General features: G+C 41.6%; 3 protein-coding genes across 5 annotated transcripts; all 3 read right to left on the minus strand.

The window, feature by feature from the left end:
• Positions 1 to 2,041: 2,041 nt before the first annotated feature.
• Positions 2,042 to 16,998, minus strand: FEM1C (fem-1 homolog C). Of its 2 annotated transcripts, none has more exons than XM_054987407.1 (3): positions 16,923 to 16,998; positions 15,033 to 15,752; positions 2,042 to 6,586 (listed from the first exon to the last, which is right to left on the minus strand). In XM_054987407.1, the coding sequence occupies exons 2-3, from the start codon at positions 15,574 to 15,576 to the stop codon at positions 5,277 to 5,279; spliced, it is 1,854 nt and encodes a 617-aa protein (XP_054843382.1). In that variant the 5' UTR covers positions 15,577 to 15,752; positions 16,923 to 16,998; the 3' UTR covers positions 2,042 to 5,276. The 2 variants fall into 2 exon arrangements, with proteins under 2 accessions (XP_054843382.1, XP_054843381.1); XM_054987406.1 differs by lacking the exon at positions 16,923 to 16,998 and adding an exon at positions 16,701 to 16,915.
• Positions 16,999 to 26,551: 9,553 nt separating this feature from the next.
• TICAM2 (TIR domain containing adaptor molecule 2) lies at positions 26,552 to 34,015 on the minus strand. Of its 2 annotated transcripts, none has more exons than XM_054987446.1 (2): positions 33,696 to 34,015; positions 26,552 to 28,286 (listed from the first exon to the last, which is right to left on the minus strand). In XM_054987446.1, the coding sequence occupies exon 2, from the start codon at positions 28,247 to 28,249 to the stop codon at positions 27,593 to 27,595; it is 657 nt and encodes a 218-aa protein (XP_054843421.1). In that variant the 5' UTR covers positions 28,250 to 28,286; positions 33,696 to 34,015; the 3' UTR covers positions 26,552 to 27,592. The 2 variants fall into 2 exon arrangements, with proteins under 2 accessions (XP_054843421.1, XP_054843422.1); XM_054987447.1 differs by lacking the exon at positions 33,696 to 34,015 and adding an exon at positions 33,387 to 33,536.
• A 4,544-nt stretch (positions 34,016 to 38,559) lies between these two features.
• TMED7 (transmembrane p24 trafficking protein 7) lies at positions 38,560 to 53,169 on the minus strand. Its single transcript, XM_054987445.1, has 4 exons — positions 53,075 to 53,169; positions 52,742 to 52,948; positions 44,301 to 44,546; positions 38,560 to 41,791 (listed from the first exon to the last, which is right to left on the minus strand). The coding sequence occupies exons 2-4, from the start codon at positions 52,919 to 52,921 to the stop codon at positions 41,555 to 41,557; spliced, it is 663 nt and encodes a 220-aa protein (XP_054843420.1). The 5' UTR covers positions 52,922 to 52,948; positions 53,075 to 53,169; the 3' UTR covers positions 38,560 to 41,554.
• Between the last annotated feature and the right edge of the window lie 7,779 nt (positions 53,170 to 60,948).

A 60,948-nucleotide genomic window follows, 5' to 3' on the forward strand; every position in this document is an offset into this window, starting at 1 on the left:
GCTGGGTAATGAACTTCAAGTCTGTGGCAGGAACGGGGAGCGTGGTTGGCATAGGTTACACTTTGTACAGGCTCATGGTAGGTCTTCCTAGAATATTTGTCTTGGGCTTTAAGGATCGTCTCCCTAAAAAAATCTACTTATTTAATTATCTCTGCCAGATCATTCCACGCTATGGCTATGGGATCTATAGGGCCTAGAGCCATTCTAGGCTGAGCATTTAAACCAGCATAAACAGGCCTCTTTAAAGTATCATAGCAAGCTGGGTGAGTTCTGTTCCTGTTGCAGTGGGGTACATCTGTGAAATGTCCACCATCCAGGAAATCCCAGTCTCTTGGGAGAGAAGTTCCAGTTGATCTGCAATTGCCCTGGATTCAGTGGTAGACCAATGCAGTTTCCCTAACTTCCTCCCTTTGCTCCTGGCTAAGGAATTCCTACTCTCACTGCATGGTCATTCAACTCTGAACAGCCCTTAATGGGTCCGTGCACCAGAGTTAATTAACCCCTAACTATGGACCTAAAACAGGGACACCAGCTCAGGGATGGGAAGGATCTAGCCCTAATCCTTAATGTGGCTCCACTATCCAGTAGAGTGACAAGAGGGAAAATGAACTCTCTGGAATTTACAGCTGTCACTCTGTTGGGGTTTGCCAAGCAGCAGGGGAAAGAGGGTGAGGAACCGAACTGAGCTACCTGGCTCAAATTTAAATGCCAAGTTTTTTGGAAGGGAGGGATACCTTGCTCCATAGTAAACCCTAACAAGTCTGTCACCGCAGCGGATGCACAGAGCTGTTCTTCCAACAGGCGCTAACCCCAGGAACTAAAGTTGCTTAATCAAGGTAAATGGTTGTGGAGAAGTGAAGCTGGGTGTGGACAAGGTAAGTCCCAAGTTCTTCTTGGTAAAGCATATTGTTCTAAGTTACGCATCTCTCCAGGGCATGGAAGGGCCATCAGTCAATCAGCCACTTATGAGTCACGTTCTGGTAGTTTTCCATGTTCCTGTCCAGCTGGCATCTACCTTGGGCCAGATAGTGCCTTGTTCTCATGGTATATGAGGAAGGGGTTTATGATATTACATCCATAAACTGTCCTCTTAGCATGAGAGGGTTCTGACTTCTAACACAGGCACTGGAGAAAAGTGTCAGGGAAAAGGAGTAAATCTATAAAAACAGGACTACACAAGGAGCTCTATGGTGGGGTTGGCAGTTGTGCTATGGGATAAACATCTAAAAAATTCCCACGGGGTCTACAAATCTCAGGATTTCAACACAATGAAAGCCAAGTTTCCCAGGATTTTTCAAACTGCTGGGTCAAGCATTAGAACGTAATAGCCACCTCGGTGCATTGGACCAGTGGCCCATTTATCTTGTCTCACAGTGGCCAACCAGTTATTTTAGTGGACCAACAGGACATAGAGACCAAAACCATCCCACTGATGTTGCTTCTTAGCAATGGTGTTCATAGGCTTACTGCTTCTGAATGTGGAGGTTCCCTATAGTCACCATAGCTAGTAGCCACTGATGGACTCTCCCTCCTGAATTTGTGTAATCCCCTTTTAAAGCCATCTATGCTTGTGGCCATCATCGTATCCTATAGCAGTGAATTCTACATTTTAATCACTGATTGAGTAGAGAAGTACTTCCTTTTGTCCATCCTGAATTGCTGGATGCCTCCAACAATATGTTTGGAGAAAGAGAGAGAGAGAGAGAGAGAGAGAGGGAGAGAAAAGTGCTCTCTATCCACTGTATGCCCCATGTATAATTTTATAAACCTCTATCATGTCCCACTCCCTCTTTTTTATAAACTGAAAAGTCCCACACCCATTAGCCTTTCTTCATAGAAAAGGTGCTTCAATGTTTTAATCATATTGGTTGTCCTCATCTGTATTTATCCCAGTGTTTGTCCTTTTTGAGATAATAGTGACCAGAACTGCACACAAAATTCCAAATTAGACCATAACATAGATCTATACAGGGATATTACAATATTGGCAGTTTTATTGCCAATCCTTTTCAAAATAATCCCAACATGGAGTTGCCTGCAATATCATACAGTTTGCCAGAGTCACTGACCAGTTGATTCTGCTAAAGGAAGATTAGCCACTTCAACGTCTTTATCAGCAAATAATGCAAGACCCATTTCAGGTGTTTCACTGAAAAAAGATGTAAAATAAATCCACACTGACATTGTAAAATATGTTTAGCTAATGCTAAATAAGATTGCATTTATGGTCCTGTTTCCCTTTTTAATTGCTCGGTGTAACATTCAAAGAGGGTACTATTTAAAGCACTCACTAGCAGGGGAGCTGAGCTAATGAAACAAAGATGCTGTTGTGCTACTGCCAATAGAAGCAAAAATTCATAAACAAATGGGAAAAATAAAGCGATGAATTATGCTAAGGTTCATCCTGAAACCTAAGTCTGATACCCACACATTTCTGCATTTCTCCAAATATATGCATTGTTCTCAAATTAAATATTCCAAGTTTAATAAGATGATTTAGGGAAAATATGATGAAGGAAGAAGTGGAAGGGATCAGTCAAAAATATTCTAAAAAGTCCTCAACATGAGCACAATGCATACAGCTAACCATGTGACTGCAATTCCTTACAAACACATTCTACTAAGTAATAGCATCCAGAAGTAAAGGGACAGCAATAATCTCTCAACTCAGTTCCAAACTGTGGATAAAAGCTATTGGGAAGCCACTTTTTGGCATACAGAGGGAGCTGCTGGGTACACTCCAACTTACCCTTGAAACTAGACTGTATCCTACTTTTGAAATATATCCAATGGTGAAAGTGGCTCCTCCTCAAAGAACTTTGCATGGGTCTGAAAATATGTGAAGTCTGTAAAGCAGCTTCAAGACCTGAAACTGAAGTATGACAGGAAACTGTAGCGGTGTTGGTGGTGGTGATATCAAGGTGAAAAAGGAAATATAAAAGAACTTTTATCCACTATTCACTGTTACTTAAAAACTGTACAAAACACAATTCTGACCATCAAAAGCACATATTTCCAAACTATATGAAATCAAAGAGCCATAAAAGTATCCCCATCACAAATGCTTATTGCTACTGTTACAGGAATAAAATAATACAATTTGAGAGCGCATAATGTTCTACTATGTCACTGTTCCTCTTGTTTCCTATATTTGGCCTCAAACAGGTTGTGTTTTGGCTCTCCAATATAAAAATATAATTTCTGCAATGGACAGGTAATTAATGGAAAAGAATGAGAACTTTTTGTCAAATTGCATGGATTTTAACTCTTAAATAGTAATGTGTTACGAGTGTAGAATTAATCAGCTAAAATAACTGTTTTGTTGCACACTAGTGAAGAACCCACACACTTTGCTTTTCATAAAACTGATCCACAAATGCACAAAGTAAGCTTTTATATCTTACTTGCCAAAGTTGAAAGTAATACAACAAATAACAGTGCACCTGGATTTTTGGTTGACTCTTTCAAAAAGTTTCTTATCCCTTTCGCAGGGTGATGAATCCACTTCCATTTGTGTCAACCACAAAGACAATAAGTAAGACAACAGTGAAACAAGCCAACATGTAACTATTCGGTTGTGTGAACTATGAAGAATTGCATACAAAATTGAAACCATCCATTGAAGGCAATATTGATCTAATTTTTTAAAAAAAATTACAGTTCAAGTGAGCCTTGATGGACTGATCTGACTGTGAAATTCTTCACTATCAGCTATCACAAGTTCATAGTAATCTGTGTGTTGTGTTTCTGCACTGAAAAAGTATTAGGTACGATCATCAATCACAATAGTCACAGCAAACCACACCAAATGCAAGGCTGTAAAATTGTTATGTACACTGTACTCCACTCAAGGAAAAAAAAATCAGCTTTTTTCTTGAGAACCATTTTATTTTAAGACATTTGCAGGTCTAATATGCCATAATAAGTTTCATTATGAATCAACAATAAAGTGCTGAATTATGTTAATTACCTGAATCTTAATCTCATTTGTAGTCTTCACTTATGGTTTCCTTATCAAGTCTAAAAAGCCCTTTCTGTTGCAATAGCTAAGCTGTTGTGCAAGTATTATAAAAATAGATAGCTTTCAGTGGTGTATACAGCCTCAACATGGCCTCTGATGCTTCCGTTAACATGGCTGAAAGGTATTAGAGAATAAAATGCATGCAAATTACTCATAAGAGTTATTTTAAAATGAAGGGGATACTACTTTTGAACTTCCAAAACCCCTGCAGAAGACTACTGATTACAACCATATAGTTATACTAGTAGATGGCTAGGTCTGGACTGACAAGCATCATGCCAACATGCTTTAGTTTCATTTTGTAGCTAAAAATGTAGAGTTGTAATTTCAGACTATGTTTGATCTAGTTCTCACTGAACTGTATGATTAAGTTTCAGGTTAAATTTGAAGAAACTTTCTATGCCTGGTCACACAATCAGCTCAAGCAAGACATTAATGCAGAGTCAAAGATGGCAATTTCTTTACTGCAAAACACAGTAAAAAGACTTTCAGACTTAATTTAAAGTGGGTTTGCCAACAAGAACACATTTTACTCCCAAATTCAGCACATAGCTTTAGAAAAATCAATAGAAAGCAACTATAGAAACAGCTAGGGGTGAAAAGTGAGAGTTCTGACAGCTGACTGATATCTTCAAAAATTGTCATGCTGTAAAGGGGGTATTTTCAAAGCTCTAAGAAATTGCAAGGAACAGGTCAGAGCTGAAAATGGCCAACTGCTGCATAGAAATATGCCAACACACAACAGTCATGTTCAAGCCAGTGCATAGAGAGGATAAAAGCACTTATGGTAATTGCAACTGTTAACAAGTCCATACAACTTTTACAGTTCAGCAATGAACCCATTCGAAAAAGAAGAGTAGAAATGCTCAAGCAAGAACAAAACAGATGACTTTCCAACTATATAAAATCCACACCAATAAGAGTAAGACAACACCACAAAAATTATTCAACTCAGTCCCAAACGACCAATAGGCAAACTAAACCAGAATAGACAAGCCTTTGGCAGACAATTTTAGTGAGTTCAAACAGTATTACATTTCTAAATAATCCACAAATTATATTATAAGGTATGTTTGTTTTAAATACTGAGTAACCAGTTCTGCCGATTTGATTCTAGTAATGCCTTAGCCAATGAGCAGGATGAACCAAGCTTAATGAATGGTGTATCGCTGGCATATCACAACAGTGCTTGAGAAAGCAACAATTGGTGTCATTAACTCATGCTCCCATGGTACCAAGGGCCTATGTCAGACTATCATCTATGGAGCAAAACAAAGTTCTCAAGCTTTTCTGGGATGTGCCCTTGGTAACCTATGCAATGATTTACAATGACACGGGCAGCAAGACACTGCAGTGTAGTATGATTGATAGGTTGGATCAAGTTCTTTGCCATTTCCTTCTCATCCAGCAAATCAATAGCAGTTTGTTTATGCAAGTTTGTGGCATCAAAATGTGAACCTGACTTGATAAGAAGATTCATGATGTCAGGATGGTTATTCAGTGCAGATATGTGTAAAGGACTGTTGTCATCAGAATCTCTAGCATTTACATCAGCACCACATTCCACTAGTATAGCAGTGACTTGCAATGAGGGAAATTTACAAACTGGGTAGCGTCCCACACATGTGGTATTCTTGTCAACAGCAAGGTGGAGTGGGCTAAAGTTATTTTTTCCTCTAGGATGTAGCTTAATAAATTTATATATAGTCTGTTTCTTAAAATGATCCTGTTCAGGACTACAAGGAACTTTTTCGAGCAAGCAAATTAGATGCAAAATAATGGAAAGGGCTTTGTTGAGCTGTATTTGGTCAGGTGGACACTGAGTTTGTTTGATGGCACGCTCTATTTCGAGGACACTTTTGCACAGTATACCCATAAGGTCATCAAATGTAACAGTTGTGCCCAGTAGGCCTTTTGCCCTGTCCTGTAACATGAAGGAGAAAAGTTCAGCAAATGAAAGAAGACTGCTTGCAGTCATGGGACTCAGTGGATCCAAATTGCTCTGCTGCATGTCTAAAGCATACTTCCACAAGTTGATGCATCGTTTGAAGTTGCCAGAATCTGCATAGACAGCTCCTCTGTACCGAATATAGTAGGATGTATCTGGGTGAGAAGGGCCAAGAATACGTTCTCTAATTAACAATGCCTGCATTCTCATCTCATCAGGGTCTGCAATAAGGTTTTCCAACTCTTCAGCACTGTTCACCTCCTTGGCATAATCATAAGCCATTATTAAAGTTTGAGGTACAGGTTTGCTTAGGATATTAGTCCTATCACTGTACCTCATATCCATAGCTCTTTTCCAGTATTTCAAAGCACCAAGCAAATCTCTCTTTTTGTCCACAAATGTGGCTCCTAGAAGTTCCAGTGCATTGATACGTTCCACTTTACTTGTCTCAACATGCTGGGTCAAAAAGTCAACTATGTTTGTGTGGCCTGTAACACTAGCTGAAAGAAGTGGAGTCATTCCATAGCCATCTTTTTCCATCTTCGCACAATACTTGAGAAGCATCTTCATGATTTCCAAGCTACCAGATTCTGCACAGTCATGCAATGCTGTATTTCCTGTGGGAAAAGAGAAAGCAGTGATCAAGTAGGTAGACGCTTGACAAAAGTGTTATTTTTATATATATCACAGGGACACGTGAAGCTGCCTTATACTGAATCAGACCATCGGTCTATCTGTCAGAACTGTCTACTCAGACTGGGAGTGGCTCTCCAGGGTCTCAGGCAGAGGTCTTCTGCATCACCAGTTCCTTTAACTGGAGTTGCCAAGGTTTGAACCTGAAACCTTCTGCATGCCAAACAGATGCTCTGCCACTGAGCTATGGTCCCTCCCCCACACATTAACACATCATAGGGTAATATTCTTTATTAGGCACTTGAATAACTTTCATAGTTGTGTTTGAAGAAAACAATTAAGCATTAATAGTCTTAGCCCTACCCCACCCCTATTTGCTAACCCAAAGAGAGACAAGCCGTTCACTAGGCCCTTCTACTGCATCTGTTTTGCTGGAGGTCTTACTGTAAAACTTGTTGGTGCCCATTATTAACTAGACACTTACCAATGTTCCAAAGCATTTATGGTGCCTGAGCAAACAAGCTTGGGAAGCAGATAAGGGAAAGCCCTTTCTACAGGCGTATTCAGATTACCTGTCTCACAGCCAACATTTGAGCTACAATCACATGAGCCAAAGATAACTGTGTAAGATACTTCTCTCTGCAAGTGTTATTCAAAGGGCATGTCTCTGAGAAAGGCATGTATAATCCCAGCCCCCCCCCTCCCAGGTAAGCAGGCAAGCAAATTTTCTATGGTAGAGGCAGCTAATTTTATTGCGGTAAATACTGGACTACATTTTAAGAAAAATGTTTTCCTTTTCCACTCTGATTAAGCATATTTTCCTCTATCAACCAACAATCAGATTCCTCTAAGATGAACACATTCTCCAAAGTGTTCTGTTCTCAACAGTGCAAACAGCCATCCTCTTCAACACAGGGAATCATACCAGCATGTAGAACAGTTCCCCCTTATCTTATATACTAATAGCAATAGCCAAGTGGTCTTGATCTGTGGATGCTTAAATCCAAAGACTGGAGCCACGAATGGTCAAGGCAGATCTTCCTACACGCCTGAAAAATATCTCAGGTTTGCAGAAAAATCTGAAATACAAAAAAAAATGGGGAGATAAAAAAAATCAAAATGATAAAAGGAGTCCCTGTAGCTTTAAGAATCAGATGCACTCAGTGGCTATTGCTAGGCAACCATAACAGTATGGCTTGGTTTCTGGCAGTAAAAGGCAGGGAGAGAGGTCAGGGCCCTTTCCAAGGCTGTTTTGGTCTTTGTGGGAGGAGTTATTAAGGCCAGGCCCAGAAGCAATCCCCAGACAACTTGATACCACATGACTTGCATGATTCACCCAGGCCACACACACACACACAAGCCAGTTTTGTGTAGTGTTTATTTACAGAATAGGATGTAGAAGACTCAGGTTGTAATCAGCACTCTGCTGTCAAAGTTCACTGGATGACTTTGATACAGTCACATACTCCCAGCCTAACCTAACCTCTCAGGGTTGTTGGGAGGATAATAAGGAGGCAAGGAAAATGATGTAAGCTGCTTTGGGTCCTCATTGTGGAGAAAGGTAGTATGTTAATGAAGCAAATTAATAAATATATATTAAGATGGGAGCAGGTAAAAGAGAAGTTATTTAGTGTCTTTGAAAGAAAGAAGGATGTAGGGCAATGTGAGCACGTGGAGGCTGACCAGAGAAGGGAAAGGGGAAATAATGTGGGGAAGGGATAGACGGGAAAGTAAAGTACCGTCAGCAATTCCTTGCAGGTTCCCCATCATGCAACTGAGCCTGACTCAGCCAGCACCATGCAATTGGGTCATAGAGGAGAGGCTGCGGGAGTGGAAGTGAAGATGGGGACAGACAAAAGTGGGTGGGAAGGAGAGAAGGAAACAGAAAAGGGGAGAGGCAAATGAGATACCGCCTGCAAGTCATTGCAGGTCCCCACTTGTCTTATATACAAATAGCCAGTGGCGCTGATCTGAGGATACTTAAATCAGGAGATTGGAGCCATGAACAGAAAAGCCAGATCTTCCTACATGTTCCAGGTTTGCAGAAAAATCTGAAATCTCACCCAAGCATGGTTGACTGCTACTGTTCAACATCAACCCCTCCACTTCAAGCCAATATAGTGTAGTGGTTAGAGATTCGGAGTAGGATATGGGAGACCCAGGTTCAAATCACCACTCTGCTGTGGAAGCTCCCTGAGCGACTTTGATTCAGTTACACACACTCAGACTAATCTACCTCTCAGAGTTGTGAGAATAATATGGAGGCAAGAAGAATGACGTAAACAGCTTTGGATCCCCATTGTAAAAAAAGGCAGAATATAATGAAGTAAATTAAATATATATATAGATGAAGATGGAGAGACAGATAAAAGTAAGTTGTTCAGTGGGTATGATTTAGAGAAGGATGTAGGGAAAGGTGAACATATGGAGGCTGCCAGGAGGAGAGAAAGAGGAGCTACAAGGGAAAGTGAAGTATATCCTTGCAGGTCCCTCACCTTGCTCCGCTCAACTTGTTCCATGCAACTGTGTCAAAGGGGAGAAGATATCGGGGGGGGGGGAGGAAAAGGTGAAGACAGAGGGGCGGACAAAGGTGGGTGAGAAAGACAGAAGGAAGCAGGAAAAAGGGAGAGGCTACGGGGGGCAAGGAAAGGAAACAGGACATGGCAGGGGAGGGGAAAATAAGATGCCCCCACAAATCTTAGCAGGTCCCCACTTTCTCTAGTATGTTTCACATAAAGAAACATGGTGGGGCTGAATTTTATGGTATACACAATGTAAATTTCTAGCCAGCATATACAAAGACCAAAAGAAATAATAACCATAACACCTGTAAGTAAGTGCCTCTCTCTGCTGTGTCAAAGAGGGAGGCCAAGACAATTCCTTGCAAGTAAACCTTCTAGTGGAGAAGTACTTTAACCTACCGCTTAACCTCAGAGACTAGGGCACCCACCTTGGTAGATACCCTGTTTATGGAATATCCTCACAAATATATTTAACAATAATAAGACAACTGAAATGGCAGGCAGAGGTGTTTACCTAATAAAAGTGCATGCTGCTTTTGATACACTTCAAATAGCCTAATTGCAAGTACATTCCCCTTTATGGGTAGGTGTATCAGCATTCACTTTTAAGTGTATCTAGTTACAGATAGATATGCCAAGCTTGTCCACTGAAACTGCAAATTAGGTGCTGCAATGTTCCGCAGGCAGGTAAGACATGTGGAAACAGCCCAGGTAACAGTGAAGGTAACAATTCAAGCAATACATTTTACTTAGCAGATGAGTTGCATGTGCATGGCTGTTTCAAAACCATTTTGCTATGAAACCGTACTGATGTATATTGGAAAAAACCAAGACCTTCCCTATCTGTGTCATCTTGCTACCACTGGCAAAGGCGCTGTAATGTTGCAGAATGTTCATGAAAGCTTAAACTACTAAGGAAGCTTTCAATAAAAAAAGTATTTCCAAGCATTTTGGTTTCTGCAAGGATAATAAGAAGTCAGCATGTCTAGAAAAATGCTCACATTGGACCCAGATATAGGAGGACCATTGCAGGCAAGCTGGAATGAAACCACAGAGGCAGGAAAGTTTAAGGAAAAGGAGCAGAAATCTGAAATTGATGGCAAAAAAAATCTGAAAATTTGAAAATACCAGAGCATTTATTGGCATCCATTTACTAGCATGGGGGATTTTATCCCTCATGTTATTTAATATTTTCATGAAACCACTGGGAGAAATCACCAGGAGGTTTGGGTTGCAGAGTCATGAATATGTGAATGAAAACAGAACTCTACCTTTCTTTTCCATCTAATTCCAAGGATGCTGTTGATGTTCTGAACCAGTGCATGGAGTCAGCAATGGGCTGGATGACAGTGAAGAAGCTAAAACTTTATCCTGACAAGGCAGGTTCTCTGGGGTAGTAGCAATGTGAACTCTTCCCTGTTACACTCCCCTTGAAAAGTTAGGTTCACAGCTTAGGAGTGCTGCTTGACACAGTGATCACCTTAGAAAGTCTGGTGGCTGTGGTGGCTCAGAGTGCTTTTGCCCAGCTTTAGCTGGTGCATCAGCTGCATTCATTCCTGGTTCAGTCATGTCTAGCCACACTGATCCATGCCTTAATTACATCATGACTGGACTATTGCAATGCACTCTAATTGGGGTTACCACTGAAGAGAGTCTGGAAGCTGCAGCTAGACTGCTGGTCAGGACCAGCTATTGGGAACATGTGACCCTAATATTACAGCAACTGCACAGGCTACCAATCTACTTCCAAGTTAAATTCAAGGTGCTAGCTCTACCCTTTAAAGCCCAGGATATCTGAATTCTCTCATATTTTAATGTATTGTATCTGTGTTTTTAATTCTGTATTTAACAGCTGGTTTTTGATATGGTTTATGTGGTTTACATTTTACATTGTACATCACCTTGACCTCCTTTAGTGGAAAGGCAGCTAATAAATGTTTTAAATAAAATAAATAAATTTACACTGACTTCACATATATGTGACTATCATACAACTCAAGTTTAAGTACATAAAAAGAGCTCTGCCGTTTCAGACTGATCCATTTAGCCCAGCATCTGATTTTATGCAGTGGCCAACTGAAGGCCTCAGAAAGGCTGCAAGCAGGATTACAAATGCCAAAGCCTCCACCTGCTGATGCTCCCAGCAACAGGTATTCAGAAGCATACAATCTTTGAACACAGAGGCTCCATTAAGTCATCACAGTTATACATTTATTATAATTTTTAAAAAAGTCATCACAGTTAATATTCAGTAATAGGCCTGTCCTCCATGAATATTTCTTAATCCTCTTTAAAACCACCTACACTAGTCAGCTTCACTATATCTTGTGGCAGCGGAACAAGTTAATTATATATTGTGTGAAGAAGTACTTTTCCTATTTATTTACTTTATTTACATTCCACCTTTCCCACACACGACTCAAGGTAGATTGCAAAAATTAAAAGCCAGTAATAAATATAATAAAAGCAAATCTGTCCTAATGAAGCTGCCTTATACTGATTCAGTCCTCTGGGCCATCAAAGTCACCACTGTCTATTTGGATTGGCAGCAGCACTCTAGGATCTCAAGCAGAGGTGTTTCACATCACCTACTGCCACATTTTTAACTGGAGATGCTGGGGATTGAACCTGGGACCTTCTGCATGCCAAGCAGATGCTCTGCCACTGAGCCACAGCTCCTCCCCCGGAAAGAGTTCTCCCTCAAAGGGCTCTGTCCCCTCCCCGCCTTTTACTGACAGAAACTAAGGTTTGAAGGCTGTCTTCCCTTTTGTTTGCTATTGGCAAGGTAATCTTGTTTTTATATTTTATGCTACTACCCGATCCTTTTAAATGGAGATGCCAAGAACTGAACAAGAACTGAACCTACAGGCAAAGTAATTTAAGTCCCCCTTACAAAACAAATAACCCAAGATTTAAAAACACAGGATCAAGCCCACCACCAGTAACACCATACCAAGCAAACTTAGTCATCCCTCCCCCCTCCCTTTACCTGAAAACACAAACTAAGTATTTGGGAAGAAGAATCAGAGGCTTATGTCAGACAGAAAATGCTGCTGTTTTTAATACTGTCATAGCATGGACAACTTAATCAGGAAGGAAGTGATTTGTGCATAAGTTTGTGCAAAAAGGGTTTTCCGAAAGTGAATGGTGAATTTCCCTAACGTCTACAAGTTACAGTTTTAACAAAGAAAGGCACACTGTTGTGTAACCTGAAGCTGCTTTAGCCATACCTTCAGAAGTCAGAGAGCTTCCTCATAGAAACATAAATACCACTCTCTCCTCCACTCTAATGTTATCAGCAGAATATAAGCATTACTGCAAAATGTGCTCACAGACAGACATATCATATTTTATATATAAATGTATTTTGAAAGAAAAATGTAAAGGCACCCACAATGACTTCAATATGAAAAAGATGGTATTTTCAAGGCAGTAAAACAAAGCTTTTAAAGATGAAACTGCAATTTCTGAGATTCCCATCTCCCCCACTCTGCACAAACATTGTACTGAAGCATTTACCAAGCTCTGACACATTTACTTTCAGCGTAGTTTTGAAAGTTTAAGACCAAATAATTACTTAAAAGACCAAAACTGGCACTGCCATTCAACAAACAGTCTACCTCAAGAAACATTCACTATTAGCCACTGAATATATGGGGAGAAGGCATGAATCATTTCTACTAATAATTTCAGTATAATTATCAGGGAAGATATAGTAGACAATGAAGGAGAAAAAAGTATCAACTGACAAATACTGAAGAAGTACAAATAAGATATGCCTATTCCAACTGGGGAGTGGGGGGGGGGAGACATGCCTAAGATGAATTGCTCTGAACTCCTCCCCAAACCCACTAATATCACAGTTTATGACTGAGGAAGGACACATCCCAATTTCCATGGGTCTCTACTTGTGGGTCTACAACTATAAACACCTGGCTACCGAGGAGACTCCCTGACCATGACACAGTCCTTTTTAATGAATGTATCAAAACAATGCTGAGAATTTAACACAGCGTAATAGGAGGAGGTTAGGTTCTGCTGCCAAATGTCAGTGACAGCAGTAGACTTCTTCTCATTATAAAAATAGCATTCCTTTTGCATTGCTGTAAGGGTAGAACTGTGTTTAAGTTATGAGTCATTCAGAAACAGAGTGGAGACAGGAAAGGTTGGATCCAAAGAACCACGAGCAAAATGAAGCTCATGGAACAGGACTTTCCTGCCTCCCTTGTTCTGATGCATGCCACTGAGGCCCCTGCAGTTCTAGGGGGTTAAAGGACCCACACAGTGATATGGTGGTCTGCAGTGGGAGAGGGAAAGCGGCAAAAGTCAATCCTCCCTCTGCCAATGGAAATGCCATTATGTCAGTGGAAAGCAGTTCTGGATTCAACCCACTCACAAAGCAAGAGCCAGAACAAGCTGGCCAACACCACCAAATACATTATCTCAAAGCACATAGCTTGCTGCTATCCTTACAAAAGCAACGCAAGGTAGGTCACTATTATCCTACTGCATACGGGCAGCTGAGAATCCACCTAGTGAGTTCATGGTGGAGTTCCTGATTTGTAGCTCAGTATTAATCACTACACTGTATCATCATGCACTCTCTGACACAGAGAATCTTCTGACAAACATCATACTTTATTTCATAATGGACACGATGCAGCTACAACTAGATCTTTAATCTTACTGATATAAGTAACAGAATTTTTATGCCCAATCTTTTTAGACTTAGGGTATCAACTGCATACAGATCAGAGGCAGGCCGTGGGGAAGGGGGAGTATCACACAGCTGTTTGAAGCAACTGACATACCTACCAAAAAGCAAGTGAGAGAAACATGGGCATGCTCTTACCTTAAACAAAAGAACAAGGCAATTACAGCCACAGCACACCATACCTTTTGTTCAGACCAACCAAAACAACAAGTAGTGTGAATACTTTTGAGTTTTCCAGGACTCTTCAAGAGGCTGGATATTAAGAGGTGGGCAGATATTTCATGTCCTGATCATAGGTCTCCTTACAGAATGTAGGAATTTTGAATAAAGTACTACTAAATGGAGCAGGCATCTTTGGCCTTCTGAGAAGGTGACAGAATGGCAGCCTCTAATTGAAAATGTAAACTAATCATTGACTTAATGTCTCTCTAGGACCAAACAGAACACACAGGTCTGTTGAAAGCATGAAAGCAGAGGGAAAACAGTATTAAATTTAGGTGATGAACTTGGTAAGATTCAGTGTAAGGCAAATGGGGTAATACTGTTGAGAAGGCGGGGGGAGGGATAATCCATAAATACTGTCTTGTCCTGGATCTCTATAGTATAGCCATAGGAACACCTTGCTAAACAGCAGTAGTAGCAATATAGCATACACAATAACAGAATGGACAAAGAAGAATCTATTGTGAGCACACTGCCATGGTATCTTGCTCACATAATTAATACTACAAGTACATTAACTAAAATTAGGAAAAATACTCATGATCTGATTAAAAACAAGTGTTAGGGAACAAAAAGGAAAAAGATGGCTTCTTAATGCGTAGTATTTTCTAAGCTAATATTCTTAACAATGTTTTGCCATTTAATGGCCAAAAGCTTTTTAGCTTCCAACTTTTACAAGTGAGAAGAGATACACCATATACCTCCTAAAAATATTCACAACCGATAGTCATAGTATTAGTTTGTACTCCATACACCTCTCTCTGAAACCAGAATGTACATCTCTATTGCTGTTTTGGAATACAAATAATTTGTTTCTAAGTAGTAAAGACATGTTAGAAAAACCCACTGTTAAACTTAATCTTCTTGGACTGAACCTTTGAGCTGTCAAACCAGATGAACATTCTGAATAGAGCTCTTAAGTAGTCATCAGACCTATTTCAACACTGTTGCAAACAGGTATTAAAAACTCACCTTTGACACTTTTTCTGTTTACATCAGCCCCTTTCTCAAGCAAATACTGAGCAATTTCTTTGTGCCCTTTGTAACAAGATATCATAAGGCACGTGTGCCCATGACGATTTGATACTTCCAAGTCAGCTTTGTGCTCCACAAGGTACTTTACAATTTCCAGGTGGCCATCAAAGCAGGCAGCTCTAAGAGGTGTTGAGTTTGTCAGAGTGGTATTGTTGACAGATGCGCCATGATTTAATAAAGACTGGACCACCTTCAAATGACCAGCTGCCGATGCTGCCCATAACGGTGGAGCACCCTCAATAGTCTCGCCATCAAAATTCACTGAACCACCAATTTCTATAGAAGCACTGCAATGCTCCAACAGATATTCCACCATGTCAAGGTGCCCATAACGGGCTGCCATTAGAAGGGGTGTGGCACCATTGGTTTTTTCTGACATGAGCAAGGCTACCTCTTCTTTTGTTTTATTTGCCAGCAACTTGGTGAGGAGCCGCAGCTTGCCATCACGAGCTGCATTGAATACTGCCGTCTTAAGATCCATTTATTCTCTTCCTCTCTTAACCTTACTTGTTCTTCAGAATCACAGACGATGAAATTGCTGGAACTATAGAGCTGGAGATTGCCCCTGCATACACTCCTTGAAAGATCTGTGTTACCTCTGTGTACGGCATGAAGATTTAGCATTGATCTCTCAAAACCATATGCTATGCCAACAACCTAGAAAAGAAAAAGCAGAAAAAGTTAAGAGCTCTCTATTTTGATTCAAAACTAAACACGCAAAAAAATCTACGCTCTTGGTTACACTGTTTGTGTCTTGCATGACATCAACTCTCCAAAAGGGAAAACAGTTAGAAGCCAACATTTCTCTCCACAAAATGTTGGTTTTTGAGCTCACAAACTGGATCCAGGTTTGCCTGCCAGGATCCAAGGTGCAAGTGACTCCACAGTCACCCTTTGAACAAGCTCAAATTTCAGAGCCTGCTTATCCAGTGTCAGATGGAGGCCATCCAAGATTCAACTATCTCAGCCAACCTAGACAGTCAATGGGTTGCCACCACTGGATAGCTACTAAAGTAATGAAATTTAGTACAATGGCTAGGATTTAATCTAAACCCAAAATGTCAGCATCATGGAACTCAAAAGGAAGCATGAAGCTGGCTACCAGCAGACAAAGTGTTAAAGGGTTGACTTTCCTCCGTTCTCTGCACAAAAAGGTTCCACGGTATATTCCTCTCCCCCCGCCCCACCGACCCAAGAAGCTTAAGCAGCTTCACGATTCCTCCACGTCTGCAAAGCTATTCTGGGCATCGAGCCACTAAGAACGCCCTTTGCTTCTCCACCCGCTGTGTCCTGACGTCTCCCCTGGGAAGACTCCGATGACCCAAGCATACAAGCCAAGCACAGAGCAGGACGAGCAGGGAGGGGAGCGCGGAGAAATTCTCAGCCGGGACACCCCATCACCCCACCGCCCGCGACTGCTGCCCTAAGCAGCCTTTGCCGGCTCCCAGGGCCCCTAATCGAGCATTTCCTCGGCGCCTCCACCAGCAGCGCGGTTCCCTCACGACACCCCAGCAAGGCAGACGGACTTGGCGACGCCGGAGAGTAAAGCGGAGACCGGGGTGGGGGTGGCGTCTCTGCAGCCCAGAGTGGAGACACACCAACTACCTTCACTGCCGGCTCCCTCTCCTCAGAGCTGCCAGCGCGCCGCCTCTCGATTAAGCCGCTGCCGCCGCCGCCGCCGCGCCCCGTTCCCAACGCAGCTCCTCCATGACAGGCGCTCACACCAGAAAGAACGAGGGAGAGAAAGAGGGACTCTCCACCGTCTCCTCACTCCCCCACTCGCACAAACGAACACAGAACCCAGCGCAACCTAACCTGCTTGCTCACCTCCTTCCCCCACTCTCCCCCCTTTTCCTCTCGCATCAGTTTCAAGAGGATGCAGGACGTGCAGCCCGCCCGCCTCGATCGCTTCCTAAGGCGCAGTAGGAAGAAGGAGGCGGGACTCGGTTGGGAACAAGTTCGGCTGAGAGCGCATGCACGAAGGAGGCTAAGGGAAGAGGAGGGCGGCTCCTGCCGAGCTGATACGGGGGCGGCGCTGTTGCTGCTACTGAGGCGCTATTCCGGGCGGAGGAAAGTCGGGGAAGCCGAGTAGCGCGACGCGGGAGAAACTCGCACATAATGGAGGCGGGTAGACGCTAGAGGGGCCTGACTCTGGTGGTGGGAAGTTTTACTTTGCGCTCTGCTTGTTTCGCCGCATGAAGAAGAAATGGAGAGTCTCTGAAATGCGGCGCGGTGTCGGCGAGGGAGGCAATGCGTCTGAGAAGAGGTCAGGCACAAATTCCTCTAGCTGACTGAAGGGCAGGAAACTCCCGTCTCCAAAGAATAGTAGGCTTTCATTATTGTTGCCATATTTTCTAGAAGGAGCGTTTTAAAGAGGAATTGCTCTTTCGAGGAAACATTCCGGCAAAAACCATCCTCTCCCTTTTCCATTGGTGGAAGTTATCAGAATCCAAGCCACGGGATTTATTTGATTTGGAAAAGGAGTAGACGGCGCCTACATATTTATTGAATTTTTATCCTACCTTTCAACCAATGACCCTCAGGACAGAACCTTTGTAAACCGTGCGCAAACAAGCTACAGTGCAGCGCCATAACTTCCTAGCGATACTAGAACTTCTGTGGTGAAAGAGTCTAACCTAGAACACCTGGGTTCAAATTCATACTCGGCAAAGTTCGCTGAGTGATCTTGAGCAAATCACTCTCTCTCTTAGCCTAACCTACCTCACTGGGTTGTTGTGAGAATGAAATGGAGGGGGAAGAACTATATATGCTACAGTGTGCTCCTAGAGGAAGGGTGGGATAAAAATATAATAGTAATTTGGTGGATTCACCCACTAAACACTGCACCCTTGAACTGACTTGCAGTCTTGAACCTCAGAATCATACAAACAGCTCTGTGATTGGTGTTCATTGTGGATGGGACACAATATAACTAATCAAGATTTCTTGCAAAAAGTCACTGGATTGGTTTTCATTGTATTATGATATATATAGCTGAAGTTGTTTGCAGCAGAGAGGTATCATGGTACAAAGATGAGCAGTGCATCACAAGTCCCATCTTTTTGACAAGGATTTCAAAGAGCAGCATGCCCTGTGCTTCAACTAATTGCAGTTGTTCCCCTCACCAAGCAAACTTCTTTAGTCCTTTACAATACATGAGCAGTGAGAAATTTTTTAGCCTCACAATTATATCACCAACGTCTCACTCAGAAACTGTATTTATACTTTTAAATGCCTGAAGGCTAAAATATTTTTGAAAAGAACTGCTTCTAACAACCTAACTGGGAATAAAGAAGCAGGGAATGTATTTTTGTGGAGAAGTTGCAGGGGAAGAATGGGCACTTCCCTTTGGCCACAAGCCATTTTTTATTTTATTTATATTCCGCCCTCCCCCCAACAGCAGGCTCAGGGTGGATGACATACAATATAATGCATTATATACATTAAAATACAGATAAAACCACATAAATATTTAAAACAGTATACAGTGATATACGCGCTGCTGCAGTTTGGACCAGTTGTAACTGCCAGATCAGGTTCAAGGGAAGCCCTGCGTAAAGTGCTCCAAAATGGACTACCTCCTCCCATTGATTTTTCTTGCCACACGGTTTCAAATATAGGCTGATTCCGCACACGATGGAGAATGCACTTCCAATCCTCTTTAGAGATCATTTGGAACGGAATTTTTCGAGTGTGAAACAAAAAATCCACTTCCAAACGATAGCTAAAGTGCATTGAAAGTGCATTATCCAACGTGCAGAATCAGCCATATGCTTGTAAGGAAGCAGGTAATCAGGCTACAGCTGCATGTTTGCATGTAGTTTAGCCCCAAGATTCCAAGACAATGCAGCCACTGTGTCTTCTGCTCTGCTTTCACAGGTCCCATAATATGCCCTTCTGCACATCTGCTGTGGCCAGCAGGACTCTTAACATTGTGCCCCATAGCAAGTGAGAGAGGTGTTGGTGGAAGAAAGTGGTAAGAGATGTAGCAGCTGTATAACCTGTCTCAAAAGCCAGCTTCTGGATGGGCTTCTCCATCCTGAAACACCATCTACAGAATACATTTTATGAACCTTGATATTAGAGAGATGAAGACTAATTGGATGGAATTCCTGGAACAGCAATTAATATGATTTAGGGGCTACTTTATGTTAATTTATGAGGAAAGATTAAAGGAATTAAAATATGTTCAGCTTGGCTAAATGAAGATAGAGTGGTGAGTTAAAAGAATACACTTAAGTGAGTGAAGAAATTATTTTCAGGTAACACAAAACTATTAAGTACAAATACGGATTTTTTTTTTAAAGGCTGTTTCATTGGAATAAGTCACTTGCACACCATAGCAGGTACTTTGTCAAAGCTGGAGTTGGTCAAAGGTCATGCCACGAGAGATCATGCTGAGGGGAGTTGGCAGTGGTACAGGGCTCTGTGACTCCTGCACACTTGTGTTCCTTCAAATGGAATCATCTGCTCATGTTCAGGAGGATATTCATCCCATTGTAAGGAAGATCCAATGACAGAGGGACAGCGTTATTATTACACTTGCTGATTATGGAGGCACTTACACAAACGTTTGCCAAACAATCACTCAGCCTATATCATGTAACTGCCATCTTAAGAAGCTGTATTGAATGAGGTTGCCAGAGACCTTGGGATGTGGGGGACATGGAGCTCTTTCCAGGCATGAGGCCTGAGGCTTGACCAGGTCATCTCCCCGCTCTTTGCAGTGATTGAGCAGGATTGGCTGGAAACCTGCTATGAGTGATGCTGTGTCCTGTACTGACCAGTGCATGGAGGAGCTGGTGGCAGCAGCTGCTGGGCACCTGAAGGAGGTAGTGGCTCTCTCTATGGTCAGTAGTCAGGTGGGCACAGAACAAGAGGCTGCTAGGAGACTTGTAGGCACCAACATGTGCTCCTGCGCAGGCCCCTGCCCCAGTGGCTCCTATTCCACCATTCCCAAGGATGGTCTGGGCACACACTGTGGCCACCCATGGCAGTGTGACCAGGCTACCAGGAGGTGACCCTGCCAGTGAGCCCTAACCACCTGTGGCTAGCCATGCTCTCTTTGCCCTTTCTCTGTCATTTTCTTGAGGGCTGTGCCTTTGCCTCACATGGGCATGCTCCTAAGTGATCCTGTTTCGTGTCACATCCTATGCACAGGTTGCTGGGACTCTTTCCCAACTGGTCCATATGTCTGCTGCCTCATTAGTGTTTGATAGGCCCCTGTGGCTTTCAAGGGGTAGGAAGTGTGCCATAGACATGGCGCCATGGTGTGTGTCCATGGGATTTGCACTGGGCTGGGTCCTCATTGCTGCCACCCTGTGATTGGTCCTTTCCACTCTGTCATGTTGCTCTGCAATAACATCTTAATAGTGCTACGGTATGTGTGGTCACAGGATGTACAGCCCCCATTCCAGGTCTTCTGGCCCCATCCTGGCCTACCATAACTCTTTAGGGAGCTAATTAGCAGAACCACAAGTGTGCCAGTGTCCAACCATCCCCACTGCTGCAGCCTTAGACTTGTGCTGCCCATCTTGCTATACATTGGTGGGAAAGGCCAAAGCAGTCCTGACTGTTTATGATTTATAACATTTGGCTCTGTAATGCTATGCTACTAGACAGCAGAAATTGTGCAGATATGCACAATAATTGTTTAGTTAAATCACTACCATTTTATACGATCATAGTTTTTTAAAGATAGAATTCTCTCCAAAAACAAGTGTGAAATATTGCCAGAAGAGTGCTTATCATCAGATATTTCAGTCTTACAGTAAGACAAAATGACTAATTGCATCTCCAAAGAAAAAAATAGGTCATATATAAAAATATCCTCTCATGAGAATTCTTCTCATTAATCCATGTCATCTTGCTATATTGATGCTGCACAAAGTGGATGAGAACATGCTTTTTCCAACTGTAGTTGCTAAAATGTGTGAAAGGGTCATGGTGTACATAACTCTTAGTTATCTTTTTGTAATTCTTTTAGAAATAGGGATTCTGAGAGAGAAAAGAGTGTGTTCCCAGATTAATAAATCCAAATAAAGTTATATAAAGCAAAAGCTACTTAGAAGGGCATGTGCATCTTAATTCTTTACCTGCTCCACATTCTTTATATACTAATATTATTCAGATTGCTATGCTTTCCAGAGAGGGAAAGCCCTCCAGTGGAAAATAATTAGAAGAATCCTATGTTATACCATTGTTTATAGAAATGTCCTAGACTGTACTAATCTCACATTGTATTCCACCTTGAGTCTCAGTGAAAAAGGCAGACTATACATACATACATACATACATAACCTTGGAAAGAGGTGGTGGTCCCTATGTTAGTCAGTCTACATCAACAAATAGTTCAGCAATAGAAGCATACATACCAAAGATGAGTTACTCCTATTTTTCACTCATTCAGTAAAGAATTGTATTTAGGGTTTGTAAAACTAACCTTAAGTAGTTGTGAGAGCCTGAAGTATTGTACAGTATATTAGGTAAAAATAATGCAGCAGCCCATTATGGGTTGGACTGCTGTCATCCCTACGGGTGAAAGCACCAGGAATGCTTAAGGTATGTTATTAAAATTTGCAGACTCAACTATAAGTTGCTAAAAATATTTTAGTTCTTAAAAATATTTTAGATTAGAGTATTGCAGTTCTTAAAAATATTTTAGATTAGAGTATTGCAGTGAACTTTTTGTGGGGTTGCCTATGAAGACTGTTTGGTACGTTCAGATGGTACAAAGTCAGCAAGATTTGACTGAGCGAACATGCTTGGCACATATCTATTTTTAAGGAATTCTTAATAACTTCTGGACACAGTTCAGAGAGCTAGTTATCTTTACAGTGTAAGTATTTTGGGACCAGGGTACTTAATGGACAGTTTGTTACTGTTTATCTTAACTGATAAACAAGTATATAATCAACAGAGGCTCTGTTCTACATGCTGTCGCCTTTAGAGTATAGGTGGATGACCACAAGAGACAGGCTTGCTTGGTAATGTACCTCTTCTTTGGACCTGTGTCACCACAGCTGTTCACAAGAATCCTGGCTTGGACAGTTTAAGGTAGCAGTGAATTTTTTTTATTGTTGCTGGCTTTTGGTTGATTCAGGGTAGGGTTTGTTTCTAACCAATCCGTAGTGGTTTTATAATTTTTAAGCATTTTGACTGCTGTCTCTTGGGAGTGTTTTAATGTTCATAATATTTTGATTTGTTTCACTATTCTTATTAACTAGCAACAGAGCCTGTTTTATTTTAAAAATGGGCCCTAGAAAACCCAGGAACGCTGGGCTTCCTGCTGCTGCAGCTCCCTCCAGAGGGGCGGGCCGGCTTGCCTGGCCATCCCACGGCCGCAGCGCCCTCTGGAGGCTGCATTGGCCATGACGCCTTTTTTATCTTGGTGCTCTTGCGCAAGCGCACCAGGATAAAAAATGCATCATCGCCAATACAGCTTGCCTTTTATATAGAAAGATGTTTGTAAAGTGTCTTGGGAGTTTTTGAGTGGAAAGTATGCAGGATAATTATTTTTAAAATAAATCTTCAACTACTTTCCTTTGAAGTACCACCATAGATTTCTGTGGGGCTCTTGGAACATGCAGCATTTAGAGACCTACCTCTCCATCTTTCTAAGCTCTGTTTAGAGAGATGAAGGCCCTGGGGAAAATGGAAAACTCATCCTCACTCCCCAGATTTCTCTTTCTCCAATAGAAAAATTGGAAAATTTGAAGAAGCCCTGAAAAAAAAAACCCTAGCATAAAAAAATTCTTTTAGAATAAGTAAAAAATGTCTTAAGGCAAGAGTATTTTCACACTCAAAACTGACAGCATGGGGACTCTTCCAGTTTTTCAAACTGGAAAATTGGGAAATTTGGAGAATACTAAAAAGTAAAAAAATGTCTTGAGTGAGTGAGAACCTTACAAAGCATTTCATTCATTCCAAATTTGTGTGTGTGTATGTAAAGTCTGAGGACTTTCTCAATTTTCCAGTGGAAAAATTAGAAAATTTAGGGGAACTCTGGGGGAAAAAACTCTTTGGTGGGCTTACCAAGTCTCCTTACCCTTCTGGTAGAAAGAGGGAGGACTGGGAACTCACCTTTTTTCTCCTCACTTGCATGCCAAGCATGTGCACGCGCTCCCGGTGTGGCACAATGACACCACTTCCAGGAGTGATGTCATTGTACAGGGCCCAGGAGTGCTCCTGTGCTTCACATCAGGCCAATTTGGGCCCCAAACCGGCCCAGTGTGAAGCATGCGAGTGTCTGCAGGCCCTGCACAGGAGCACTCCTGTCACACAACGTCTGCAGGCACTCCTGTCACACAACGTCTGCAGGCCCTGCACAATTTTGGCACTCCCAGAAGTGATGTCATTGTGCTGCACCAGGAGCACACCAAGGAGGCCTGTTCCCCTGCATCTTCCCCTGCTGGCCAGGTGAGTGGTGGCAGGAGGTAGAGGCTGGGAGTGGGGCATTCCTTGTGTAGGGATATACAGTAATTTCAAGATTTTTTTTGGTTTAAAAGTAAGTAACTTCGGGAAGAATTAATATGCTATAATGAGTTTAGTGATATAAATTGATAATTAAAAACTTCAGTATTATAAATTGTACTTATTTTACTTCATTTATATTTCACATTTCTCCCCAATAGGGACCCAAAGCTTAAATCATTTTCATCTCCTCCATTTTATCCTCATAACAACCATGTGCTGTAGGCTGAGAATATGTTGGCAGCCCTGCTTACAGTGACTCTATACTTTATTTTGTTTTTTACAAATATGTTTTCTGTCTTCAGCTTTTATTTTTCCTACCTCCCAAATAGCAAAAATTAAAGCTATTTGAGCTGTGGTAGCATAAGGTACAGTAGTTGCAACCTGATGTTTCCAGCTGCTAAAATACTCCTGCACACTATTATCTAATCTATAGTTTTCATTGTATCCCTTCACAGCTTGCCGTTTCTGTCCAATATTTTTAGAAGTTTAAATGTTGCTTGTCTTCAGAACAGCCTGCATAAGGAACCACGTTCACTGTACTGGCCACATTAGAGACATAAAAGGCTTTCTTTTCTACTCGGGGCAAAACAGAATTTATCCCAGCAGACAACCTCGCTGGTATGCTGGGCATTCATTGCTGCTTTTCTAAGCAAAGAACAACTTGTACTGCTGATCATCTGCCAGCCAGTGTCTGTTACTGTTAACTGCACCCCCTTTTCCAACAAATGTCTTCTGCACAATATAATCCCTGAATACCAAAGTTGTAACTCTTTCAGCTGCATTACTTTTTCTCTGGTTCCTGTTTGCCTTAAGTGAATAAACTCTCTCTGTTCTTCAGCAGTAAGAGAGGTATACTTTGTCCCACTAGATACTGAAATGATACATTTTGAAAAGCATAATATTCTTTTAAATAACTGGCTGGAGAAGCTTTTTACAGGGTCATTTTCCTTTTGGCTGTAAGAGCACTGTGGACTATGGGTGCTTAACTTTAAAAAAATACTGGTTGACAGGAACCCCCACACACAAACATGCATAACTTTTTGCAACATCAGACCATGAACTTCAGAGCCTCAAGACTCTTCTGCTGCTTGCCTCTCCCATTTTTTCTTCACTGAACAGAAAATCAATCCCTAGCAGAAAAGTAGGATAAAAATACCAAATAACTAAAATAAAGATGAGGAAGTATCAGAAGATGCCAGTTAGAATAATAAATATAACTTGTTAAAACTGTTCTCCTCTGCAGTTACTGAAATGCAGGACCTCTACTCTCCTTCACACCTAGTCAGCCTTTTAATATGTAATAGACATTGCCATCGCTAAGCAGCAGCCAAAGCAAATGTCCACCTCTTACAAGATGCTGTTGCAGAGGCATGGTTGCTAAATAACCAACAACACCTGGCACTGGATGATGACATCATTGACTTACACCAGACACTGCAATAGGCTTGCACCCGCATAGTGCTGTTCCTGCCAACACCTTATTGCCTCACCAGCTGGTAAAGGTATGGTCTCACAATCACATAGTAGTGATAGCCACTAATTACCCTCCCTTCATCTCACCAGCCACCACTACAGTGAGGACTGGGTAGCCAAACTAGCGTCAGGTGCTCCTTCACTTCAGATGTAACAGAAAAATAGAGGCGGAAGCTCTTTGCTGTGTGAGATTTCAGCAAATGAAAATTCTTTAATCTTAAGAAGTTTGTTTACTAACCAATCTTTTACAGTACATTTACATGACACCAAATCTCAATATAACTGCTAGTTTGAGGATACTGATGAAAGTATAAGATAGCTTTTTAAAAATTATTTTGTAAGTTAACATTTATTGGTAGAAGGAAGGGATACTGTTAACGTTACTAGATTGAAAATAACCTCCTGTAGTGTTTAAAAGATGTAGGTCAAATTATCAAGCTAGAAGAACCACATTCTGAGGCAATAACCAGGGATATCCTGCTGTCATGCCTCAATGTATTGAATGCTTATTTGTTAATGTCAGACTACTAGTTTAAAAAGATGAGAAATGAACTGGCAAAAGCAGCCCTAGAGATAATCTTTTAATATAAAAGGACGGGTCCAATCCTAGGTTGTAACACTCTGTTGAAATGAATGAACAAACCCACAACTTGACTTCGATGTGTATCAGAACATGCTGAGCCAGGCCCTGTGTTTATTTGATCATGCCACTTCTGCTGAGAACTCCTTTTCTTTAATAAAAAAATTCCCAAGGTAAGATTTTAAGACAGTAACTGCAGCATTATCTTTACTTACTGGCAGGTTATCAGGGCTCTGGAGGTTACAAAAGGAATGGTTGAGTCAGATGCTTTAAAGAAAGTGACTTGTGGACTATACCACTATGTATGGTACATACTATCTGTTGTTATATGTATTATCTTACTATGTAATTTCTGCGTTGTTTAACTTATGTTAATACTTATGCTGTGTTTCAACTTGGCCTCAGATTTCTGTAATCTTGATCCTATGACATTGCTTATTGGATTCCCCTCTTGTTGACTGTATTGACTTATACTGTGCACTCTGCTTTGAGTCTCACTGAAAAAAGGTATACTATAAGTGTAAAAAAATAATAAATATCTTTAGTTTGAGTGGTAGGCACAGCTTATGAAACTCTGTGAAAACAGCTGACGATATAATGTACATTACAAAAATTTTCTCCCAGATTTTATGCCTTCTTTCTGCTAGTGCAAAAAGCCTTCTGTTGATGGAAGAGACTGCACTGACATGAAAAGAGCAATTGGGGCCATTTCCTTCTCTTCTCTGAAGCCACTTATTTTTCATGGACATTGGTGGCTGCTGCAAGGAGGACATGAGGGATGCCTTGCCTGTGCTAGGCTTGCCAGGGATCCAATCCAATCTGAATGGACGTACAGATCTTTTGAACAACACCGCCACTGCGGTTATACTGCTGAACGTGCTATTATTTAGTAACCAAAAATCCGTGTAAACAAGGCTGCCAACATCTCTTAACTGAATGAATCATCACTTTAAAACATTTTGGCTACACAGACACAAGGAATTTCCCTTATTTCAGAACTTTATAGGGCAGACCTCACAATTTCATTTTGTCCCTGTAAAAATACAATTTGTAACATAGTTGTTCCAGTGGAAAGGTCTGGAATGGATATGGTCAGCATGAGCAGGTGGAAATGGTAATTCCTGTGAAGTTTGGAGATACAGAAGTCTTTGATTCTCATCTGGTACCACAGCAAAGTTTGCAGATATTATGAGCCTGTCCACGTCTACTCCAAATCTCAGGAGGTCTAGGTAATCTGGCACACATTAATAGAGGCTAAGACAAACTTGATATGAATACATGAAATCTGGAGACACAATTTAAAAAAATGATTTCAGAGACACACCAGTCCTGATAGTGTGTATGTGGACACACAGAGACACACACACACACACACACATGCTCTTCCCACTCACCCCCACCTGGATCCAATCAAACAGTTTTTCCAGACTTCTGGAATTACAAAAGCCTACGAATCCTGTCTACAAGAGGAAGGAGTAAGGTGCTTATACAAGTCAGCACTGGTGATCTCTCAAATTGTTTTTTCAGAAAGTGAAAAGCAGTCATCTGCCTTTAGACAAAGCTCCCTTTTAGCAAGCCAGGCTATTGATCCATCGATCTTTGTACAGCCTAGTTTGGCAGGCTGTGGCAACAGCTTAGCAAAATCTCTCCAGCCTTGCTGTTAGAGATCTTTTAACCAGAATTGCCAGGAACTGGACTTGTGTGCAAAACATTTACGCTGCATCTGAATTATGCCTGCTCTTCTTAGGGTCGTCATGAGATCCACTATTAAATCTAGGAAGTGTTCCTGCCAGGGCTATAAAAGTAGGACATGATAATACATTAACACCTTGCAGAGAATCTAATCAGAAGAGTACATTCCTAGCCCAGATGGTTGTTTGGGGAAGTTCACAGCAAAATTCACAAGGTGGAAATGGAGCAAGTTATTACAAAGGCTTTGCTTCAACTTCACTTTAAATCCTCTACAGCTTCACCATGCCAGCAACTCCTGTACATCTTCCTTCTCCTTTTCATTTTTCCATGCATCTTGCTGTTGCCTGTAACTAGTTTCCTGGAAAATTTTCTTTACTTGAACAGCAAACCCAGGACTATCTTCCTGTAGTGCATTAAGGGTCCTGAGAACAAGAGGAATCCTGTCCCATGGGAGTGAGTTATTCCGTGGTCTCAGTGGTATGACTGTGTTGCCCTTGTGTGGCTTGGTAAGTGAATTGAAGAGACAAGCATATGCCTGGAATTCACACCAAAGCTCACTGAGGAAGTTTTCTGTCAACAAGATAATTGTCCATGCCGAGCCATTAATGGCATCTTGTACATTTTCCAGCAGGTGCCTGCCACTAGGCATTTCAGCAAAGATTATTCCCGGTTTAATACAGAATTCATTTTGCAGCATCTCCTGGATTCTAATAGCTTCATCTATATCATTCTCAGCATGAAGAATCGCAAACCTGTAAAATGTCTCCCCAGTGTCCTCATCCCTGCTGTGAGGTTCCTGAGTGTTTGTATCCAATGATAAATTACCTGGGGTGGATTTTTCATTGAAGTCTTTCTGTTGTGTACTTCTATAGTTATCCTTCACGCTGTTCCTTGGAGAAAATGGAAACTTTATTTTGGTGTTACCGCTTCCCATTGTTTAAAGACAGTGAAGTATCCCCATTTCTTCCAGTCTATAAACAAATTGAAAGAAATAACACATCTCTTAAAAGTTCCAAAAATACACTGAAAGCTATATCAAAGTCATGCAAGTCAAGAGAACTAGGACAACAGGAAGGAAACAGAACTTGTAAAGGCGAGACTGGGAAATAAATTTCAGCTAACCATGTGATGCTACAAAAAGAAAGGGGGGAGAGGATTTGAGAGCCTTTTTAAATCATTCCAACCAAAAAGATATTTTCTGCAGAGCAGTAGTCTATACCCATAATACTGTGAACCATAAAAGCATGTGAACTCAGACAAAAAGAAAACTTCATGTTGTTATGGACATGGATTCTGATTAGGAAGACATATTTAGGCAGTCAGCCTCCAACATCTTGTGACATAGCTACAATGACCTCATCAGCAAATTAGAATATTTTAAATTGTTAATTGACAATGAAGGTTAAGAGGTGACAATTCAGTTCTGGAGGATAATTTGTCCAGAGACTGTCATCCGGGTTTGGGTCTAAAGCATGTATGAGGGTATGTAGACACTGAGGGCTGGATCCAAAGTACCTTGAGCAGAGCTCACAGCGTAAGCCTTTCCCACCTCCCTTTCTTACTGGAGCCCACTGGCCCCCCTGCAGTCCAGATATACAATAAGCTTTGGCCCACCCTGATCTGGAGATGTGATGGAGAGGAGGACAGAAAAATTTATACATACACACTTTCCACATTTTCCCCAAGGACTTTATTCCAGCTTTTCCAAAGGAATTATTTCCTTTTGACATAAGGGAAATGTGCTAAAACAGCATGGGTTGTAGCAGTCTGCAACTCTTTCACTTTAATATTGGATATGTTTGTAATTTTGCTTGTAAAAAATTTGTTAAGGCAGCAAATTGATTTAGGTTTGATAATAAAGTATTGCATGTATTTCAATTTATTCCCCAAATGTCCATTTTTCCAGGGGTGGAGGGTGGGTAGCAAAAAAAACCCCCAAGCAGTTATTTTTTCAGGTATTCAAAATTTCTGGAAATTTTACATCTCTATCCTCATCTCTATAGTGGTTAAATGTAGTTTTAGAACAGATCAATTCCCTGATTTTAGCCAGCATTTCAGAGTGACCTGAATAACTGTGAGCTAAATTAACTCAGGAATTATACTAGAATAACGAAATAGGCTTCTCTTGGGGAAAAACTTGGGAGTGGTTTGGCTTTGTGCATGCCTGAGACCCGAGACACTCAGATTTCGGTCTGTGTTGCTTTTTATGAACTTCAAGCCTTGGTTCCCATTGCAGAGGATTCCGCAGCAGAGCCAGCAAGGAATAAAGTATGGACTACACACTTTCCACAGCTGAAACTGGGCAGTGCATGACTTTTACTCCTGGTTGTTGTGCTGCAGCATTCAGGCAAGGTGTAGAAAGCTGCCACTAGATGTGCCCTGACCTTGTGAATCCTACAAACTTAATGAAATTGACTCAGAAGTTACCAAGGGAGTAGAATTAAGACAGAAATATCTAAACAGGGGAAGCCTTAACAACATCCTTACTGCAGAACTAGTATTACAACCCTTCAATCTGCTTTGAGCTCAGTAGCTAACATTTTATAGTAACCAGCATGTAGAGGTGATCTCCATGGTTACTTTTAGGTAAAGATTTGTGCAGAAGCCCCATTTCTGTCATCCAGGCAAGAACAAAGTCACATTTATTTATAGCAGATAAAAATAGGGAAAGGCCAGGGACAACTGGGAATCTAATGTCAGTTGGAGATCCGCAAGGGCGCTCTATCTAATTAGCCTCTTGCCAAAGAGTTGCTAAACAAACTAATAGATATTATAGATGGTACTATTCTTACACCCTCCAGATGGCTAATGCTCCCAATAACCAATTCACATATAAGTCTGATAAAATATGGAGGCAGAACCCAGCCTTGCAAAGTCCAGCAAGAGTTAGTAGCCACACAAGTTTATGACCTATACTTTGCTAATAATAATAACAAAAATAACAACTACTACACTTATATACTGCTCTTCTAGACAGATTAGCGCCCTGCTCAAAGCAGTGAACAAAATCAGTGCTATTGTTATCCTCACAATACAGCTGGGGAGCTGGGGCTGAGTTGAGTGGCTTAGCCAAGGCCACCTGCTGAACACATGGCAGTAGTGAGATTTGAACCAGCACAATGCTGACTCACAACCCAGGCACTTAACCACTATGCTGCAGCAACTCTCTTCAAGAAAAGCTGGACTTGTCAATGCAGTTCCTTTTACTTCTGCATAAAATACAGCGACATATCTATTATAAATAAAAATTGTATATTTGGACAATGTGCATTCTGCATGTTCATGGGATTGTCACACAAGAGCAGATTCTGCTGCCTAGAACAGGATTTTGTGCTTCAAGAGATTCCGTCTTAAAACTGGGGAAGAGCTGTAGCTCAGTGGCAGAGCATCTGCTTGGCATGCAGAAGGTCCCCGGTTCAATCCCTGGCATCTCCAGATAAAGAATCAGATAGTAGGCGGTGATGACTTCCACCTGAGACCATGGAGAGCTGCTGCCCATCTCAGTCGACAATACTGATGGATCAATAGTCTGATTCAATATAAGGCAGCTTCATGTGTTCAAAACAAAACAAAGTTTCTAGCCCTCGTAGCTATAGAGAAAAGTGCGTGTGTCAGCATACCTGTTATGTTTGCAGGTGCTGCATCTCTATATGACAGAAAGCAGCACCAGTTGAATTTCTGCCTCTTGCAAAGCTACCAAACTCCCAGCAGCCAATTTTAGACCCATTAAAGAGAGGTATGGGTTGGTATCAAAAGAGCTGCTTAGGCTCACACAGATCCTAGTCTGACACTCTAATCACTACACCTAAAAGTGTTTCTTTGAACACCTAATAACCATACCACTTCACAAGCCTTTTGCAATACTGCTGCGTTTCAGTACTAGTCTGCCATTCAGAATGAAGGTTCAAGGGCCCTTATGTCCAGCTGCTAGGTCACCATTAGCAACTGTCTCTAATTCTGGAGACAGCCTTTATTCAGCCAGCAGAAAGCGATAGACCCCTTTCCATGCAATCAGAAACTCCTCTGGATGGAAGCGGGCTCCCCTCCATTATGCCAGCCACTATAAACAGGACCTTCCCTTCCGCTTTTCATCTGGGAAATGGACAACTCAGGAAAGGATTAACTAGTAGCGAGGCACAAATCATGCATGGCTACTAACCCAACCCAAATTTAAGAACAAAAATCTAAATTCCCCTTAGGCTCATCTTAACAGCTTTACTGTTTTTGGATTCTGAATACACACTTCAGTTAAATCCAGGAAATGAGAGAGGGCTATATATAACTGACAAATTAAGGATCAAAACTTCGATCCACACTGACTCTAGGAATCCTCAGTGCCTCTTCTCTGCCTCTCCACTACCACTTCCCCCGCCTTACTCTACTCCGTTAATAAGTTTGACATTCTTTTCATCACTCTTTGTACCTCTCCACCTTTTCCATTCTTTCCCTTCCACTTTCACCACTTTCAACCCCTCTCATTTCATTTGGTGTGTTGTCTCTATCAGCTTCATTTAATCCCTTTCATGCCCCACTTCAGTTGATTATCATCTTCATTGTCCTTTCCTTCCTTATTCAAATTTCTGTTTCCCCCATTTTTTAAAATGGAGTAACAACAACAAAACCACTGCACATGTCTAACCAGCAGCTGATTTCCCTTCTACTTTACTCTTCAAAGCCTGGGTACTTGCCGCTTAGTCCCACAGTCTTGGCACTGTTTCTCTCTTTGAGCTCTTTTTCTGTCGATCTACCACCTGACTTTCATCCTCTGCCAATGATTTTGGTGAGAGCACGCCATGGAACTACTATCTCATTGCCAAAGTAAAAGTCCCTGGTCTCCTTAACTTCTCTGCAGCCACTGATACATTTGGCCACTCTTTCCTGCTTAGCTCCCTTCACAAGCTAGGTTTCTAGGACTCTGTTCTCAACTGGCTCTCCTCCTACCTAATGTTCCCACAGAGGGAAGATTTCCTGCTGCTTTCTCCTCCTCCACTGAGGCCAGCAGGGGTTTGTCCTTGGTCAACTGCTTTTCTTACACTCTGTCCCTGGATGACCTTAATCCATTCCCATGGCTTTCAAATACCTGCTGTGCTCTTGTGACATTCCACCCGTCTCCCTCAGAACTTGCACCCTCCATCTAGTCCTGTATCTACACCCGCAAATCCAATTATTCATCATTGCTTTAAAGCCCAAGACTCAATTTCTCATCTTCCTTCCTAAGCAGCCTTCTCCTTTAGTCTCTCTGGCCACAGACATCACCATCTATCTTGCTGATCAGGTGCATACTCTTGGCTTTATCTTTTTTTCCCTTCTTTTTCTTTGCTTGCTGTATCAGCTCATTTCCAAGTCATATCACTTCCCTTGTTCAACATTTCCTTTTTCTCCCTTGGTGAAAACTCTGATATGCAATCCAGTCATCCCCTACCCTTGACTATTGCACTCTTCTCCTTTCTGTCCTTCCATTGTCAAACTTCAACCTTCTTACATCTTCTTAGAACTACTGTCACTGGAATAGGTTTGCCAAATGCCCGGTGGGGCCTGGAGATCTCCTGGAATTACAAATGATCTCCTGGAAACAGAGATCAATTTTCCTGAAGAAAATTGCTGCTTTGGAGCCATGGTCTTATACCATGCTGATGCCCTGCTCCTCTCCAAATTCTACCCTCCCCACTCTACTCCCCAAATCTCCTGGAATTTCCCAACCCAGAGTTGGCAACCCCACATACACTGAAATCCCTGTCCAAGCGACTTCCTCCTTAGATCCCTGTACTGGCTTCTTATCTGCCCCCAGGTTTGGCAGAAGCCCACGGTCCTTACTTGCAAAGAAAGCCCTGCATGGCCTAGCCTGTTATGTCTGTGCCCTGCCACCTTCACCATTCTCACTGTACTTTTCCCTGCCACCCGAAAGTTTCCTGCTCCTTGAAGTGGTTCTCCCTGCAGCCTCCTTGCCAGACATCTCTGGCGGCGCCTCGCAATTCCAGCCAGGCAAGTACAAGCTTCGACGAGGCAGAGAGCCCTAACCCCGGCCCGGGGAATCGCCTCGCTGAAAAGCCCGGCGCCTGCACCTCCGGTACCAAAGCGATGCCTCCCGGAGGGCTCCAGCGAGAGGAGGCAGTGATCCTGGTATCAGTTACGCCCCTCGGAGTCTGGTAACCCTCCGCGGTGTTCAGCGACAGGACGTCCCGCTTGCTCCTGCCACTCTCGTTGATGTAAGAGCATTAGGAGTCGATGGGGAACGCAGCGGCCGAGAGGTAAGCAGACTACCAGAAGCACCGCCCTGGGGAGAAGGGGCTGGTGGGGGTGGGGACGGGGCGGCAACTTGGGGGCTGGATCAATCCCCCCCATCCCATCCCATCCCATCCCATCCAGGAAGTGTTGCTTACCGCAGCAGCGACGGGACAAGATTCACCGCTGGCCGGAGAGAAGCGTCGCTGGCGCCCTTTCCATCCCTTCTGCGGGCGCGGCACTGCGCTGAGAGCACGTCCGACCGAGGAAGCAGCAGCAGAAGCGCGGGCAGGGCGGAGCGGGGCGGGCTCCAGATCCCCGGCGGCGGCTTCTGGCCTTGGCTGTGGCGAGCCCAAGGGCGCTTCGGCGCATGCGGGGGACAGGCAGGAAGTTGGGCGGCGAAAAGGGCATCCCGGCGTCGCTTTTTCCCGTTGGTTCTGCTTGAAGTTTTGCGGCTCTTCGGCAGCCTCGACGGCACCCCGTCGGCACCCTTCGCGGCGCAAGGCGGAAGAAGTGGGCGCTTCCCAGCAGTGAAGGAGGAAGCGGGAGGGCCGGGCTAGAGAAGTGCCGGGCAGGGAGACTTTGGCGGGGTCTGTAATGGCAGGTGAGGGAACAGGAGCGCCCGCGGTGGTCCCGCAATCTCCGGAGAGGCTATCGGTATGCAGACATGAATTGCGCGGTGTGTCCGGACCGCATGCCACAGACCGTAGCAGGACCCGGCGAGTTGTTTGGGTTTCCTCGCCCCTGAGCCTGAGGCGTTTCGCAGAGAGCCGGAGGCCCTTCCGCAAGCGTTCCGACATTAACTTTAAAATTTGAAATAATTCTACGAATAGAAGAAGCGGATACACGATGTCGTTGTAATCGTCGTGAATAAACCGCGAGCAGAAAACGAGAGTAATTGTGTTTAAGCAAAGTAGATGTCAGCCTAACCGAGAAGACTGATTTTCAATTTTAACAAACAGAATGTCTAGCTAGATTAAAATACATCCCTATTAATTTATGAGTTCAAATAAACTGGCAGCAGTTTATAATTGCCAATTGAAGGAACACTCCGGGAGTGCTGATTGACTGTTTCGCTCCTCTCTGAAGCATTGTTTTAAGGAACAAAAGAGCCTATCACAAATTCAATATTTAAATATACATTCATCTGATTTGAATTTGGGGTTTTTCCTACATTACCCAAACCAGTTGGTTTTTTCCTTAACCTGGTAGCTTCAATGACTGGCAACTCTGTCCAAACACAAACATGTTCTTTTACTGATGGTTGTTGGGGGTTTTCCGGGCTGTATTGCCGTGGTCTTGGCATTGTAGTTCCTGACGTTTCGCCAGCAGCTGTGGCTGGCATCTTCAGAGGTGTAGCACCAAAAGACAGAGATCTCTCAGTGTCACAGTGTGGAAAAGATGTAGGTCATTTGTATCTACTCAGGAGGGGTGGGGTTGAGCTGAGTCATTCTGTAAGAGTTTCCCAGGGTGTGGAATGCTAATGGCGGGAGGCTTCACTGTCTCCTGAGGAGGTTCTTTTGCATATGGATTGGTGCTTGATGTGCTAATCTTCTCTGCAGGGCTATTGTCGGGTGTGGAGTGAGGGGATCTCTGCAGGAGTATACCGTATACCCTGCAGCTGTGGACAAGTTTACATCGGGACCACAAAGCGTAGCATCCAGACAAGAATAAAAGAACATGAAAGACACTGCAGACTTGGACAGCCTGAAAAATCAGCAGTGGCTGAACATAGCCTAACTCAAACAGGGCACAGTATCTTATTCCAGGACACCAAAATACTGGACAACACTTCCAACTACTTTGTCAGACTGCACAGGGAAGCCATTGAAATTCACAAGCATAAGCAAAACTTCAACAGGAAAGAAGAAACCTTAAGAATGAACAGAGCATGGGCTCCGGTTCTGAAAAACACCAGGCCAACAAAACACTCCACACCCGACAATAGCCCTGCAGAGAAGATTAGCACATCAAGCACCAATCCATATGCAAAAGAACCTCCTCAGGAGACAGTGAAGCCTCCCGCCATTAGCATTCCACACCCTGGGAAACTCTTACAGAATGACTCAGCTCAACCCCACCCCTCCTGAGTAGATACAAATGACCTACATCTTTTCCACACTGTGACACTGAGAGATCTCTGTCTTTTGGTGCTACACCTCTGAAGATGCCAGCCACAGCTGCTGGCGAAACGTCAGGAACTACAATGCCAAGACCACGGCAATACAGCCCGGAAAACCCCCAACAACCATCGTTCTCCGGCCGTGAAAGCCTTCGACAATACATGTTCTTTTACTGTTTGTTAATGGTCAGCCAGGTACCTGGTGTTGAAGATGTCTGCTGTTTGTCTCCCTTCAGAAAGGAGGTGCTGATTTAGTCTGAAGGCCCCACAAGTAGCTGATTCTATTATATATGGTAACATTTAAAAAGCCACCCTTAAGTTTACATGAGTTTATTGCTATTGCAAGGATTAAATAATAATAGAACCATGTTGGAAACCACTTTGGATCCCATTGTGGAGAAAAATGGGGCATAAATACCTAAGGAAAATTATTTGAAAAATAATCTTTAGATCCTCTCTGATACCCTAGATGTCAGCCTTATTAACTCAATTATGCTGCCGTTGGTATATTGCTTTTGCTACCCATCTGATGGCCAACTTAGTTCCTTAGCCAACAATGTGCACCCACATTTACACCACTGTTTGTTTACTATGTATTTGTCATATTGAAATGGGCTTGGACAAAAATAGTTCAAGCATTTCTAATCTGCCTTTCTTCAAATGGATGCAAGATGGTTTCCAGTAAATAAAATCATTGGAAAGTCTAGATCAGACAGAAAGACCTCACAAAAAGTTCAACCTTGCACAACTTCCAGAACTGTGTCAAAGTGAATTTAACTTCAGCTGTTTTCTTTTAGCCACTTGATCACAGCTGTCAGACACTGCTTTAGAAGGGAGACAGCTGCTTCTGAAGACTTAAAGAAATGTACAGCTGTGTATCATCAATGTATCTGACACTGAACTCCAAAGGTACATATGAAATCACTGAAGTTAAATATGGGAAGTTTTGCCAGTTCTCCAGCTCAGCAACACCCCCATGGTGTTTCTGATGGTCCCTTCTCCTCTAGGAGCTGCGGGGGGGGGGGGGGGTGATCATTGGGGCAGCAGGCAAAACTGAGAAAGTCATGCTCTGCTAATGCAAAATCCCATCAGTAAAAATTTCTGGTGGATCCAAGCCTTTGCATCCTCCAGTAGTTCTAACACCACTATGGAGGCCTTCCTCACTAAATCTTAGTGAAATGACTTTGTGCAGAAAAAGTTAATCCTACTCATGTAGGCACACTTTTTTAATTTCTAGATCACTACCTACTATTAAATATTATACACGTTAATTCTCCTTTTTAACATAAACGTAAACCAAAGCCAGCAGTTAGTTTTCAAATATTGGCATTTTTTGAATATTCCAAATACTACAGAACACAAGCAGATTCTTGAAATGCTAATTCATGTATAAGCTTACTGCCAAGCAGAATACAGACCAACACACCTGGTGGGCTTTCTGGGATTAGATATAAACTTGTTGCTTGACTGCAGTTGAAAATGAAGGCAGCTGACAGAGTACTTAAAGAATTTGAGAGCCAGTTTGGTGTAGTGGTAAGAGTGCGGGACTCTAATCTGGAGAATCAGGTTTGATTGCCCACTTCTCCACTTGAAGCCAGCTGGGTGACCTTGGGTCAGTCACAGCTTCTAGGAGCTCTCTCAGCCCTACCCACCTCACAGGGTGCTTTGTTGTGGGGATAATAATAGCATACTTTGTAAAAAGCGTTGAGTGGGCATTAAGTTGTCCTGAAGGGCGGTATATAAATTGTGTTATTATTAAGTGAAAACCACTTAATCATCGTGAAGGGTGGTATATAAATCAAATATTATTATTATTAACTTTGTTACAGCAGTTGGACTATAGATATTCTTATCAAAACAGAATATAAGAGTGGCAGGTCAAACCAATGGGCCATAGAGATAGCATTTTGTTTCTCTTACTGAGTAACCAATATGGAAGTTCACATAAAAAAGGATATTGATTCTTTGTTAGTTGTCAGCATCTCATAATTTGAGGTATGTTTTCTGTGAAAATAGTAAGTACAGTTCTGGTTACCATGATGTAGAGCCACTTTACGTTAGTGCTTACTATACCCTGAATTCTAAAGAATTATTTCTGTTCTTTTTGCAAATTTGTTTTTGAGTAAATAGTTTTCCCTACCCATCCTCATATGTTTGTTACTTGCTGTTTTAATTCCTTTTCCTATTAATGCCTAAATACTGTATTTGCCAATTATGCCTGTAGTATGACATTTTCAACAATCAGTTCACAGTGGATGTCCAATAAATTGCTCTCAGTTATCACAACATACTGCCAGAGTTTATGAAGAGTCATGTGATTAATCAGAAAGTAATCTGGAATTTCCACTGAAGCAGTATACATATAATTTCCACTTCCTTTTGTGTTTCTCTTCCTTTTTCTTTATGGTCTCATCTTAGGCTGTAAGCCTGAGGGGCAGGATTTTTTAAAATTCAGTAACTGAACGCTATGTATTTGAGGTGCTTTATAACTAAAATGGGAGCTCCTTGATCAATTATGTAACATGCATATCTAAGGGATGTGGTAGGAACTATAAAACTAAAAACAATTTACCAGTAATTTCTGGCATCAGATATATATTTGTCCTTTAATTGCTTAATTACACACAGCATCTAGCTACAGGTATAGTTTTTAATATTTAATTAGTATGCTAACTCAGCAGATATTTGCCTTTTGTTTTTAGAATACCTGCCTTGCTCTCCTTGAGCTCTATGTAGGAGTTACTGTTGAGTAAACATAAGACCAGGCTTAATTTTCAAATCCTTTCATTATAGAATTATTCTAGCTCAAGTTTTAGAATAGTCCAGATATAAATCCTAAACCAACCCCCTTGATTGTTGAAAAATGTATATATTGTATTAAGAAAGATCCACTCCAGAAGAACCTTATATTAATTTTATTATCCTGTATAATGTTCACAGGGCCAATTTAGCGTCAAATAAGAAACAAAAAGCTTGCAAAGTATTAGGACACATATTTCACATCATTAAACACATGTAGACATAAAGCAAAAAACCCTCTGGCATCTTTTGTTGTGGTTATTTTTTCAGTCACAGATATGCCCCCCCCTCCGTTTTTATCTGAACAATTGTTGATTTTTTACAGCGTTTTAAATCCCACTTTTTGTATCAATTTTACTCTGTGCATATTAACATCTAACTACTCAGTCATGTGCCTTGGAATTTGTGTAAAACATGAAGGACATTAAAAAAAATGTGCTGCACAGAAAGATGGGTGGAACACAACCCAAGAGCTGGTGCTAAAAAGCTAGTGCCACTAGCCCATGACAGCAGAACCACCAAATTAGGTAGCTCTATACACATTTAGTAGAATGGAAAAATCACAAAAGAAAGCTCACACACAGTTCAACAGTTAATTAAGATAATTAGGAGCCACAAGGTAACCACTCAGTACTTGTAACTACATGAGGGAGTCATATGTAGACTCTAACAATGTAGCTGGTAACCACTTTACTGATTGGAAAACCAGGGAAGCTGAACAGTTGATGAGCTTTTACTGCTTCATTAGAGTCCACAGAAAACCACCTCTCATGTTTTCACGGGCACAGCGTGATTAGTTTTAACTGGCTACTGCATGGCCTTTGGTTGTATGACTCCACCTAGTATCTATGTGAGTAATTGACTAATTAATCAGGAACTCATCAACTCTGGATGTTGTTGAATTCCCCCAGGTGGTCTACTTACAAGTAGTTTTTACCTTTAATCCAAACAGATATGCTTTCACAAGATCTTTTGTCTTTATGGCCAAATCTCCTAATCATTACTGCTACCACATCAACTTTCATTTATTTTCACTTAGGTTATTATGTAGTGCTACTCCTCAGTACTAGAAATGGAAATTGCATGAGTTAGATTCCAGCGATAATGGATTTTATGATCTATCATAACTACACCTGCATATCTGATAGCATATAATAAAACCTAAATAAAAGAAGTGGACAAGTACTGTCAAATTTATTTTATGCAAGCTCAAGTGGAACAGCCACCCCCCTCTCGCCAAATATTACACACTGAATTAGTTCTACAGGGCTTTAATTGTTTACAGTACTGTAGTTTTCCCTGTCCCTAAAATGCACAATTTTATAGGTTTTCTTTTCTTTTAAAAGCCTCTCACAGCACACACAAATGCAAGAGTGAGTGTGTGTAATGAAAGGGATGCTTTAACAATCAGTAACTAAGCAGAACAAGAATCTTCTGATTCATCATCAATGATTCAAAGCGGAACCATTCAATACTAGAGAAAATCTACTCTACACTCCTTACAACCACGAGCATTTAAATTTGACACAATGGTCCAGGTTCATAGAGTGCAATGCAATACAGGGAAGCATATAACAAATTTTTCTGGGATTGTTCTCTTACCTACAATTGCAAAATAGAGTGAGGCAGCTTTGTAGGACAATTCAATGCAAAGTGCATTTTTGTGATTGTAAAGCCTTAGTGGTATCCATATGTTTCCAAATATTACAAGTCAAGTTTTTTTCTGATATAAACTGCCTTCTGTAATCCAAAATATATATTCTTTAAAAAACCTCTATTGAAGTCAGCTAGGGCCAAACTACACAATTGTGTTTTCAAAGTGGCTGCAAAGAATGGCTTTTTGGTCTTGGAACACCAAGATTCAACTCTTTAAAAACAAGCATGTCTAGTTTGGCCCTGAGACTTACTTTCAAATAGATGTGTTTTATCGTAAGAGTGGTAATATTAATTTTACTTTGATTGCTTGTAACTACAGTACAGCATGGGATCTCACATACTTACAAAACTTTTGAGTATATATTAGCCATGAACAAGAACAGTGATTGATACAAGAAAACCCAAATAAACAATTCATAAACCACCGCACAAGGAAGCCCTACAGCCTAAAAGTAGTAGCAGTTGGTACAAAGCAACAAATTAGTTTGTTACACTCATGAAACCTAGATTTCCAGCAATTATTAAAATTTTCAAAAGGAGAATAAAACTCTCACAGATGTTATACAACCATTCCTGGTGGCTGTACAGATGTTGCTTAATAAGACATTTTTTTAGGCTATAACCCTCAATCCACTTATGCCAACCTAGTCCCAGAGAACATAGGTCTACCTACATACTATACTGATAGCAAGCTTTTGCTTGGAGTCACAAATCATTTATCCCAGTCCACTTACACATTAGCTGAGTCCTACTGACTTCAAGCAGGAACAGCATATTTGTGGATCAGCCTGTAGATTTCAGTTCTTCAAAGCAGCAGCATCACAAATTCAAAGAGTTGAACAACTTTGAGAGTTACAAAATATTCTTCCCATTTATTTAAAAGAAAAATGTAAGTCAACCAGATAAACATTTTCAAAGTACAGAGAATTGAATTCCCTAGGGTCCTCAGTCTTAAATTTGGTTCAGTAAAACAAGAAATTACAGAAAAATGTGACTGGCATTTTCATAGAAAAATCAAAACATGCAGTACTAGGATCTGAGACTACAATTAATCACACTGGCATTTGTTTTTTATCCCCATACCTTTTTGCTTGAGAAATCACACTGCCATCCACTTTTCATATGGATGATCTCCCATTAGCATGCTAAATACTATTTTAAAGTATTATCCTCCCAACATGTAGCCTCATTAGCTTTTTTAAAAAAATGTAGCAACCTTAAGTTAAATCTCTGTGCAAACACAAACAAGAGAAAATCCATATATTACAAATAAAAAGCTGCCCTTTTCCACAGCTTTTGGGGAACTTGTGTTTTTCAACTTTAAGTAGAGAGGGATGGCTAAAGATATTTAAAATGTTCTCCATGTTCTATAACTAGAAATTACTTGAAGAACCATATTTTACAAAGAACAGTGGATTTGAAGAATTTTCTCAACATCAGTTATGATCCAACACGGGTTGTGGTGGTTCTTTTATCTGAGAAGAAACTTTTGAGAAGAAACACTTGACCAATGCTAACTACAAGAAGAATGATGGCTTCTCCTATTGACCAATAAGCCACCCGTGTGTTTAAATCTTCAGCTCTGCTGCGGCCTTGGGCTTCTCTTAACCGAAAGTGAGTCTGGTGATCAATGACAGATTTTAAAGCTTCATGAATGGAAACACATGCAGATTCCATCTGGATACAGAAAAAGAGAATATTGATAAATAGTTCTCCATTGGGCAATACACTTTTGCAATTGCTTAGCCTTTTCAACTTAGTTGAGCTTTATTTTCTGAAGGTTAACCAACAGCTGTCAATATGACCACACAGTTTCTTCATCTAAGTGCCATTTGTATTGATATGAAGGTATAAAGCCTTAAGGATAAAGAAAACACAAATCAAATACACCTGATTTTAGCATATAGGTAATTTCATCACTTAATATTTCTTGGATAGTATAAGGGTATGGAAACATTCTCTAAGAGTGTTTTTCTTTAAGTAAAGTGTTGGTCCAAATGTTCATCCTTCTCTCATTAGGTCAGAAAGAACAATCTTAAAAGAATGTTTCAGTAGTTGCTGGAGTAGACAAAACACTGTGACCATGAATCAGGTATTCCAAGGCACCAGAACACCTAATCTTTTAATTGGTGATATGAGCATTCAAGCCTTATTTTATGTTCATACTTAACTGCATCAGGAATGCCCTTGCATTTTATGTTCTTGATATATAATTATTATTAACAACAACAACAAATGTATATACTGCCCTTCAGGGCAACTTAACACCCACCCAGAGCGGTTTACCAAGTATGTTATTATTATCCCCACAACAATCAGTGGGTGGGTGGGGCTGAGAGAGTTCAGAGAGAACTGTGACTGACCCAAGGTCACTCAGCTGGCTTCAAGTGGAGGAGTGGGGAATCAAACTCGGTTCTCCAGTTGAGTCCCGCTGCTTTTAACCACTACACCAAACTGGCATATTAATTATGCACGGACATCTGTATTCCTGCCATTGTACTGGACACTGTCCTGACTGGCAGAGATTACAAAATCAGACAATTAGTGTATTAGTGAATCCACTAATTGATAGAGATCTGCAATTTACATTACTGCTACAGAAGTCTGCGATTGTGCAGACAAGACGGTGATTGACTGCAATGTTGTATGCTCTCTTCCTCTGACTGTATTTCTTGTAGAAAAAGAGATTGACACTGAACAATAGGGCTACAAGGATTGAGGATCTTTTCCTTGTTCTATTCCCCTCAGAAGTCCTTTCTGATTCTGGAAAAGGAGATTTCCAGGGTTCTGCAACCCACATGATCTAATACCCACACAGCCCAGGAAGGGGTAGAGGGCAAAATCATCCTATCCTCTTTTCTCTCCATTGACAGAAAATGCAGGAAAGGTGATTTCACCCCCTTCACCCTCTCCAGCTTTTCGTCACACATGATTATTAGTCCAACTTGGTCGCACAACTTCCCCAAGATCAAAAAGAACTGCTGTGAGAAGAAGAAAAAGGTAAAAATCTGCATGTATCAGTGCCTTCTGTTGATGGATCACAGGATCCAACTCACAGTCACTGACTAGATCAAGATGGGCGGCCGTGTAAGTCTGTCTATAGCAGTAGAAAAGAGTGAGAGTCCAGTAGCACCTATAAGCATAACAAAATTTGTGGAAGGGTATGAGCTTTTGTGAGCCACAGCTCACTTCTTCAGATAGTCATTGGCTGTAAGAGTTGAGGAGCCTCAAGTGCCAATGGAACGTAGACCCACCACCATCTCTCTAGCAGTTTTGGTGATCCAGAGCCAGGAGGCCAAGGTGAACACTGGCAGAACAAGCCAAGCTCTCTTGGAATGGAGCCCGGAACAGCAGCAGCAGCTATGTTCTTTTAAATACATGCTGCCTTTTCTGGTACCAGGTGGCCACACACCCTACTTCTGGGCTGCTAGAGCTTTTCAATTTTTAAAAAAATTGTCAATTTCATATTGATATAGCAACCTACTGTTGTAATAATAGGTGCAGCAGGTTCTCTGAATTCCCAGCTTTCTTTCTTCTTCTTTACAAAAAAAAAGTCTCTAGCCTCTTGTGCTGTGGAGGTATAAAGAAAAATCGTATTTCTGCAATGGAAGAGGCTAGAGATTTAGCCTTTTTTAAATAAAAAAACCTGCTGCACTTTTTATTACAATGTTAGGTTGATATATCAATATGAAATTGATGATAAAAAAGATCAAAAACAAAATGGGGGAGGAGTGGTTTGACAATGACAGAAGTCCAATAATTGAACTGGGTTTGAGGTGGGCGGGACAAACGAAACCAACAGAAACATTATGCAGCTTCCAGAAAGACTGGGGTAAAAGTGGTCTCCAAAGAACAAGGAATCCTTCTCCCAAAGAAGTTCCCCACTCCTCCACTTGAAGTCAGCTGGGTGACCTTGGGTCTGTCACAGCTTCTAGAGGCTCTCTCTGCCCCACTCACCTCACAGGGTGTCCATTGTTGTGGGGATAATAACAGCATACTTTGTAAACCACTTTGTGTGGGCATGAAGTTGTCCAGAAGGGCAGTATATAAATTGAGTGTTGTTGTTGTTGTTGTTAATATTAAGTGAAAACTAAAGGTTAAAAAATGCATGTGGAAATCAGGGGATAAAACTGATCAACTGATGAAAAAACCCATGTGGAATCCCCCAAGTAAATAGCAACTCTACCTGAGTAAGTGCAGTGACTCTGTTTTCACTAGGGAACAGAGGTGGATCATCTCCAACCTGGAAGTCGAAGTACACAGTTTTGTGTGTGAAGGTAGAAAACTCATTGCTGAAACAAAATTTGTATGTTCCATTTCTGGATGCAGTAAAAGTAAAACTATCATACTGCTTCTTCATCTCTTTGTATAATACAATGCCATCTGGATCTTCTAAACGACAGTCAACATCATAGTGTCCTCCAGTGATCACCTGTGGAACAAAGAAAACTGTTTTGGGCGACACCAGATAGTCAATAGCATATAATTCCTGGCAAAATTGGCAAGCACATTTACAGAACGCTCAACACAGGCACAGCAAGTAATTTTCTGGTAAATCAGGAGAGCTGAGATGAAGGGCAACTATATTAAAACTCTTCAGTTGTAGTAAAATTTCCAACTTTAACTGCCACAAACTATGTGAAGAAAACCAAAGGAAAATTAACAGGAGATGTCCAACTGAAGAGTAGGGGTGTGCAACCCGAAAAGATTCGGGTTTCCCGCTTCGGGTTTACTCGAAGCGGGGAAAAGATCTGGAAATCCCCGAAATCTGAAGCGGCATGCCGCTTCGGATTCAGGTTTCCAGGTTGCTTCGGTATGCTCCATAAAGATTCGGAGCATACTGAAGTGATGGTGGAGGAGGAGGCTGCCCCCACCCTTAAGCACCCACCCCCACCCTTTAACACCACCCCCCACCCCACTTACCATGTGCAGCCAGGGCCTTCTCTGCCGCCGCCACGGCCAGCAGAGAGGGCCAGCCTTCCATTCTGCTGGTGCCAGGTAAGTGGGAGGGTGGGAGGGAGTAGTTAGGTTTAAAGGGCCCTGCCGCTTGCGAAAGGTCCCTTTAAACCTAACCCCCTCTCCCGGGTGCCCCGAAGCTTCCCAAATGCTTCCAGAAGCTTTGGTTCAAGACTTCTGAATTGGGGCCAGCATGCTGGCCCCAATTCAGAAATTCTGAAGCTTTCCAGATCGGGTCCGATTCGGGTATTTTACCCGAATCGGATTCCCAAAGCGCACACCCCTAGTGGAGAGCCCAAGATACTTGGCCTAATCTATGTAAATATCACAGATCAGACTAGAATTATGGCTTTTACTGATCACTCTTTCTATTATGATACAAGCAGGAGTCCTGACTTTGGCCTGAAACTGTTCTAATATGATGACTAAAAGAAGATTACATTAAAGGTTTGTACAATCTTCTCAATTCAGTTAAAGTTAAATTACCAAAGAAAAGCTGGAGATTAATGGAATGGATTGCCTCCTTCGATCAGCCCACTAACAGAAGCAGATTTTTCTCCCACCCTCCCTTTCCCCCAAAAGCCCCTTTTTGAAAATGGATGGCCAAGTGAACGGGGACCCTCACAGTTTAAAAAAAGCCACATGGGTCAAGGCATACTGCAGTGAGAAAAGAAATCAGGGCAGATCACCTCTCCCTTCTCTGAAGAATGACAAAAGAAAGCAACTCAATATACTTAGACAAAGATATAACAGAGATTTAAACCCTGGTCTTCCCTAAATCTCAATGTAAAGGTAAAATGAGTTAACAGTAAATAGACTCCTATAAGAATCAAAGGGGGAGTCAACATGACTGCTCCACCCAACTACACTGACTCCTCAGTTAGCCAGTATTTTCAATCACTGCACAGCCCCACTAAGGAAACACACCAGGCATTCTGCACAAACCATAGTAAAGGAAAACAAACACAGCAATGGCAGATTAATAGCTTGTCTTCTCAAAAACAACCCACTTAAGTAAAAGGAAGCTCACTGAGGCAGGGAAAACAGGACTCTTGCAGCTCTATCTTCCTCCATCCCCAGTGAAATGGTGAGCAAAACCCACAAGATTTATGGCTAGAGAGCATCTCCCACTTTTCTCAATAATCCCACATTAGGAGAAACTAGTCTTAGCAGCCCTCCTTCACTCAACAGAAAGCAGACATCTTTTACATGCTGAGTAACTATGTTGTTTGCACAATGGGCCACGGGCTTTCTCTGTGGTGGCCCCTATCCTGTGGAATGACCTGCCTGAGGTCAGGAGAGCCCCCACTCTCCTGGCTTTTTGTAAACAATGCAAAACCGAACTATTCAAAAGGCTTTTTATTCAAATGGGAGGGCTGAATTGTAGGGAAGGGGTCTCAGATGCTTCGCTAATGAGTTAGGGATCATAGACTTCATCACTATATTGCCTAACATATTATCTGCTGCTTTAAATATGTACTCCTATGTACCACCAGTGCTCCATGTTGTCTAATGTTAGTCCTAGAATTGATTATGTTCTGCTACAGTATTTTTTCTACTCTGTATTGGATTCTTGCTAATACTATGTCTTTTAAACTTGTATCTATTTACCCTATGGTATTGTTTATGAAATGTCCTTGATACTGTATTGAAATGTACTTGATACTGATTGTACTAATCTCATACTGTGTAATCCTCCTTGAATCTCAGTGAGAAAGGCGAACTATAAATGACATAACTAAATAAATAAAGTAGCTAAGCCCTCACTACACACCATAGAGAACTATAGTAAGCACTCTGCTGTTGAGATTTTTGGGCAGCCATGTCTGACTGTCTTCCTTGCCACATCAGAGCCAGGAAACAAAACAGTGAGACTGCAGACAATGTGCTGTCCTGCCTGCAAAATATTTTCCCTCATAAATGAAACCCCACAGATGGACATTAGTAGGAATACCAGATGATTGCACATCCAATGGAAGGGTGGGGAGCTAGGCTAAGATAAGCATAATGGGAAAACACCTAAGTGGCAGTACCTCTCAGTTGCTCAACAGCTTCTAATGAGCTCATCATTACAAGAACCATCTGTAACTACCACTCATAAATTTCTCTTGCATCTCTGTAGGAAACATGGCAGCCATTCAACAAGCAGAGACAAGGGTAGTTCCTACCCGTGTCATGCCGTGCAAGGCATCCAGCAGCACTAGAAACCAGAGGAAAACTAGCTGCTCTTATGCAGGGTTCTATCCTTTTATGAGAACAAGGTAAGAAGTGACATATGCTTGTGTGTTATTCATCTGCTTTCATGATTAGGCAAACATACTGAGGAGAGTGGGCAGTGGGTTCTCCAGGACTGGAGGTCCCTTGTGCCCACAGTCTAGCTACTAAAGTGCTCAGACACATACATACACATAAAGCTGCCTTCTATTGAATCAGACCATTGATCCATCAAGGTCAGTATTGTCTACTTCAACTAGCAGCAGCCTTCCATGCTCTCAGGCAGTGGTCTTTCACATCACCTACCACCTGATCTTTATAGCTAGAGATGTCAGGGATTGAACCTGAGACCTTCTGCATGCCAAGCAGATGCTCTAATGCTTAGCCACAGCCCCTCCACCAGCATAAGTGACTGGGCAGGCTTCAATAGTCATGGCTGTTCTGACTGTTCTCCCTGCCCAATTACTACTGGCATGATAAGCCACATAACCAGGTTGCAAGAATTAGAGAGATGTGGATGTCTAACAAGGTGCGCTGGTACATTTCCCAACAAATGTTGCAAGTAAATACAAGGGATATGGGGTTATGATTGAATGGGGCAAAGGGTACAGCCAAAATAAAAGGCACTCAGGGTCCAGTGAGAGCAGGCATATCTGAGTGAGGAAATTGGTACCTTCACCACCTTCTGATCGACTACAGCACTACACTATAACACATGTGCAAGGTAGACTTCTCAGCTCTCTTTCACTTGAGAGTCTGAGGCAGCTTCTGAACTGTGTCTGTACTGGTACAGATCTACATATGGCTCTTTGGTACCAGACTATATGGCTGGAAACAGCTTATGCATACGGGTGGAAGGAGGCAAAAGGAAGTACTGTAAATTAAGCCCTTGGAGAACTACAAAAGCCCAATGATGAATTTGTGGTTAGAATATTGCTCTGCAGAACAGAAGGAGTTGGTTTATTGCTCCCATTTCCAAACCAGCTAACAGGTAATTTACAAAGTTGCCTCCAGGGAAATTGTACTTTCCATTCTTCCTTGTAACTTTTGTAGTCCGGCAAAATGTTCCCTTCATTTAGGCAACAATACATAGAAGTTACAGGCAGTGTTGTTAGCATTGTTTATATAGTCTCACAGAAGGATTCAAAATCCTCTCCCAATAATCTCATCATCTTTGTATTCTATGTGAAGGCTTCCTTCCAGCCATACAGCTACAGAGCTAGCTAACTGCTGCTGTTCAAATGGCAGTATTTCCTTCTGTGTGTGGTATGACTGGTTTCCTCATACGGTGGCTGTTTGTAAGACTACTTTTTGAGCTGGCAGGAAACTCAAGCCCTGTTTGACCAGAGTTGATGTTTGTGACTGTGGGTATCAGCTGCTGCCCTCCTAAATACTGAGTTAATGTGTTAACAGTGCTGGAGTTACCATAGGTTCTTCCTGGCAGTATACTTGTGCTCTGTGAGTAAGAATGATTATGGTAAGGGTTAAGTGACATTTTGATGTTTCTGCTATTGTCAAACATCAGTTCCATGCAAGGATAATGTGTGGTGGTATCAAAAGAGATGTCATGATTAGGGGATGACAATGAAGTTCCTAAGGGCTCTGTAGAAGTAGCTCTCACTGCTCTTTCTTCTACAGCTATGATTGTACTTTTGATGTTGCTACTGAAAGAACATAGGACTCCAGCTAGTTTCACCAGAATTCTCTACAACTCAGTTTTAGGGTGCACCACAGATAGCTCTACACATGAATGAGGTGGCAGTTAATATGTTGTATGTGGCTCAAGCTAGGGCTATTCAATGACAGATTTGGATTTACTTATTTATGTTCTAGTCTACCGCACTGTCGTATTCTAAATGAACATACTAATTTAATTGTTTAAATCCAGTTTTAAAACATCTCTATTAGTCTGAGTACAATTCTTGCTCTTCTCTTCATCCATTAACCAATAAAAGCAATTAGTATCATCTAAAAAATATTTACTTAAAACATCCCCTTTAAATCAATTAGGCGCACTTCAAGGTAAGTATTTAGGGCTGATATTTAATATTTAATTCTCTCTCAATTACACACGTTTTCCTAGGTATAGGAATGCTTGCTACATATACTATGATACTCAAAGCCTACACTTTAATTAAAATATTTATAACCTACCTTTTCCACTGACTACTGTGTCTCAAGGTACATTACAAAAGGCAGTTGAGCAAGTAACAGAAAAATCAGAACCCAGAAATGGTACAATTGTAAGAAACAGTAGCACCACTGAACTACTGTATGCCTTCGATAGTATAAAAACACTCATAATCTTTAATCATCAACAAATCCCTATTTATGGCCCCTTTCTTTATGTTATGGCCCCTTTCTTTCTCTTGGGTAGATTTGGTCTTTAAGCCTTTTATTCTTGCCCCTTTTGGTAGATTGCTGCCACCAGGAATTAAATTCCAGAATAACTTAAATTTCTCCTTTTAGTAACGTGTCCAAGTGTCAGGCTTTTCGTGGTACTATGTGGCCCTGAGGATAGGAATGGGATATAGGATTAAAAAATGGGATGGAATGGAATATGGGATTAAAAAAAACAAAATAAACTTTTATTTTTATGAGAAGCGTATCGGTTTCATATTATTTCTAAAACTTGATGGTTTCCAAAGAGCAGTTCTCAGTTCTTAAACTTACTTTACATAGATCTTCTCTCAGCCTTCATACACAGTTTGCCTGCTTTTGATATTAATTTCTCTCTCAATTACAAGACCTTTTCTCAGGCGCACACACAGTTTGCCTGCTTTTCCCTGACTGAATGTTCTTTCACAAACACACAGTTTAGGCTTCCACACAGGTTATATCTCTCTCAGACAACATACACAAAGCTCAGACTGCACACAGCTTGCCTCTCTTGCCCTGACAGAATCTTTTTTCTCCACTCTCAGTCTAAAACTGCATTCACTCTGCCCACACTCTCAGTCATCAACCAATCACATCACTCACTCATCCCTCTCTTTCACCCCACTCTTCATCTATATCACACCAAGCATTTAAAGACACATACACACATTTACTTAAAATCATTACAGCCTATCTGAACAACATGGCTGTAAAACATTTAAGGAATCAGGCCAATGTGAGGACCCTCCTTACTCCGTTAGAAAGACCATTCTAAAGAGCTGCCCAGTATCACTGCTGAAAAAGGCTGAGCCAATCAGATAACTTCAAAGGAAGATCTAACATAGACACTCATATTGGGAGACAAAGTCCTTAATAGGGCTAACAGATTGTTATAGTCATTTATTTGTGACTTCCATGTATGGCAGAACATAAATATACTGGGCAGAACTGCCCTAGAAGCAAATAATGTATATAGGAAACAATCTTTATAGGGAACTACAGGGGAGTCTTTTGAGTTAAAAGGGCCTTGCAAACAAAACAAGCTACATTATTAGTTCCATTTTTTTTTTGAAATAGAAGCACAAACTCTGACATAAGATTACAAACTCTATGGTGGGAAGTCCAAATCACCTGGCTGTCTTGTGTTCTAAAACCCCACTTGCCATTAATGCTTACCAAAGTGTTAATATTGCATCAGGAGGGGACAATATCCAGTGGAGCAGGAGGAGGACAAAATTATTAGTCTTTTCCCCACTGAATACTTTGCCCCTGCTAGCCCTCCCAACCTAGTGACATTTTCGTTTCAAACATCAGTATAAGATCCCAGCTAGAAAAGCAGCTGGAGAAGCAAGGGAATTGAAAGGGGAAGGCATTGAGCAAATGAAAGATCAAGCTCTCATTTCTGTCACCCACAGTTTCTCAGCTGGGAATCACTCCTTCCTAACACCACTTTGCAAGGAACCAGCAGCTGGCATGATAGTGGTGATTAACGTATAGCTTTAATATAAGTTGTCAGATGGGAGGCTAAAAAAAATTCAAGTTTTAAGAGCAACAAAAAAAGGATATTTTCTTGTATTACACAAAGTTCCTAAAACCATAGATCTTATTGTTAATGGGGGTTTTAATTGCCAGAAACTTTCAATCTACCACTCACTATTTATGTCCATGAAAATATATTTATGGAAGCAATCAGCATACACAGGCTTGTGGATAAATATATCAAGTATTACTCAAAGTGGGGAAAGAGAGAAAGAATGATTTTTTTAGAAGATTTAGAGAACCACCAGGATGAATGGAAGATGAAGAAACAGTTTAACAAACTGATGTGACCAAATATAGGTCAGGGTTATGTGGCTTCACAAGCAACGCCTCAAGTAATTACTTAAGAGAAGTGCTTCCTTTGTTTCACTTGAACAATGAGATGATTCAGCATTTCAGTTGTATGGCAAAGAGAGATCTATTCCTTGAAATATTAGGCCACACCTGAAGGAAACTTGTCAGAAAAACATGGCTGCATAGAGCTAAAATAAAAGCTGATTTTACCAAAGGAACTAACTCAATTTTTTCTATTAGTTTTCAGAGTATATGGATAATGAACATGAAATGCAATAGTATTTAGTTTCCATAAGACTACATATCTTGCGTTCTAAATTAAAGTGCTATAAAACTTCTGTTTAGTTATACTCCAATTTGTATGCTTTCATCAGAGCTATCTGAATAATTCTATTAGCTGTATATATTATTCATACCTGTCAAGCCAAAGTTACATAACAGATGTTTTGGGACAGGTTTGCCAAACAACCACTACCATTTATTTATGAGTAACATGAAAAGAGAGCAAAAACCAACAGCAACAGAGAGTTCTGAAGCAGTCAAGAGAATGTTCAGTTGTGAACTCCAGCTGTATTATTTATCTGCAGAAACATTTAAACCTGTATAACTCTCCCTATACCTCTATCAAAGTCTAATAGCAGCATTTGCATACATCTAACCAATTAAAAAAAACACCAAACAAAAACTATATGAAAAAACAGTCAATGAAAATCAGGGGTCTCCTACAGGCAAGCTGCCAGCAGTTTGTGGGGCCCCTGTAAACCCAATAAAAATTGCAAAAAAGTTTCCTCTATGTTTTTTAAAAAGATTTTATTTCATTGGATTTTCTCTGGGTGCTTAACAGTTTCAATTTCAGTGCTCTTCAATTATGATTCATGTCCTGTTTCTAGGACAGAACATAACTCGGTAATGGGCAGGGGAGTAGTTGGGGACTTTTTCATTACTGATAAGTAAATAGTATTAAAGGCTGGAGAACCCTGGTGTAGTTGGTAGACAGGGAATGCTATAGAAAATGTTGACAGGTAGTGGGAATACAGATGTAGCAATATCTCAGCATGAGGTACCCAATTAGATATATCTTGCAGAGTAATCACATCGTTGAATTTACAAGAATAACAAGAATTAAACAGCCAGATGGACAATCCTCCACTCCTTAACGATCGAGTTAAGGATTTGTTGTTTAAATCTATGCTAACAATTATCTGCCAGGACGACGTGATGCTGCAGGAGGGAGCGCGCTCTTACCTGGAACTCCAGGGTGCACTTGACGCCCTGCATGATCTCCTCATAGAAGCACTGCTTGGCGTTATCTGGCAACTCAAATGTGATCTCCGAGGCGCGCACGGCGCAACCCAGGTTCAGCAACAGCAGCAGCCCCCACAGTCCCGCCAAGGCACCAGGGCCCAGCCTGCCGCTCAACATCATCTCCTGATGGGGATTCAACCGCAAGCGCTAAGAGGAATAAAAGGGCACGAAGACATGAGCCGGGGACAAAGGGAAGGGGACGGTAGCGAGCAGGCCTGGCGCCTAACCGAAACCTCGAAAGGGAAGAGAGGGGCTACGAGGCCGGGAACTCACCCGTGAGGAACCGGAGACAGCCCACACCTGCCCGAGCCGGTTTCTACCAGTGGCGTGGCCGGGGGTGGGAGGTGCAAACGGCCCGGAAGCGGTGGGTTCCACCGTCTACCGATAGAGAATACTTCCGGGTGACTGTCATTTGTAGACGTGGAGTCGTTTGGATGCCGGGGGTGGTGCTGGAGGTGGGAAGGGCGGGGCTTGAGGCGCGTTGCGAGGCTCTTATTGGAGCTTGCTAAATCGCCGTGAAGGGGATGGTGCTCGGTTAGGGTCGTTACGGTGTTTGTCGGAGCGGCGCTTCCCAGTCTCTAAACTTACTCGGTTCTTAACGTCTGAAAGCAGGTCCTTCCTGTTAGATATGCTGGCCTTTGGCGATGACCGAGGCTGCAGTGAAGTCGCATACCAGAAAGCAAAGCCCAATGAACAAAGCGGTCCTCGCCTCTGAGAAATGCGCCTTTCCCCTCGGACCGTGTACGAAGGGCTTCAGAAATGCAAAAACTCCCGGCCTGGATCTCCTGTCTGTCTGAGTGTTTTTTAAAGGCAGTCGGGGTGGGGAGGACCGCCGGCTTTTAAGAGAGCTGAAGAGTCGGGGGAGATCTGGCTTTAGTAGGTCTCCGCCTTGCTGGATTTGGCCGCAGAGAATACGCAGGTGTCTGGGGACCTGCGCCACTACCTTGGTTATAAGCTGCTAAGGCAAAACGCAACTAGACCCAATTTCTTTCTAGAAAGTTAGTAAGGTTTTGTTAGAAGGTGATGGCTGACATAAAGGCCTAGAGAAGGATAACTGAGCTCAATTTTATTTCCCTTAGTATTCAATGAAATGACTCTGAAGTTTCTAATTTATGTACAAAATTTGCTTGAGAAGAAGGACGTTTAGTGGCATCGGGCCCCGTTTATATTAATAATGTATTCATTGTGCACAGTTATAGGGCAGAAGGAAAATCACTAGACCCTGAAAACTCTTGGGACCGCATGTGCAAAGGACAACCTTATTTTAAGAGTTTAGTGAGCACAACTTTTAATTGCTTGCTAAAATATTGTCATTGTCTCCTCTCCCCCCCCCTCCACACGCACACACAAGCAGATGATCCGCCATTGATGGCCCATAATAAGGTACTTTTCAAAACATGATTTCAAGTTGGCTTTCAGAGTATTACTATTGTACTTTACTATTATATAGGTCAATATATCCAACAGCTTGGCTGTTAATGTATGTGGAACTCTAAAATTAGAGATCACCCACATTTTCAGTGGAGTTCTATGAAGAGCTACTCCAGTCTAAGCCCATTGATTTCAATGGGCTTAGACTGGAGTAACTCTTCATAGGATTTTACTGTATGTTTTATAGTTCCTTCTTTACTTGGAGCCTAAGTTTCTTGTGGCTATTTTAGCCCATTTAAAGTTCAGCTCAATGGTAGAGAAATTTTTTATTGTTACTTGACAAAGACTCCACTGCTCCCCCTCCCCGCCCCCCAGCCATGTAATTCTCATGTTTTTTCTCTATTGCCAGATAAGGCAATTTGGACCAAAGTTGTATCTGACCAGGTAGTAAATTGCTCAAATACTGTAGTTTAATTTGTTTTATGGGAAATAACTTTGAACTGTACTTGTAATGATTTTAAGTAAATGTGTGTGTGTCTTTAAATGCTTGGTGTGGTATAGATGAAATGGGGGGTGAAAGAGAGGGATGAGTGAGTGATGTGATTGGTTGATGGCTGAGAGTGTTGGCGGAAAGTGAATGCAGTTTTAGACAGAGTGGAGAAAAAAGATTCAGTAGGCAAGAGAGGCAAGCTGTGTGTAGCTTGAGTATTTTTAAGCAGTTCTGAGAGAAATACGACCTATGTGGAAACTTGAACTGTGTGTTTGTGAAAGAACATTCATTCAGGGAAAAGCAGGCAAACTGTGTGTGCACCTGAGAAAAGGTCTTACTTGTAATTGAGAGAGAAATTAGTATCAAAAGCAGGCAAGCTGTATGCAGCCTGAGCTTGTGTATGTTGTCTGAGAGAAATATAACCTGTGTGGTAGCCTGAACTGTGTGTTTGTGAAAGAACATTCAGTCAGGAGAAAGCAGGCAAACTGTGGGTGCGCCTGAAAAAAGGTCTTGTAATCGAGAGAGGTTGATACCTGAAGCAGGCAAACTCTGTGTGAAGCCCGAGAAAAGACCTGTGTGACTGCATCTGTGAAAGGAAACTTAAGAACCAATAACACTCTTTGAAACAATCAAGCTCAAGAAATAATATGAAACCGATACGCTTCTTATAAAAATAAAAGTTTACTTTTTATATATATATCCCAGTGTATCTGTCTTTCCTATATCCTATTCCTATCCTCAGGGCCACATATGACCACGAAAAAGCTTGACCCTTGGGCATGTTACTAAAGGGAAAATTTAAATAAAATATCTTGGAATATAATAATTCCTGGTGGCAGCAATCTTCCTAGAGGGTGTAAGAGAAAGATTAAAGGTAAAATCTAACCAAGAGAAAGAAAGGGTCATAACAGTATTACGAATTTTTATGTTTGGGGGATTGCTTTGTTCTTGTATTTTGGTGTAGTGGTTAAGAGTGCGGGACTCTGGAGAACCGGGTTTGATTCCTCACTCCTGCACTTGAAGCCAGCTCGGTGACCTTGGGTCAGTCACAGCTTCTAGCTCTCTCAGCCCCACCCACCTCACAGGGTGTTTTGTTGTGGGGATAATAAAGGCATACTTTGTAAACTACTCTAAGTGGGTGTTAAGTCATCTTGAAGGGCAGTGTATAAATTGAATGTTGTTGTTGTTATTATTTTCAAATCTTAGTATGGTCTGCATTTTTTTCCTTTTACTTTCTGTTAGTTTTTACGTTGCTGTAATCTTTTGCTATCAGCAATAAATAAGCCCGAATCCAGTATTATCATATTGCAAGCTAGTAGTATGACCTTCTCTTCCAGTACCTGGCATGGCACAGTGCTTAGAGTATTGGACTAGCATCTGGAAGACCCAAGTTCAGATGCCCACTCTGCCGTAGAAATCTGCTGTGTAATCTTGGACCTGTTATTCTCCCTCAATCTAATCTACCTCACAGGGTTATTGTGAGAATTAAATGGAGAAGGGGACAACAAGGTTGTAAGGTGACAGGGGAGAAAAGCAGGGTATAAATATTTAAATGAATAAATCCCTCTCTTGAGTGGTTGGTGTTTCCCAAATAGTCTACACATGTCTGCCCCTTTGGAGCATCCCCCTTCTTAGTGTGTCAAGCACAGACACGTGCAACTGGGCAAATTATAGGATCCTGCCTATGTATACCGAGGTCTCAGATCTGGGCAGCACCTCATATCAGAGTGGGGAGATTCCCAGAAGCAAGCTAGCAGAAGACATTTATTAAGAAACTAATAAAATAGGGGCACACAAGAATCTAGACACACAGTAAAAGGGGAGAATGAAAGCATGTGACCTGTCCTGTAGAGTGTGGCATTCCTGTAGAGTCCTGATGTTGAGAGCAGAAGAGAGGAGTGTAGAGACAGAGGGTCAAACCACACGAGACAAAATACACTTGAATTACACTCAAATACACTTGAATTACCCATGTAATGAGTGTTTTTTGTCTCATGTGGTGAGACCCAGAGACCAGTGCTTGTCTCTAAGGAGCCTGTGCCGTAACAGAAGGCAGTAGCTGAACAATCAGGAAAAACTGCTGGAAAGTACTGGGAATTTGGGGGCTATATTTGTACTGTAAAAATGCTGAGGATGCTAAGATCAGGTTGGGTGGGAGCTGAGAAGTTTGGTCATAAGGTGGGACAATGATAAATGAACAAAAAACTGGAAGTGACAGGTGACTGTCTCCAGGAGACCGATGGATCTATGATAAGGTTGATCACCTACTAGATCCTGTCCTGCATTAAGGCTATCAGAAAACCTAATTCTGGCAAATTGCCCAAATTTCAAGAGGGGAGGAGGCTGCTATGAGAGCCTGTAGGTAGACCCAATTAAGCTAGGCTGCTTCCTCAGTTGTCTTCTTGGAAGTGCCTGGGGGTTGTTGCGAGAGATACTGGAATCTTGCCCCTTTACTCCTACTGTGCACAGTTGCTGGTGAATTCAGGGGATTCATAGACTCTGCACTGTACAAGTAGCTGGTTTGAGGAGTTCTCCGGCTTGGTTCCTTTGACTGGGCATCGTTGTTTGCAGTACAATCCTTAACACCCTTTTAAACCCATTAACTTCAATGGACTTAAAATGGTGTAGTTCTGTTTAGAATTATGCTCTAAACTCTGTTTAGGAGTGTGCTTCTGACATATCCCTCAACAACATTTTTAATAGCTGTGCTGGTTCATTCAGAACAGGTTTTTTTTAAAAAAAATATTATTGGGACCAACCCAGATAGCACAAGCTTTTTACTTTCTCAAAATGCTTCATCAGGCTGACTGTTTAGTGCAAAAAGGGGGTGTTTGGGGGGAATTCAAAGCTCAAATCTATAGTATATAAAAATCATAATGTCAGACTATGGAATCCCAGTTATCTAGAATTCGTCTCCCCCTTCTGCAAGAAGCACAAAGTTCCTTGATTTCAAAAGGTTTATTGAAAGACAATGCTCAGGATACAAGTGTCAATATTCCAAGGATTAGGAAAGCCTTGGCTGAATGAAAGCTTTGTTGAGAATGACACACAAAATGAAAGTAACAACAGTTCAAACACCCATTCCCAGCCTCCTCCCTTAGTCCTGTCTAGAAGGCCTGGGAAGGCGAGGACGTCAAGGTCGGCCGGAACGGGTTGATAAGAATTCTTCGCTCCCATGGGCAGCACCTGGGCCTGGAGGGAGAGAACTCAACAACTACAGATTATAGCATGCGAATATGGCGTAGCTCTGGCTTGAGAACTGACAAGAAAACTGACATTCTGACACATAAAATAGAAAAAATAATAAAAGGGGGAAGGATGATATCAAATGAAAGCTCCATTCTCTGCCCTTCATAAAAAGATGTTTTACAGACTGAGGCAAAATAGCCTGTTGTGCCAAGAACTGCCAGGACAGAAAAGCAGACAATGAATGTTCTCCTTTTTGACAATTTTAGTCATTATTTATTTAGGAAATGTATACACTGCTTCTCCAGAAGCATTTATATTTATAAGCCCACAGTGGCACATCATGTTCTCTTGTCTACATAGATCGTTGTATATGACAGAGCAGAAGGAAACATAAATATGGTCATTCTTATATTAACCAAGTTAGAACACACATGAAGTTGACTTATACTGAATCAGACCATTGATCTATCAAGGTTAGTATTTTCTATTCTGACTGGCTGTGGCTGTGTCAAGCAGAGACATCTTTCACATCACCTCCTTTCTGATCCTTTTTAAGCAAGATGCAGACGGTCAAACCTATTTATTTAGTTTATGTATTTATTTAAAATGTCTATTAGCCGCCTTTCTACTTTAAGGCACCCAAGGTAACTTGTATATAAATAAAATAAAAGATAAAATTAAAAAATCACAATTTAGAAATGTTAATAATTAGAAAAACTAAGTTAAATGCCGTCCTAAATAAAGCCATCTTCAACTGCCTCCTAAAGACTGAAAGCGAGGGGGCCAAGCGCACCTCCCTGGGGACATCGTAACATAATCATGGGTGTAACGATTTCAAGTAAATGTGTGCATCTTTAAATGCTTGGTGTGAGATAGGTGAAGAGTGGGGTTGAAAGAGAGCAATATGATTGGTTGACGACTAAGAGTGTGGGTGGAGTGAATGCAGTTTAGACTGAGAGTGGAGAGAAATATAGTCAGAAGAAAGCAGGCTAGCTGTGTGCTGCCTGAGTATACTGAAGTATTTATGAGAGAAATATAACCTGTGTGGAACCTGAACTGAGCATGTTTGTGAAAGGACACTCAGTCAGGGAAAGAGAGGCCAGCTGTGTGCTGCCTGAGCAGGTTTAATATTTCTGTGAATGAGAGTCAGAGAAAGAGAGGCTAGCTGTGTGCTGCCTGAGTAATTTTAAGCACGTCTGTGAGAGAAATATTGAGTCAGAGAAAGAGGCTAACTGTGTGTGAATGAGTTTAAATGAAATAACTTTAAGAACCGAAAACTACTTTTGTGAAACTGATACGCTTCTTGAAAAATAAAAGTTTATTTTGTTTTGTTATATCCCAAAGTAGCTGTCATTGCTATATCCCATTCCTATCCTCAGGGCCACATAGAATCACGAAGGAGCTTGACGCTTAGGCACGTTACCAAAGGGAACATTTAAATAAAATATCTTGGAATATAATATTCCTGGTGGCAGCAATCTACCCAGAGGGTGTAAGGGAAAGATTAAAGGCAAAATCTACCCAAGAGGAAGAAGGGGTCATAACAATGGGGCTGTCACCCAAAAGGCCCTCTCTCATGTCCCACTAGGTGAACATCTTTTTAGTCAATGGGACAGTCAGGAGAGCCTCTATCCTGGTCTCAAGCCATTTGGGACTTTAAAGAACAACCAATAACTTGACGTTCCTGCCATACTTTCTGTAACACACTAGAGGGAGCCCTTGAATCAGTAGTTTGCAAAGCTTTCTAATTACTGCAAAAACTGAATCACTAAAGCATTTAAACCTTTGGCAGTATTCAGATAACATTACATTCAATTGCAGTGGAATTATACAATATGAAGAATGCATAGTACCTATGTCGTAAAGCAATTCAAATCAATAGGCATTTTGCAGCTGACCAATAAGATATGAATTGTACAATCCTAAGCCTACTTACTTGACAGTCAGTCCGTTAAAATAAAACAATTTACTTACAAGTAACTAGGGTAGAAGTGGGCTTTTACAGAAAAGTACTTTTTCATAAATGCTTCTTTAAAAGGCTTTTTTAGTCCTGGATTAATTATCAGATAAAGTAGCAGAGAATAATAGGGGCACCACAGAACTTGGCTTGGCAAGTGTGAGATTCAGGGAAATAAATGCTCTTTGTGTTCTTCCTGTCAATTAGCTGATTCACAGGTGATTATTAAAGGATCAAACCAGAATATATTCCAGCAGCCCAAACCTCTGATAAGGGATTTCTTAAATCAACAGGGGCGCTTGCCTATGCACACCATTCTCTGCCTGTACACACCATGCTTTGGAACAGTCTGTGGAACTCCCAGATTTGCCCTAGGCCTTGTACAAAGCAGCCTTTACTGATCAATGCAGGGTGAGATAGCAGAGGCATAATGTATCTCTACAATTCAATATATCTTGTATTGAATTCATTCTCCCAAGTCTCTTTCATTTACTTTGGTGGTAAAAAGACAAAAAGCACCCACTGTGTTTATTCCAAATATATCCAGGGCTTTTTTTCAGGGGGAACGGAGTTCCGGAACCTCTTGAAAATGGTCACATGGCTGGTGGCCCCGCCCCCTGATCTCCAGACAGAGGGGAGTTTAGATTGCCCTCTGCACTGCTCAGCGGCGCAGAGGACAATCTCAACTCCCCTCTGTCTGGAGATCAGGGGGTGGGGCCACCAGCCATGTGACCATTTTCTCGGAGGGCAACCCACTGAGTTCCGCCACCTCTTTTCCCAGAAAAAAATCCCTGAATATATCTATAACTCAGAGTCAAGCTCTGGGGGAAAAAACTGTTCTCAAGTTTGCAGCAGAATCTAGCTGTACACCTTGCTAATTAGATACTTCCTATGCTATCGTTAGGAAGCATTTCCCCACCCCTCAATCTATGGATAGTTAAGTAACATTTAAGTGTCTTTATTTGAAAAACAAGAAGAACATCTAACACACACACACTAATATGCATGTGATGCTTTTAAAAATAAAAAGGCAGATAGCCTATCCAAAAAGAGGAGAGGCAAGTCTGATACCTGAGCCAGCATTCTTGATAGTATGTACATTTGATATTTATGTAGTGAAGCCAGCATCATCATTCACCT

This window comes from Eublepharis macularius, chromosome 8, assembly GCF_028583425.1.
Source record: "Eublepharis macularius isolate TG4126 chromosome 8, MPM_Emac_v1.0, whole genome shotgun sequence".
NCBI lineage: Eukaryota > Metazoa > Chordata > Lepidosauria > Squamata > Eublepharidae > Eublepharis > Eublepharis macularius.

Bases quoted from the DNA above. Each gene is read 5' to 3' on its own strand.
- TICAM2 (XM_054987446.1), bottom strand. From the start codon at position 28,249: ATGGGAAGCGGTAACACCAAAATAAAGTTTCCATTTTCTCCAAGGAAC.
- FEM1C (XM_054987407.1), bottom strand. From the start codon at position 15,576: ATGGATCTTAAGACGGCAGTATTCAATGCAGCTCGTGATGGCAAGCTG. The intron at 6,587-15,032 runs GTGAGTTTTTAA...CTTTTCCCACAG, and splicing joins AAACAGAAAAAGTGTCAAAG to GAAATACAGCATTGCATGAC.
- TMED7 (XM_054987445.1), bottom strand. From the start codon at position 52,921: ATGATGTTGAGCGGCAGGCTGGGCCCTGGTGCCTTGGCGGGACTGTGG. The intron at 44,547-52,741 runs GTAAGAGCGCGC...TTTGTTCCACAG, and splicing joins AGTGCACCCTGGAGTTCCAG to GTGATCACTGGAGGACACTA. The intron at 41,792-44,300 runs GTAGAGTTGCTA...TTCTGTATCCAG, and splicing joins GAGTCACTGCACTTACTCAG to ATGGAATCTGCATGTGTTTC.